Source organism: Thamnophis sirtalis, unplaced genomic scaffold (assembly GCF_051295495.1).
Source record: "Thamnophis sirtalis isolate CommonGarterSnake01/CBP01778 unplaced genomic scaffold, rThaSir2_p1.2 scaffold_1, whole genome shotgun sequence".
NCBI lineage: Eukaryota > Metazoa > Chordata > Lepidosauria > Squamata > Natricidae > Thamnophis > Thamnophis sirtalis.
In genome coordinates this window covers 45,456,762-45,528,850 of record NW_028261381.1, presented here as the reverse complement: position 1 = coordinate 45,528,850, position 72,089 = coordinate 45,456,762, and the positions used below count along the sequence as shown (strand labels likewise).

The 72,089-nt window shown below is 38.7% G+C and overlaps 1 protein-coding gene and 1 pseudogene across 1 annotated transcript; one reads left to right on the top strand and one right to left on the bottom strand.

Annotated features, from left to right (window-relative positions):
- Window positions 1-12,181: 12,181 nt before the first annotated feature.
- Window positions 12,182-56,744, bottom strand: ACTR3 (actin related protein 3). Its single transcript, XM_014075800.2, has 12 exons — window positions 56,562-56,744; window positions 31,654-31,709; window positions 25,826-25,950; window positions 25,331-25,441; window positions 23,146-23,241; window positions 21,505-21,612; window positions 20,559-20,702; window positions 18,762-18,935; window positions 16,994-17,086; window positions 15,960-16,085; window positions 14,100-14,183; window positions 12,182-13,339 (listed from the first exon to the last, which is right to left on the bottom strand). The coding sequence occupies exons 1-12, from the start codon at window positions 56,603-56,605 to the stop codon at window positions 13,244-13,246; spliced, it is 1,257 nt and encodes a 418-aa protein (XP_013931275.1). The 5' UTR covers window positions 56,606-56,744; the 3' UTR covers window positions 12,182-13,243.
- Window positions 56,745-71,621: 14,877 nt separating this feature from the next.
- LOC148049388 (homeobox protein Hox-B5 pseudogene) overlaps window positions 71,622-72,089 on the top strand; it is a 521-nt pseudogene continuing 53 nt past the window's right edge.

Below are 72,089 nucleotides of genomic sequence, written 5' to 3'. Positions count from 1 at the left end.
TCTTTTTCCCCACTACAGTACATAAAGTTTAGAAGTTTGTTTTGAAGATGTTGTCAGATAACACAATTGTTCCCATCTTATGGCTTGAGAGTTTTGCTTCCATTGAGGGAAGCCATTTTTGGGCTGTGCTTAGGTATCAGTTGGTCTTAAGCCAGACCTGACTGGAGGCTACTCAAGTTTAGCTTGGCGAGTTAATAAAAAGCACTATAACTATAAAAACATAGGCACAAGAATTAGATTTTTGTTTACTGACATGGATCAAATTCAAATTCCCTTGATATAGAAATGCAGTTTTTTAAAAAAAAACATGGTTGCAAACTAGTCAACAACTGGCAGTACTTATGACAGACAAAAGGAACTTCTAAAAAAGGAATTGAATATTCATATTTCAACAGATTTGGTACATTTTAAACTTATTATATTACAAGTTTATTGTCTACTTCTGTTCTTAATGTAAAATGATTTTTTTTAAAGGAACATCTATTCTGGTATTTGTTAAATTGTTTCTTCTATGCGTATTGATGTTTTTGAATTTCGTGTTGGCAAAAAATCCTATGGTAGCCAAGGAAACAAAACAAAAGATGATCAAACAAATCAATCCAGAGTTACCACAAGGTACAAAACTGACCAGGCTTCATTCAAAATTATCCTTCTTCAGATGCATTAGGGTTAGGGTTAGGATTTCTGGAGAAGATTCTAATACTGGGAAGTATAGAGAGCAGCAAGGTGAATGAATACAATTACACTCATGATAGGTAAGATTGTTGGAAGATCAGGTTAGGGACAGGTCCTATTTGTTATTGTCTTATTAAAGAGTTGCAATTCAATTGAAGATGTATTTGCTTGTGATTTTGGGCATGATTTTGGGCATCCCAGAGAGAAGAGTTCACCACTGATCATTTTACATCAGACAAATCATCATTACAGTCTGCCATCTTATTTTTCAAAAGCATACAGGGATTTTGAACCATAGTAATTCTATCAATAACTCAAAACCTACATAGAATAGTGGATTACTGTATAACAAGTCTGGACAAGCCGGTAAATTACTCCTATCTTCCTCTCCCCTTTTTAATAGATGTCACAATCATACCTTCACAGAATCATAAGTCTGACATTATTTTACCTCCAATAAGTCCCATTATTTTGCTCATAATTAAAAAGAAATATTAGATTGCCTTAGCTTGTAATAAAAGTTTAATTCCAGGAAGATACCAAACCTCCTGTCATTCAAATTGTTGAATTCTGTAACCTCTGGGGGAGGAAAGGTTTATGAATATCACTTTGAGGGAGGAGTTATGAATATCTGGGAAAAATAGTTGTATACACCACTACTAGCGCAACTGGATGGCAACTGATGACACCATTTTGTGATGACCAGAGATGACTGATGTCACTTCAGGCGGCTGGCAATGACTAATGATGTTAGCTCAGGCACACCTCATGATGATGCTGGCTAAAACCAGATAAGTTTGCATCTTACTACTAAGTTATCTAGGATGGCCACAAAGTATAAAGACCTAGATGTCTATGGAGATTCTTAGTCATTCAGGTCAGTGGTGGGATTCAAATTTTTTAACTACCAGTTCTGTGGATGTGGTTTGGTGGGCATGGCAGGGGAAGGATACTGTAAAATCTCCTTTTTCTCCCTACTCGAGGAAGGTTACTGCAAAATCCTCATTTCCTCCCAATCAGCTGGGACTCAGGAGGCAGAGAATAGATGGGGGCAGGCCAGTCAGAGGTGGCATTTACCGGTTCTCCGAACTACTTAAAATTTCCGTTACCGGTTCTCCAGAACTGGTCAGAACTGCTGGATACCACCTCTGATCCAGATCATGGTTGTCCCAAAGGTGCTTTTTCAAGAGACATCTTGAAATGTTTTCAAAGAAAAACCAAGTCCAATTGCCTCTTGAAAAAGATCTAGTCTATTCCAAAGTATTGTGAGTGCAATTTCAGGACTGTAATAGTTAAGTGTTGTATTAGCTCTTCAAACTAATTATTATTCCAGAACATGCTGCTTTTATAATACTTTCCAGTGCTATATTTAAATAGCTCATGCTAAGTTATTCATTCCTCCTCCTGACATGCTACTTGTGTTCGATTCTGGAGAATTTCTTCAAGATTTTAACATTTATAGAAGTTTAAATATTTAGAAAATGTAATCCTTCTGAAATGACCCCAATTAAAACAGGCAAGGATATAATGTCCAAGGCACAAATTCCCAGCAATTTGCTCAATGTTTAATTACAGAAGGCAGTTTTAAATCAATAGAAAAAAAAGCAGCCTTATAGAATAAATCCCCCTTCTGTTTTATCAGTGCTTCTATATAGCTAATGAACTGATATTAGAGAAAACAAACAAAAATTGTGGTTACATAATGGAACCGTGCTTGTACTGTACAGTATGTGCATAGGTATATGGTGACCTCTTGAACTCCTTCAAGTAGAAATCCTGTTCTGTATGCTGCCAGCTATCCATTCTTTTACTGAGAAAAATATTTTTCTCCATCTTTACTCAGGTAATGCCAACTTTGAAACCAATTTCAAAAACTCCTGATGCAGAATATGGACATACAATCCAGTGGTGGGATTCAAATTTTTTTTACTATCGGTTGTGGGCGTGGCTTGGTGGGCATGGCATGGCAGGGTGGGCGTGATTTGGTGGGCGTGGCAGGGAAGGATACTGCAAAATCCCCATTTCCTCCGGATCAGCTGGGACTCAGGAGACAGAATAGATGGGGGTGGGGCCAGTCAGAGGTGGTATTTACTGGTTCTCTGAACTACTCAAAAAAAAATTTTTTAAAAAAAATAGCAATAGCAGTAGACTTATATACCGCTTCATAGGCCTTTCAGGCCTCTCTAAGCGGTTTACAGAGAGTCAGCATATTGCCCCCAACAATCTGGGTCCTCATTTTACCCACCTCGGAAGGATGGAAGGCTGAGTCAACCCTGAGCCGGTGAGATTTGAACCGCTGACCTGCTGATCTAGCAGTAGCCTGCAGTGCTGCATTTAACCACTGCGCCACCTTGGCTCTCATGGAGAGCTAACCCTAACCCTAAGTGGAATTTTCCCCATTGGCATTCCCCATGTATTTTACTAGGAAATATATATAAGTCTGGTTAAAAAGTCGTGCTCCCTCCTAACCATACTGATGGGCTCCAAATCCAATGGTGATGTCCATTTTGCTCTGCGAATTCATGGAGAGCTAACCCTAACCCTAAGTGGAATTTTCCCCAATGGCATTCCCCATGTATTTTACAAGGAAATATACATAAGTCTGGTTAAAAAGTTGTGCTCCCTCCTAACCATACTGATGGGCTGCAAATCCAATGGCTCTAGTAATTTCCACTACCGGCTCTCCAGAACTGGTCAGAACCTGCTGAATACTACCTCTGATACAATCCCAGAACAACAATGCAGGACCTGTATTATAACAATGGCTCTGATTATCAATGACGTTTTGGGCCTGATTTAAAATGAGATGAGGTTATCAGGAGCACTTTTCCCTTCACCAAACTGCTTGTCTTTGCTAACTATCATAAGACCTACTGGAAAATTGCCCTCCCACCAGGCACTCCTTATCTGAATTTTGTTGCAGATAAAATTTGACATGGGCGACTTAGAACATGTCTTTTAAGCAGATTCTAAAAATGTTGGTCAAACATTGAACTTATCACCATATATATGTTTTCTAGTTTTGCTAATTTTAGACTTTCTGTTTATAGACACTAGAGCAGAGTACCCCAACTTTTCTGGGCTGACAGCCCAAAGGGAGGATGACACAGGTGCCTTTACAACGCACATGTGTGTGCATAAATGGGGGCATAAGTGCATACATGACACAAATGTGCTCTCCACACGTGGCACTCGGTGTAATGCTAAGGCGAATGAGTGGGTGTGCATGCATATGCACAAGGGCACACACTTATGCAGCCCAGTGACCAATCGGCTACGGCCCACTCCAAAGATGAAGACCACTGCACAAGAGCAAACTTAACAGTTATGGCACAATTTAGTTTTATGTTTAATTTATTTATTCAACTTTATGATGATTATTTAAGTTTCTTAGTGTGTTTTATGATAATTCATTGAAAACAGAGATAGTAGCTTAAAAAAAGAACTTACAAGAAATAAAAAGCATTTACAAAGATGAGAGTTGACGTAGAAAAACACCTTAATTCCCACAATGGATGATTGATTGGCTACTAAAGCTGATGGAGTTAGCAGTGATGGCTAAATTGATTGTTTTTATTAGTGAAAAAAATACGACCAACTTCATTTCTACTTGGAAACCGCTTCTGGACTTTATGCTTGAGATGGGAAAAAATGAAACTTTGATTTTGGATTTTATTAAATTAAGACAGGTTTGTTGTTATAGAAATGGCGAGGATGTATTATTGTGCAAAAGAAAGAAGTTGAGACTGTATATCATTACCTTACTCTACTGCTTTAAAAAGTGTTGGGAGTTTGATGCTCCCACCCTCCAACCCTTCTAGTTTTTCCTCTTCCCCCTTTCCTCCCTTATTTTCTCATTATTTTCATTTCATTTTTCTTTGTATTTTATACCTCGATAAACTAATTAAAAATTGTCAAACAAAGACGGATGACAGTGTGAGATCTTTTTGAAATTCACCCTAAGACAGTTTCAACAGGGAATGCACTCCAAAGAACTGAGACAACTATAGAGGATGTTCAGTTCGAAGTATGAAGAATCACAAGAAGAGTCACAGCAAATTTAACTGATTTTCATCCAATGAGAAATTACTCAAGCCACATAGATCCAAACATATATGGTTTTAAATGGAAGAACCAGTATTTTGTATTTTACTCAGAAAAGAAGCTGCCAGTTTTTATCAGTTATTCCTGTTATCTGTCTAGTTCTGTACCAACCAGATTTTCCACTGTAAATACACAAGAGCCCCACAAAGAATTCATTATACTAGAGAAACCTGGAGATAAATGGCCCATGTTCTGTATTAAAGACATTTTCTTCCAGAAAGGATGTGGCTGGTGTATCAAACTAGCACAAAGCAGTCTTGATTGTTGCTTCTGTCAAAGGAACCAGAGAAATTTGGATCTAAAACACCACAAATCATATATAAATATATACTTCTTTGGAACGGTGACTCTCACAAGAAGGGAAGAATCATTCATTCTTTAACTCACAACTAAGAACAAGTGGACATATATGAAAAGTATACCATCAAGTGGAGATTTCAAAAAAATGGTTATAAATATTGAGGTTCCAGCATTTTCATATAGATATTGAAAAGCACTGGAGATACACCAGAGCCCTGAATTTTTTTTTAAAGATTGTTTTCACATAACATAGTCTGAAATCTACCTGAGAAAAGCAGTAGCATCTCTTCCCAGCACTCTCTAAAGATTCAGCAGGACACCACATTTGATGGCATTGAAAAATGCTGAGGTAAAAGCCAACCATCAATCATCTGCCTCCCATCCTGAGCCCCATAGAGCATTTACCCTGAAACCAATTTTAGCAGGATGAAATTATCCAAAATTATTCTAGGTCTATCTGCAGTTCCCTGTCTCTTATGAATCATTCATTGAAGAACAGGTAGAGAAAAATGCACATTAAGTACAGTGGAAAAGAATGTGGACATCAGCATGTTTTTTGTTCATAAACATCTAATTAAGCAGAGTGGCCAACTTTGCTGATGACATCTTATACAGGCTAGTCCAAACAAAAAACTTTAAATGGGTGTTGAGTTTGACACAGGGGTGTCAAACTCAACACCCATGGATTGGATCCGGTCTGTGGGGCGCTTAAATCAGGCCTGCGGGGCTGGCCTGAAAATATCAAAGGACGGGACCATGGTGCCTATGGCGGCTAAAGGGGACTGCGTGCAGCCCCCTCCCCCATGACACTTTTTCACCCTCCATGGCCTCCTATAGAATTCTGCCAGCTGAAGACAGGCTGAAATCAGGCCCAAAAAGGCAGCAGAGTGCTGCAGGCCATAGAGGGTGAAAACAAGGTCCAGGAGGATCGCGCACGGATGCATCGTTTTGGCCAGCAGGGTGCTGGAGGCATCGTCCATGCCCCCTCCCCCAGTCCGCAGAGAACTACAATGCCGATCTGGCCCTCAAAAAAATCCAGTTTGACACCCCTGCTCTGGATTGTGAGATTGGGAATTAACACAACACCTCAAAGTAAAGTAACATTCTGACAATCTACCCTGAAAAAATCCTATCTGCCTTGCAGCAATTGATCGGAAGGAAAACTTAGAAAACATCAGGTGATGAATAAAAATATATATTGTGCATTGCCTATTGCTCCCCATCAAAAAGATTGGCTAGAGTTGGAAATTAGTCATCAATAGGCAACCAAGGTGACCAAAGACTAAAGTAACTTTTTGTGTTGAATGGTTTGAACAGCTGGATTTTGGGAGGAAAAAAGGAAATAAGTATAGAATTAGGTACACTTATATGTGCTATGGAGAAGAGACAAAGGGAAATGTTTACTCATACTAAAGCCAGGATCATCCAATGAAAATGGATGAAAATGGAAAGTTCAGGCCAGATTAAAAATTTAAGTCATCAGGGACCTGGGGAATGAATGATAGCATTTTGAATTGACCCTGCCAATCTGTGGTACAAGACTATTAACAGTCTTGGCTAAATAATATATAACTCTCTTTCCCTCTTCCTTCCTCCTTCCCTCTTTCATTTCTATGGCTTCCAAATTCATATCTGGGTGGCTAATAAAGGTTAAAAACAAACCTTTATTAGTTAGATAACAATTAAAACAGGAACAAAACAGCCATATTGGGGAAAAGAAAACTATCATACTGTTCACAACAATGAGAAGGCATATCATCCTATCGGGTGGCTGAGGAAAGAGCTAACTCTTCAAGGCTCTCTTGAAGTAGGGTAGAATAAGCTTTATGTCCAGAGGTTTAAATAAAGCATAAGATTAAAGTTTTCATTTCTTCTCAATGGGCAATTACAGTATTCTGGAGCACTTTGTGTGCATGCATTTCTTTTCTAAAAAGCATGAATCATGCATAGGTGATTAGCTGGATTATACTTTTGTGTAAAATAATAATTAAAAGAGAAAAAACAGCTATGCACACATTAGATCATATTGTCTTGTATTCCAGAATTATACATTATACTTTTATTGTTAAGATAGGCAATGTAAGTTTGGAACAACAAAAAAGCTTTTTACACAATATCTTAAAAGTTGTACAGAAATGCAAATTAAGACATAAAATGAAATTGAGAGAGGGAGCCAAAGGGTCAGTTCCAAAAGTGAACAAATTATGAACCTAAGTAAATAATAATAAAAAAATGAGTGTCTCACAATTCTGTTTACGCTTATTTAAAAATCCAGATTGTGTAGCTGATCAAATGACAAGGCAAACAGAAACTGTCCTAAGAAATGGAATCTTCTTCTCCATTGTCATGTTAACATGCTTGCTCCCCAATTACAGGTAGTCTTCAACACACGACCACAATTGAGCCCAAAATTTATGTTGCCAAGTGAGAAATTTGTTAAGTGAGTTTTGCCCCATTTTACGACTTTTCTCGCCACATTTGTTAAGTGAATCACTGCAGTTATTAAATTAATAACACATTTGTTAAGTGAATCTGGCTTCCTCATTGGCTTTGTCAGGTTGCAAAAGGGGATCACAGGACACAGCGACCATCATAAATGTGAGTCAGTAGCCAAGCATCTGGATATAAATCACGTGAACATGGGGGATGCTGCCATGGTCATAAGTGTGAAAAATGGTCATAAGTTCCTTTTTTCAGTGCCATTGCAACTTTTTTCAGTGCCATTGCAACTTTTGATAGTCAAAAACTATCTGTAGCTAAAAAGGGGCGCTAACAACATATTTACACTTGATGGTATCTACAGTTATTCTGATTTCTATCAGGATAAAAATTAACATATAAGTGCTGTAGTGCCAAGATGTTTAATAAATGATTCATACTTCCAATTATAGAGCATTGGCTTCTACTTTTTCCGACATATTAAGCTTTTCCAGAGATGGAAGACATATTCAGTTATTTTTTGAGCTGTTAAAATGTCAGCCAACGTTCATCAGATGGTAGGTGCTATTGACATAAGGAATAGCTTTGAAGATATGCAGTCTAAAAATTCAGGACTAATAATCATTTTCTACATCATTTTCTTGGATTGACTGGAGTTCTGCATTCTCTAGCCTTATGTTAGAAGCATGCTTTAAGAGGCTCACTGTGGTTGTCAGTATAATAAGACAGCTGTATTCAGATTCCAGTTTCATTATAAAGTTCAGGGCAGATATTGGAAAATGTACATTGTAGAAGCGCATAATATTCTAAGCATAAGCATAAGGTTGGCTCCAAAGACTGATGGAAATCACTATTTCTGATTTAATAACTACTGATTTTTATCTGCTACTTCAGTCAGAAGTTATTTTAGAATAATGCTGAAATGAAGAATGTTGAATGTAGCTAGTATAAAGAACAGTATTACTAGTTCAAAAGAAGATCAGCATAGATTTAATTTTTTCCCTAATAAAGTGTTTTAAATACTTTAGAATACATTTTTCGTTTAGAAATGCTGCATTTCTTAAAGGTGATTTTGAATATACAACATAAAAACACTTGTGGTTCTATGTCAGGATTCTATGATGTTATTTATTATAATTTAATAATATTATTTCAATGTATAGCTTTGAATTTCATTTTCAACAGCTACCTAAAAGGCAATTAACACATTTCTGCTATTGAATAAATATATAAAGTTTAAGATGTAAGCATAACTGGGTGTGTATATACAATACAGTATTACCATATATTAAATTCCAGTGCAATGTGACTACTTTTAAAAAATAAAGGGGGACATTATTATAGTCAAATAAACAAATTATACTTTTTAATTATTTGTTTTGGACTTAAAACTGAAGGTTAGGTGCTATCAAAAGAGCATTTTAAATAGGAATTTGTTTTCAGTACTAAGGACACCTTCATATTCATGCATCCTTTTGTTTATATATCCAACTGGTAACAGAGGTAGAAAAACAGATAGATGCAGAACAAGGTCTCCCTACATGATATTCAAAAATAAACACTGCACATAATCTGAATCAGAATGGCTTCTTATTTAGTGATTTGGGGGCCAGGTCTGGCCATGCAAGGTCTCTAGATCTCATTCCCTAATTCTCCAAGCTTAAAAACAGATTTCAAAATTAACATAAATGCTTCAGGGTTTCTCTTAAACTTTTTTAAAAACAGATTTTGAAATATGGTATGGCTGTACTGAGGGTAAAATCACAAATTCCTTGCTAAAGTAGCCTGTGTATCACATTAAATAAATAATATAATAGATGTTTATCTAGCTATCAAAATTTTGAGCTGCATTACAAGGTCAGTGATTAATTTTAATAGGACGATCACTAGAGGAATGTAGTCTGTTGCATCATGATGGTTCCTTAGCTATTTTGTAAGGCAGTAAACGTAGAGGACCATAATTTGGAAAACCATTTCCTCCCCCAATAATTTGACTATTTAACAGTCAGTTAGAATGGCAATGAAAAGCACTGCTCAAAAAAAACAGCAATCCTTCCTGACACTTCAAAAGATCTAAATAAGATTTTTTTTTCTTAAAAAAATTCCCTAGGCATATTCATATTGGAAGGCACAATCCTAAGGGTGGGGAATATTTTAATTATATGTGGATTCAAGTTTCCAAGAAAACACCTATCCTAGATTTGAAGGCTCTGCACCCAAGGAGTCTTGGAAGCCCAAAATTACACTAAAATTGATACCAATTTCTTTCATGATCATCACAGACCCAGCCTATTTCAGACAACATATAAATTAGTCCTCTCTATGAAATAAGTGTCATGGGAAAAACATAAATTCTATGTAGGTACACCAAAAGAGAAGTCCTAGTATTACAATTCTGCATAAAATAAAAAATACACTATTTTAAGCTCTCCAGATGCAAACTGACAAAGGTTATATTTTAAATGCTGACGTTTAGGAGATAAGAACCAATATTTTATGCAGAATTTTCTCTGCTGTCAGCTTTCTAAAGACAGCAAAAGCTTTTATTAAAGATTAGAACAGTACACATTATATATGTAATCTAATATTTAGCAGTTACATGCAGTGTGTTATTTTCAAAATTGTCTTTCACAATTTTCTGGTAATGCCATTTCTTTATTATTATTACACAGGATTTTCATATAATTCAACAAATTTCATTTTAAATAGAAAATCCGTACATTTTCCTTACAATGAGTTTATTAAGGTACTGAACAGAGGCTTTCATTTATAAGTAATAGTTCATTAAAGGTTTGATTTTTTAAAAAAAATTAAATTTAATGCATTCCAGTTGGTACAAAAGACAAGTAATTATCCAGTTCCTTTACAAGTTACTTAGAGTAAGTAAATTCTTGCCATTAATTTTTACTTATTAACACACACAGGATGGAATGATAGCAGTTATCAAGATAAAATAACTTATTTGATTCTGTAGTAAGCATTTAAATAATTTTAATTGCTATAAACACAGGTTGCTACCAACTAATTGTATCAGCTGGCAACTAAAAAGAATTGTTTTACAAACCAAGATTATAACACAAGGTTTGAAGAACTGGAGATGAGGAACAGGTTTTAGCATCATCTCTACAATGCAAAAATAAACAAGACTATTTACTTGAAGACCTAGAGTGCAAACTTGACCACAAAGAATTCCACGTGAGTCCTACTAAATTACTGTGTAACATAGAGCACTTCTGTGCAAATCTCTATAGGATTGATGTGTAACACCATTGACTTTTTCAGAATCAAGAGCTAGCAGCTCCTGAAGTAAAAGTATTGTTTCTCCAAATGTTAAGTAAATCATTATTCAGTTGGATGCAAGGTTTTATGAATCCCTGTTCAGCCAACTTCAGATATAAAGTCAAGTCATATCTTAGCCCCCCAATGTCCATTGTAAGCAGTTCAGAAAAGCAACATTATTTATGTCAAGTTCCATAATTATGTAACTGGTGCAATTTACTTCATCTGAATAATTATGCAATTATGTAATTATATCACTTCCATAATCATTCCACTTACACACACACACACACACACGCATACACACATACATTTATGTGTATGTGTAAACATACATTTAATGGACATCCCTTCCCCATAACTGGCCTTAAAATCAAGATTTTATATAAATATCCTTAATTTTTAAACTAAACTCACTGAAAAAAATATATAATTGAATCTTAAATACACAGAAGCAGAACAACTTCTTTCTGGTGAGTTTATTTGATAATCAGAATTAGCTATCAAAAGGTATCTTCCGGCAAAAATCTATGGCAATTTGCTAATCCTAGGTTCCACAAGGAAATCCACAAAATACATCATGGTATCATATATGATTCTTCACTTTAGGCTACGTATAATTCAGTCTGTGATGAAGAAATACCTATTCTTTATGAGACAAATGTTACAGTAAGACATAAGGAATCTTGACTTGGGAATGAAGTAATTTATATGCAGCTTCCAATTTCTGCTTTACTCTTTTTTTTCACATCAGCAGGTAAACCAACCACTATGGGGATAGTTTCATGCGACATCCAAATTTGGATTTTTTTTTTCTTCCTTCCCTCTCCTGCTATTTTTCTCTATGCACTTTTTTTGTACTTTTCTTTCTTTGCATTAGTTTTATTTATCTCTGCATTTTTAAACTTCAATAAAAACTATTTTTAAAAAATTAGATTGAGATGGATTTGTAAGCCCTTAATAAACCCTAGTTCATAGCAAGCTTATTATCCTGCATTGTGTGAGCATATCTAACATAATTCTAGATTCAAGCATCATACTTGATTATAATATTGTTCAGACATTCAACATTTGTAAAGATGGATCACATGCAAGATGCGTTTTAAATGCCAGTCTCCAGTTATGACCACCCCGCACTTTCCCAAAAGTTTAAGATGGAAATTTATAATAATTCTGAATGATCAGAAACTTTCTTTGTTCAAGGCTTTCAGTCAAGGAGAGCTTTGTCGTGACATTCAGTTAAACGCAGCAATTCTTCCATTTTTACATACTCTACATACTTGATACTCAGCCCCACCAAGTCTGCTTCTGATTAAACATACCATCAATAAAGTTCTTATATTTGATTCCCTTGAGTTAGTTATCAAATTTGTGACACAAGACGCCAGGAATGCAACAGCTTTATTTACCAAAATCTCATGGAAAACATATATTTAATTAGAATTACGCTTCTAAAACTGCATTATGCTATTAAATAGATAACACACCACTTGCATACATGTATCCCTCTCATCTTTTCCAAATTAGGGAGTGAGAAACTGTGATTGCAGATTAGAAGGACCTTCACAAATGATTAATCAACGAAATTGAAAGGCCTCACATGAATATTAAAAAAGAATGTTGTGTCTTTATTTGAATGGTGGAATACACCCATTTTCGTAATCGGAATATTTGGTTGCAATTAGAAATGACACTACAGAACTGCAATACTTGTCCAACAGTCTTGTCTTTACTGTCCCACCCCTTCCCCAAGCAAGAAATAGAATGAAAATGCACCAAATAATCAGAAAGCACTAGCAGGCATCACTTAATCCAAGATTCTAGTCCCTCAGGTCCAAAAGCATTTGCCAAGTTGCATTATGTATGGAATGCAAGTGGAAGATTGGTCATATTTTGACATTACTAGAGATTTACATGATGAAACTCCATGTGGGCATTGTTAATTTTCACATTTCCCTCCAATTGGTCACTGGTATTTTTTCTTGTCAAATATTAACATTACTTTCAATCACTGATATTTTTTTCTCAATGTATAAAAAAGTAGGAAATATAAACAGGCTCTTGCATTGTACACAATTAAGAGTACAATAGAAGAATTATAGAGCTGACTATCTACATACCATCAAATCCCATCAAATCTTGGATATTCCATTAATATACAAAATATTAGGGCACAAAAAGAACAAAGACCAACTTCTTTAGTTTTGTTTATGCACAGCTTCAAATATTCAGTCAAAAGGAAAAAAAAACACTTTGAATTGTTTTGGCTTCCCACTATATCAGCATGTTGAGACAGTTATTAAAATATTCCTGTTTAATTGTGTTTGGTCTTTTTTTTCTTATTTTCAAGTCATGTTTCTTATCTTAATACCGACCATCCAGACAAACAAGCACTGAGAAAGACCATTTCCTTGCCTCGCTAAACTCAATTCATTAAATGTCAGATTTAAGACATAACTCCAAAAACTGGGTTGTGACGACAGATGCTAGGACCAATTTCTTCATAATCTTTTTTGGTGTGGCATACTTGGTAGAACTCAGGCTAAAAAAGAAGAGAAAAGAGAAAATTAAATTAATGCACTGAATCATATTGCAATTTTATATTTATTAAAATAAACATTTTGGAAAAAGGACAAAAAAATCCTTAAGAAACATTATTGTATTAATGTTATCATAAATAATGCAGCTATCATATAAAAATAAATGTTTCCAATCTTTGAAATGAAGATATAAGCAGTAAATTGGTGTTCTTGAATATTGTGTTCAGTTTTTATTGTACATTTGAAGGCTAGGTGCATGGCATTGCAGAGTAGATGGGCCTGAAGTTTCAAAGTCTATTCTTGTATTCTCAGAAAGCCATCTCAAATCATTTGAGACACTACTATTAAAAATCATGAACTACTCAAAGAGTTCAGTGTTTTTTCCCATTTGAAAAGGCTTAAAACCAAATAATGTACACTTCTACAAATTCATAAGTCTTATAGCTTATCCTAGATAAATATGCTCTTTAACCCTATTCTAAAATTTCAGAATATCATCTGGACCAGGAAGAGATAAAGATACGTATGCAGTTATGACTGGGCCTTTGATAATTGTATTCTATTTTATTTATTTATTTAAAACATCTATATAGCCATGCGCTTTCAGCCAACTCTAGGCAGCTCCCAATCAAAGAAATATTAAAGAAAGTTCTTTCTGAATATTTTTACATTTATTGTAATACCTATTACCTACTGTAATATTGCAATAATTGTTATAGTGAACCATATCTTCAGATTCCTTTTCCATTTTTGTAAACTTACTGTGGAAGCCAGCATTGATCCTCCAAACCAAACAGCGTATCTTTGCATATGATGAGTAATAACTTGTACATCAATAGGTTTTGGCTATAATGGAAAACAAAATCAGCATAAGATTAATTCCACAACATGTACAAGTTGACTTATACAAAATGTACTATATTGCAATATTACTTTGCATAAAAATAAATGCTTTAACATTATTCCGACGAATAAAGCATACTTACGACTATACCATCAAATCTATTGAGAATTGATTTACACAACTTTAACTCAATTTTTATTCAGTTTTAATTTATTTTTTGTTTAGTTTAACAAGAATCACTTGACTGATTAATATGATTTGCAGAGCCCTAGAGAGGAGGAAGATGGGCTCGGATTTTTTGTAACCCAATTCTCATATAGTCTCATAGCTGAACAACTTCAAGAAATAACACTAAAAATGTAATTTATAGATCAATAATCAATTACCAATTTGAAAATATATACTTTGGAGGTTTAACTTCTACATTTAATTCCTGGCATTTTCATCTAAAAATAATAGGCTAACTTTTTAGCAAAAACCTTACTGGGAAATAGTATGCATAGTATAATATAAATAAGTTTCTAATGTTTTATCTCAAATTAATATTAATACTTGTATTCTATCATTGGAAATATTTGTTTTAATTCCACTGCATTTTCTTGGTAAAAGTAGTACAAATAATTTAGCAGTTAAAGTTTAGCAAAGTGCCAAGCCACCTTTACTAAATTTATTTATAATAACTTATAATAATATAATAGCAATGTGTTTTTAAATTCTAATAAATCTCTTTTAAGCTCATCACATTTTTCATTGTAATCACTATTTATTTAGAAAATACTAAATACTTGTTATTCTTAATATGTTGCTTGAGTCAGAGCAATATCCAGAGTTGAAGCAAAATAACACCTAGTTTGGTACATGTTAGTAAAGATCAAAAGAAATTTTTAAACAAGATAAAGATTCTCAAAATTAGAGATGTGCCAAATATTTCAATTTGAACTATCTGAATCTTGAAAAGGCATTTCAAGCAGGTAAGGGATTCTTCAGTTTGTTTGTAGCTGGTTTTCAAATTTGAAACACTTCCAAATGTATAGAACAGGCCATTACAAATTTGCAAAATTGAGATGCTTCAAATTAACCTTATTAAATCACTTGCTTTGTAGAGGATAGTACTGAAGCTTCTATGGCAACTTCTTTCATAGTAGAGAATGAAAACTTTCTTTGAGGTAGATAAATTAAATGGACTGTTGCCTCACCAAGCCTAGAAGGTCTGTAACTCCATAGCTGGTTATTGCCAATATTACCTAATACTTGCAGGCACAAGCAATATTTAATTGCAATTGCTGAATAATACTAAAATGAATATGCTTTTAGTATCTGCTTTTCATGTTTTAAGATACACATGATCCATCAGAAGTATTGAAGGGACAATGAAAAATACAGTAATTAAATAAAATAATAATGAATAAAATAAAGTAAACCCTATGCAAATAATGAGGTAAATTGAAACTGAGCCAACTGGAAAAGATGCAGAGAAGATGAAGGACCCAAATCACTAGACGACCAATAGATCAACTGCCTATGAATTTCTGGAACACCAAGTACTCAGCTGCCTGCATTAGGTGGTAAAGATCACCACTTACCCAAACTGTTCATTTCAAAAGCATAGATCTGAGTACTTTCTACAGCGATAAAAAAGTTACGAAGATAACAAGGAAAATCAAATTATATGACTACTCAGTACTATAAGGATGTTGTTAAGTTTCCATTCCAAGCAAGCATTTAAATCAGAGCACATGTCATCCACATCAAAGCATTCTATTGTCTAGGAAACAAACCTTCAGTCTGCCACCACTCAGTTCTTCACTGAGTTTCAGTCTAGCATCCACAGTCCTTTTCAAGTCCCTCTGCAAACGCCGTCCAAAATCCCTGAACATTGTTGAGCCTCCAGAAAGGACAATATTCTGAATTAAAATTGCACAAACAAAATCAAATCATTTATGCAGCAGTGAAAATGAGATATTCACTTCTGGAATTAGGAATAATGGTAATAATGACATTTATAACCAGTCATAAAAGATAGAAAGACAGCTGCAATACATGTGACCTGTTCAAAGACTTTATTTCCTATACAGAAGGCAAAGTTATATCTTTTAAGTAATGCATTGAGCAATCTTAAAAAGGGAGAACAGCATTGCTCAAATATGCTTTCATCAATCAAAAAAATTTAATAAATTTTAACCAAACAAATTTACAGAACAAAAGAAAATCTTAAAAGTCAGGCAGCAGCTAAGAGGATTCAGATGAGATAAAATGACCTTCTGTTGACAGAAAGCATATCCAAGCTGGCTAGCACAGTTATCTCCAAGGCCCAGGGGATGGATTCCTGTGCAGAGGTCTACAAGGAGACATTTATTCTGGGAGGGACAGAATCTAGAGATCACAAAAACTCCTTTTCAGTTTCACAAACTAGACTGGCCTGCTAATCACATGACAACTGATTTCAGCAGTGTGTCTATGTTTAACTATGACCAAAATGTTAATTCCTCACATTGATAAGTTGTACTACATCAAATCATGTACAAATTCCATCATATTGGAAGACAGTACAAATAAAGCAATAAGCAGAAACAGCTTATATCAAGCTCAATTGTTATTATCCTGACATTTATATCAAATGATAAATGATAAATGATAAAATAAATGAAAATATTATTTCTAGTTATCTACATTAAGACTTCTTTAAAAAACTCTGCTTTTATCTAAAAGAGAGGGAGGGAGATTCTTAGGAAATAGGAAAAAAGATAGATGCTTTGCATCTAGCAACACCTTTTTACATCCATACTTTCTTACCTTCTCTCATTTAACTAACCTTATACAGTGGACGTCTAACATCAATAGGACAGTTCTGAATAACTTCATCTACTACTTCTGAGATGGGCTGTGTGAAGTCTGGATTAGCAAACTGAAAACAGAATAGGTATTCCTATTATTATTGTTATTGTTGTTGTATTTTTACTTCGCTACATTTCTGTCTCTTTTAGGATGGTGAACATACCTAATACTCCTGCCTCCTGTTTTCCCTTACAATCACCTTGGGAGAGTGGTCTGACAGAAAATGACTAGCCCAAAGTCACCCAGACAATTTTCATTCCTAGAGCAGGCCTAGAACTCACAGTGGTTTGTAGCCTTGTGCCTTAACCATTATCCCACATATTTTTTTAAAAAAAATAGAATGTAATGATTAGTATAGATTGTTCTAGCATCCTCAAGAAAATAAACTAGAAGAAAGATGGAATAAATTTAACAACTAGAGATAATTAGCCTACAAATTAAATGGGAAGCAATGTATGAAAAGAAAGATTTGGCTGGGAGTTTTATATTAAAAAGGCATAATTTAGGGAAGAATTATTTCTAATTAAAAGGAAAGTTAGAAAAATGAAGGAAAACAAACATCCACAACTTCTGCCTTGCTTTCTGTTATAATAGGCTTGAACAAGCCTATTAGACATCTACATGTCTGTAGATGTCTAAGACCATTGTGGTGAGGTAGTGATATAAAATAGATAGGACCAAATTTTCCGCAGGAATAGCTTTAGATTATGAGGGAAAATACCCTGAGCTGTGCTGGCGCAGTGGTTAGAATGCAGTATTGCAGGCAAACTTTGCCCACAGCCTGGAGTTTTATCCTGACCAGCTCAAGGTTCACTCAGCCTTCCATCCTTCTGAGATCAATAAAATGAGGACCCAGATTGTTGGGGAAAATAGGCTGACTCTCTAAACCGCTTACAGTGCTATAAAGCATTATGAAGCAGTATATAAGTAAGGGCTATTGCTATTGCTAAAATTTGAGCATTTCCCTCAGTTTTTTAAAAGGCTCTGTTAAGGTATTTTAGAGCTTATACTATACTTATTGTTTTCTTAACTCTAAATAATGGAATCCATGCCACCAATTTTCAGTAATTGTGGAAGTTTTAGGGCAATATATCTCTAAGGTATCCAGTTACCCATCTCTTAAGATAAATATAAATGTAGAGGTAGGGTTTTTCTTTCAAACATGCAACATTTCAGATAAACTTATCTTGACCTAGGAGGATGCAATTCAGCCCTTCAATCATACCACATCAAGTGACTAGCAATATCATTATGATTTAAAGCAAAATATTCCAGCTTCATAATACAGATAAAGGAATGCAATGTGCTTAATCATGCACACAAAGGTGGATCACAGAGCCACACAGAATTGCAGAGGGAAAACAGAATAGAAACATTTGTTCTGAGAGAAAAAGGGCACTTGTAAAGGCCAGATTCAGTTCACTGAAAGCCAATATGTGTCCTCTGATCACTTTCCTCTTTCTATTTTGCCTGCTGTTATCTTATGCTGAACAATTCAGAGTCCACCTACACATCTCAAAATGCTAAGCAATGAATCAAGCAGTTCAATATAAAAAATAGCATCAGCTGGGAGAAATATTTAACCTTACAGCTCAACATAAAAACTACACTGGTGGTATAATTAAACCAATTCACAATGGGAAGAGAGATACACCATTGGTGTAGGTTTAAAATGTAACAACCATCCCCTCTTTTACTTCAAATATTATTTAGGAAGAATTCACATATAATATGCTTCAATTTACCTCGGGATGAAAGAAGATTTCTGGCCCTAAGAATCTTTCATAGCCAACATCAATGGTAAATTCTTTCTTTGAGATAGCATTGATTCCAGTATATTGCTTAATCCACTTGGTACCATCTACATCATATTTATTAAATTCTTTCACTAAGTCTGGACAGACATAACTAAAACGTTCCTGGAAAAACAAAAACACATATTTGTTAAAATGACTAAATATCCAAGCTTTCTATCTGATCTTTGTTAGATATAACAGGACTAAAAGTTTCTCTGAAAACTAAGATACAGACTGGTATTAATTTATCAAATTTCTACGTTGCCCATTTCAGCTAAGTGACTGTAGGGAGTTTACAAATGGCATAAATGTAAGGATATCAAACATGAATATTAGTCACCTATGTTTAGATAATTAGTACTTGGTACTACAGGAGTGGGTTGCTGCCAGGATTACTGCTGGTTCGGTGCACACACAATATTGCGCATGCACATTCCACGCATGTGCGCAGTTGCCCATAAATAGGCCTATGCATGTGCAGAAAATTAAAAAATGGGGAAAAAATGCCACGTCGACAGGGGAACCAATTTGGATGCATGGCAGGCCTGGGTAGTTGCCAGTTCCGGCGATTCAGGCCAGCAAACCACTACTGGTTTGGCTGAACCAGTAGGAACCCACCTCTGGGTACTTAGTATAGATACATTTTATGCATCCCTAAAAAAATTACAGAATCCAGAGTGAACAATTTTAATTCTTTCAGCAGCAAGACAATAATAGAAAAATGCAATCATACATATTATTGCTATGGTAACATATTGTACAATCATATAATCAAAAAACTATCAATAATAATAGATGTATTTGTGGAAAAATATAGACAAAGAACTTCCAGGAAAGAAATTATAGGTTTTCTCAATGTAAAACCAGATATCTATTTAGAATTATAACATACAGAAGAAAAAATAAGTTGTTGGCTAGTTAGCCTCTCAGTTCCTAATATTAACTGTTTTCATTTATTCATGGATTAGCCATAGAATCTATCAGAGTTAACAAGTAATTAAAATTAACTTAATGATGTAAAGCAATACAGGGTTAAACTCAAATTCTTCTAACCTAGAATTGTACAAAGAGTGAGTATCATTTTGGATGAAGATACTGGATCTATTAAAATTTCCACTCTTCAAAGGTAGCTCTAGTTAGAAAGTTGTTGTATACCCAAGTATGAAGAGAATCTTGCTATGGGGAATGCAAATGCCTTGAAAATATTAATCAATCCAAATAAATAATACAGGACTGTAAAGAACCTGGTAGACAAAAAACTATTTGTTTCCAGATTATTGTTCCTGACCTTTCTAATAGCTCCCTCTCTGCTGCCATTGGCTTTATTGGAAGGAGGAGAAACTCTTTCCAATTATTGATTCTCTCTGCCATTTTCCTTCCATTTTATTACTCTCTGCTCACACTAGAAATAGCTAAACTTCAGCAAAAGCTAGACAGAAAAGATTGGGTGTCCATTTTGAGGTTCTGGATTATAGAAGCAGAAATAAAAGCCACCTAAAGAGCTCCAGAAAAAGAGCAGCCATTTCTGGTGCATCACAACATCTTGATGCAAGGGCATAATTGTAGAGTTGGTTGTCATTTTTGGGCTTCATTCCAATTTGCTGTGAAGGCTGCTGGATAGCACAGAATATACATATGCAAAGCCAGGATTTGAATTTTAATATATCAATTTGCACTTGGATCAATAAATAAACATTCATTAAAAGTATTGCTGATATATCAATTTATGTTAAGCAAATATATTACCTTGACTGCTTTAGCAGTTTCCAATGATTGCTCTGGAGGGATTCCTACTTCTCGTTCTCTTAGCAGCTGCTGAATAAAGTAAGTTATATCTCGTCCGGCTATTGGAATATGTTTGATACAGCTACCAATTACATAACCTTCAGCCTGGAAATAAAAAAAATGTCCTCGGTGACAATCATAAATCATATTTGATCTTCTTCCCACGTGCATTCCTGGGCAGAAATGTACTTGACCACTGTACTCATCAGAACCAATTCTGATGATGTCACATTAAGGAGATGAAAAGATAAAATTCTGTTAATCTAATAATCCTCTCCTCTTTCCCCCATTAATTCCTCCTAATTTATTGTCAGAGTTAATAAAAGTTGCAAGACTTGCATTTCATAGGGCTATAGATCACCTGTAGGGCATTTCAGTAATGCATTTATACCCTGCCTTTCTATTTATATAACTTTCAAGGCAGCCTATAGCACGATCTAATAATAATATCTAATATCACTTTCTCAGGAGAACACCAAAACAAGTATTTCAGCATTAGCATTTTCTATGTCATGAAATCTTTGAAGAGCATAACTTTTCAGCAGATATACCAAATGATGTCTTTCTGATGTTTTAGACTTAATTTCTACCAGCCACAAAGTATGGAATTTTAAGAATTTCTAATGAAATATCTTGAAGACACCAGGTTAACTATCACTGAAATATTTTTAAATAAAATAAACAGACTGTTTAAGTGCCTTATAGTTTGTAAACTAAGAAAATATATTTCTTAACATTAGTTAAAAATAATAAGTGTTAACATTTTGCATACTTTGTAATTTGTGGAGGATAGTTACATAGCTCTGAACTCATGAGGAAAAGGCTGAAAACAAGATTGTGCTTTCCATAATAATTACACTATTAGGAACTGTACTTTAATAAATGAAACTGTGTAATTAAATCTTACCACAGGAATGACATGAGTGACACCATCCCCGCTATCTATAACCGTTCCAGTCAGTGTCCGTTCTCCTACTTGTCTTGATGTCCAAGATGCAGCTAAAGCAAGGACAGCCTACCAAGGAAATAGTTTGAGTATAAATGTTTCATAATCTCAAAAAAAAAATGAATACTACATGAATACAATATATTTATACTGCATTACATAGCCTAAGAAAATTATACACATTACAAGAAAAAAGTGAAAAAGAAAATGAAGAACATATAAGAACAGATAATTTGTTAAATTTTAAATATTTGCAGCAGCACTATAAAAAACTAGAACTCTTCTGAAATTTGCACTCAAGCTTTGAGATAATCTCAGTAGGTAAAGTATTGATGGAAAGCAGCACTATCCCACTGAAGCTACATTAATTTCAGACTGGCTGAAAATACAATATTCTTTTTCATATTATCTTTCTGGCATAAAGTGATTGCAAATATGATGAGTTCAGGTATAAGAACTCAATACAATATTGTGTTAAGATTATCCTTTCCTACTTGTACTGTTCACTGTATTACAATATTTCTTACTATGTAATCTTTCCAATATAGTAATCAGATATATTATCAATCCTTTATTAAGAAGTGTAATATACATAATCAATAAATATTGATGAGAAATGTTAGTGTCAGAATTATGACTTAAAATAAAGATTATCTTAAACTGCAAAGTTACGCCAAATGTCTTGTAAATGTTAAACAAACAAAAAAAATCCTATCAAAAGAAATACTGTGGTAGCAAACCATGGAAACACTATAGAAGAGTTAAGTATAGAAATAATAAAACTATAGGCGTCATGGTGCTCTTTCATCCAATAAACACTTATTATAAGGTGCTCTATATCCTGAGAGTAGGAAGAAGTGAAATTCTGATTGAGAACTTACATAGTAATTGTCGTGCTAATAATTCTTTTCTCCAAGAAGCAGAATTCACAGACAATTATAGATCACATAAAACAAAGACAAACTATACTTTACAAGATGATTTTGATCTTACCTCAATTGATAGAAAGTTAATTTGTATTACTTTATGAAATTCTACATTAGTGTTATTTGCACATTGGTAGTATTTCCACATCACACCTAATCATAAGAAGCAGTTAGTGCATTTTGTAAAGAAACTATTAGCCACCCCTCCCAAGCAGTATCACTAGTGCTCATTGTTTAGTTAAGCATGCTATCCAACAAAAGGTAAAAGACAGGACTAGATGTCCAATACTAGGAACAGTGATTTATATATCCCAAATTAACAGTCAGAAAAAACAAAGAAGATAAAGGAGTGCATTTTAGTCGTTTACAAACATAGAGCTTACAAAGCTTTCTATTATACTTCAGAACATATTTGGAACATTTCCAAATGTATGAGTTTCATGCAAAAGGCCTCTTACCTCAAACTGGGGTGAGCTCATTGTCGGTCCAGCGGGCCAGTTGGACATAGCAGGAAAGAAGTTCTCATAAAATTACCATTATTATTTTGGTCAGATGCCAGAAAAAAAAGTTCTAAGTGCAGTTGATACAGAACAGGCTAATTCTGGGGCAACTGACGCAGAATCCACATAGTTTCTTAAGGAGTATTATTTAATACATTCAGAATTCTACATCTCACCTGAACAGCAATGTAAAGCCCAGGAACATTGAAGGATTCAAACATGATTTCAGCAGTATATTCCCTGTTTTCTGGAGTATTTAGAGGAGGTTCAGTCTGTGAAGAAAAAAACAACTATTCAGCTAAATTTAACCTACTTTCTGTAGCCATGTAATATTTTAGCTGAATAATTATACTTCATTTTACTTGTTTTGATAGCTTTACAGGATCTAATATATCCAACACCATAGATGAACTGATTTCTTACTGAAAGAAGTATAAGTTCTCTCTCTACTATATTGTGCTTGAATTGAGACCTTTTTTTAACTTCCTAAGTATGCTTATTTTTCCCCACAAAAAGCAAGTAGGGCCTGCAAATATAGAACAATGTTGTCCCATTATTCCTAGACATTACCTTCTCAAGGAACAGAATAACTCTGATAACTCTCTTAACTCTGTTAAGGAACTCTGCATACAAACTGGAAACCTTGTTAATGTCAGTGAGTGAGGAAAAGATTTAATAGCAATACAATACGTCTTACATAATTTCATGAACATTTTGTTTTAAAAATAAAGACTGCTCCTGAAGAGTTCTTTAGTGAGCTAAATGAGGTCAGCAATTTTACTTATTCTTTCATATATTGCAACTATGTATTTTATTATAATAGCCTTACAGCCATTAAATACTAGGTAAGCTCTGACTTTCTTCTCCCATCTGGCTTCAGAGACTACAAATATTATTTCAAGATTTTAAAGCTATAAAATGCAGAAGCATTTTAGAGGAGTACTTTAGGTTGGTTATTGTCCCAATAATTGCTTAATTGCTATAATTATAGATATGGAAGGGAACAATTGGGCTATGGAGTCCAACTCCCCCCTAAATGGAAAGAATCCAAATTCTCTGATTAAAGAAGGAATCCATCCTTGACAAATTACCTACCAAACTTCTGCTTCAATAGCTCCATCAAAGGTAAGCTCTTTGAACTGGCTTTGTTTGTTAAAATTTATTATTGTAAATATCTTAATAATAGATACCTTTAGAAACAGTTTCCCCAGATAATTATTTTCTCCAAAAAAATATTAACTTGGTATCTGTTTTATGAGCTTGCTTTTTATGTGTTCTCAGTGTTATAGCAATAAGACATACTGTGTTTCCCTGAAAATAAGACCATGTCTTCTTTTTTTGACCCCTGAAAAACCGGCTGGGGCTTCTTTTCTGGTGGGTCTAATTATTGACTCACTTCACCGCGGCGGCACTAACAGCCCTGCCCAGCAGGATCCAGCTGCCGCCCCACTTCTTTTGCAGCTGCTTCCCTTTGATTGATCCGGAGATATGTTATTAGCTGCAGAAGCTTTCCGGAAGGCATCTGAAGGGGAAACGGAAGCCATGGGGTGACACACACATCAATCCAAAGCTTGTTTCTCAGCTGCAGAGGGCTTTCTGGAATGCTCCATGGTGAAACGGAAGCCAGGGGCGCATGTGAGCAATAGCAAGTGGCCACAGAAGCGGGACACAGAATAAGTGGCCGCAGAAGACGAGGCAGGTATTGGGGTATGCAAGGCCTACTAGGTAGGGCAGGTCCATCCCCCCAATCTCCACCCTAGCTTAATTTTTACCTCACCCCACCCTCAGCACCCCAGGGTGGGCAGGGTCTTAATTAGGGCTAATTTTGAGGGTAGGGCTTAAGGGCTAATTTTGAGGGTAGGGCTTAATTTGAGCTCAAGTGTTCAAAAACATGATAGGGTTTCTTTTTCGGGTAGGTCTTATTTTAGGAGAAACACACTTTTCAGCACTCTCTGGGCAGTTTATAATGTCAGCATATTGCCCCCAATAATATAGGTCCTCGCTTTACTGACCTCAGAAGGATAAAAGGCTGAGGAAACTTTGAGCCCCATTAGGATCAAACTCTAGGCTGTGCAGAGTTTGCCTGCAATACTGCATTCTAGCCATTGCACCACCAGGGCTTATTCTGTGAACCAGACAACTACCTTATTTTATTTTGCTGTACCGCATTTTAAATTTTTATTACAATGTAATTTTGTATTATATATCATATTGTTGTCCTGTACTATATATCAGATTTAATTCTTTTCAGCTTTTGCTCAATTATCTATTACACTTGTTTTTACAAATTGAAGGATTTGTTCTACTTTGAATAATGAGTATCCTGAGTCACCAATACTTCAAATCGGATTTTATACTCACCAAAAGAAAATAATGGTCTTCAGGTTCTGCCCTTAAATATTTAAAGATAACTTGTTCCATAAATCTCTCCATCAAGTCCCAATCTTCAACTATGCCATGGCGAATGGGCCACTGTTTAAAATGTGAATGTTGTTAAAATAATACTAAATTTAAACTTATGGTAGAATCACATAAATATGAATAAATATAACTTTGCTCTGGCTTATTTGTACATAGTTTAGTATACAGTTTACATTTTTACATGATACTGCTCTTTTTTAAATCAAATCAATTATCATAACTTGTTTTAAAATATACCGGTAAGCATCTTAAAACTTTATCTTAACCTGAAATATTAACATACTGCTGTTTATAATAAATTATATGATACAGTAAATAAAACATTAGTTTGTATGAAGAAAATGAAGTTCAAATTACTATTCATCCCTGAAAGTTAGACAATCTTTCTTTCTTTGCTTAAAAAAGAAAAAAAATGCCACTTTTAATTTTAAATACCTTTGTTGCATATGTAGGCTTTTCTATTGCTTCATCCCCGATAAAGAAGTCTAAGTCATCCACACCTTTCATAACCCTTCTTTGTGCCTGATCGACAACTTTGGCCGATTCCTTAATGGCAATACCTTTATTACAGAAAACAAGAGAATTTATACCCTTAATTTTTAATAAAACATTTATTCTTCTACAAAGACTTATTACTCTGAAGGATATTACTGTTGATAAGTTTATCCGGTCTTCTAGAAAAAATAAATTTCAAATACAATATAATCCTCTACTTAAAGCATTACTAGAATGGGGGGGGGGGGGTGTTTAATACAAATGTCCGTTAAATCTGAGTGTCATTTTTTTAGTCTACAAAAGAAGTGTACAGAGCTCATTGATATGGATAGTGTTAAATGTTTGCATGAATCAAGCAGAACTGAGAGATAATAGAATTCTGCACAGAAGTACTAGAACCAACAACATAGACAAGCCTTAGTTTGGACTTTAAGAGATAAAGTCGATGTACAAATCTGGTTTTCTATATTAAACATTCAAATTGTAATTTCACTATTTCTATTCACTAAAAAGAGCTTAAACATGTGCTTCAGATATATGAATGAAATAGGAATTATCATTTTTAATGCCAAGCACAAGGCATTATACCAGAAATACAGCCTCATTACATTTATATACCGTATTTTCCCGAAAATAAGACAGGGTCGTATTTTCTTTTGCCCCACAAAATATGGCCTTGGGCTTATTATAGGGGGAGGGCTTATTGTTTTGGGGTTGCCAGGTGGCTGCTCCCTTGCGAACTGGCTCCCAAAGAGCCGGGCACAGTCTCAGGGGTAAAGCAGTCATGAGGTGACCGCGCTCACGAGAACCGCCCGGCAACCCCCTCTCCAACCGGGCAGAGCACCATTAGTTGACCTAGGGGGTATCCCTAAGAAGCCAAGGCACATGGCGCTCTGCCCGCTCCCCAGCTTCTGCAGCTTGGCACATTAGGGATACTTTCTAGGTCAGTGCATGGAGCTCTCCCTGAAGGGCCAGGGCGGCGCCTCCGCCGTGCTCCGAGCATAACTTCTTCTCTGGCTTCCAAACTCCAAAACTCGGCTGTCAAGTCTTCCAGCAGCAGCTGCTCTAGGAGTTCACTCTAAGGTTGTGGGCCAGCGGCCGGACAGAGAGTCTTCCGGACAGAGAGTCTTCCAGCAGCCAGCCCACAACCATAGAGCGCACTCCCAAAGCGGCCGTTGCTGGAAGACTCGGCAGCCGAGTTTTGGAGTTTGGAAGCCAGAGAATAAGTTATGCTTATAACGCGCGGCGGTGGCGGCACCCTGGCCCTGCAGGGAGAGCTCCATGCACTGACCTAGGGGGTATCCCTAATGTGCCAAGCCGTGGGGAGCGGGCAGAGCGCCACGTGCCTTGGCACCTTAGGGATACCCCCTAGGTCAATGAATGGCGCTCTGCCTGGCTGGAGAGGGGGTTTGCCAGGTGGCTGCTCATGAGCATGGTCACCTCATGGCTGCTTCGCCTCTGAGGCTGTGCCCGGCTCTTCTGGAGCCCGTTCACAAGGGAGCAGCTGCCCAGCAACTCCCCCTCCGGCCAGGCAGAATGCCACTCCCCAACCTAGCGGTATCACGAAGGCAGGAAAACACGGTATAAAACTTTCTTTTATACAGCAAATATTGATTATCTGTACTCTGTTTATCAAAATGTTCACTTTACATTCTAAATGTGCATAAAATGCATAGTTGTAAATCAAAAAGTATTGAAACTGTTTTTAGAAAAGAGATCACTGAAAATTGACAACCTGATGTTATATAATCAATTGATCACTATAACCAGACAAAACTTTCATCTTTAACCCAGAGCATTAACACTCTTCATTAAAAGATGTAAATAATAAATAATATTCTGAATGGACAGAGAATAGAAATAATAATAATAATAATAATAATAATAATAATAATAATAATAATAATAATACAGAAACAATCAAGTTATCACAACACTTGATAAGTGATAAATCTATGGGAGGACAGACTGCCTGAATAGATTATAAAGTCTGTGGTTTTTCCTCCCCCTCCTTTCCTGGCCCTTCACCAATGCTGAAATACATTATCAGATTTTATTTCTCAAGTGCACTAAAATAACAGTTGTCTATTCGTCTGATTCTAGATTACAGAAATAACAAACTATCATATATAAAATATAAAGCCTGGCTGTTAAATCATGCAAGTTCTTTGGCTAGTTAAAATATTAAAAAAGAAAAATAGCACTGAAAAAAGCAACGTATCTGAAACTATGAACTGAAAATTATATCTGGATAATTTAAAAAAAATGTTACCATGGTGTTTAAAGACAGGAGGTATTCCTGCAATATAAAATGATCGTCTTGGATTTATGGTGTATGAGAATTTTAAAAAGCCTTTGAACAAATATGATACTTTAAGTACTTTTAATGATTAAATCATTACTCCAACCTCTTAAAGATAATTATTAAAAATGTAAAGGAAGCTTATTAAAATAAGTAAAATATACCAAGGATTACATATATTTTTGATGATTTTACAATCTATAAATGCTCGGTGTGGTGAATAAAAATAATTTAGCATTTTCAGTCACACTGAAATGCCATATATTAAGGAAAAATTATTGAAAATGTGACAATAGCAAAGAAAACAGGCCATAACATAGATTAGGGAGGGAAGAAGGAAGGAAAAGGAGTGGAAGGTGGAATGGAGAGAAAGAGAAGGAGAGATAGTAGGAAAGGAAGAGGAAGAGTGGAAGAGAGGTAAGGGAAGAAGAAAGAGGTAAGGAGAGGTGGGCGGAAGGGAGAGAAAGAGAAGGAGAGGAGGGAGGGAGAGAGAGAAAGAGAAGGAGAGGGTAGGAAGGAGAAGAAAGAGGGTAGGACTAGGGGAGAGGTAAGGGAAGAAAGAAGGGGAAGTAGAGGAGGAAGGAAGGAAGTAGAGAAGGAAGGGAGAAAAGAAAAGAAAGAGAAAATAAGGTGGTGTTACAGCAGGTGCTAGGGATGGCAAACAAAGCAATCCAAACTATACCTTATAACTTTTTAAATGGAATAACAATAGTATAAGAATGGCAAAGAAAAAGAATAACTACGTGAATGTATACCTATAATTGTATGTAAGAGAATAAATGACAGTAATAATATAAAGCACAATATAGGTAAATAATATTTGGTTATAAATTGCTAAGTATAAATAAATATAGAATTGTACATAAAAATGGATAACAAATAAGGAGATTATGAATGCAAGATAGAAATGTATAGAAGGGAAAACACTAACTGCAAAGAAACCGATACGGAACTGCTGTATGATATATGATGGCACTTATTGTTCCTATGTTGTTTTAAGTTATGCGTCTGTTTCTGTTGATGTGTTTATGTATATAAAATAAAAATTTATATGATGAAAAAAAAAAGTAAAATCTGTCCCAAATGCAGCTTTACCTGATGATTGCACAAAGATATTTACACTGATTCACAGGCAATACGGAAGTGATTTGTTACTGCCTTTTTCCAGTATTTTTTTCCAACATTCCAGTTATTGGAAAGGGAAAGACCCTTGAAATCCCATATCAAATTAGTTCAAACATGTTTAGATTTAATAAAATGAGTAAAAGTGGATTTGAGCTTGCCACTTGCTGTGCTATGTATGCAAGACATTATTTAAGACACTTTTGATAAATGATATGGTTAGTAAATTGTTACGATGAGTCATGGAGACAGAAGGGCCATGGAACAAAACCCTCTGCCCACTTCAATAATCCAAATTAAAACATCACAATAAATGGCTCTCTAGACACTATAGGATCTGCAACAAAATATTGCAAGAATCCTTATCCCATAATGACATTTTTAGGCCAAATATACATCATTTCAGAGTTTGATGTAAGACGGGTGGCTATATAAATGTTTAAAATCAAATAATAAAATCCTCAAAATCTAGGACACTATAAAAACTTGTTAAGGGGGTCAACCAGGCAAAGCCATTACCCATAATCACTCCAGTTCTCATTTTCAACATCCTGCAATTTGTAGTAAATTGATCCTGTTCAATTCTCACTTTGTTTTTCTTTTACTTTTGTTTTCTGATTTATTTTGGGATGGTCTATGTTCAACTTAACCTTTTGAATCCCTATATTTTTTTATTTCAGCAAACTGTTTCTTCTCTCTTATTCACCAGTGGCCTCATTCTTTCAGCATTTAACTAGATCAACTCACCATCAAGGAGAATATTATTTATCTTTCTAACAATGGTATGACATAGCTCCATGATGTCAAACCGATGGCATGCAGCCGGAAGTGGCACATAGACTCATATCTCCGGGCACACCAGCCGTTGTCTGTTGCTCTTCCGGGTTCCGACGTGCACCAGCCAGCTGGTTTTCATGCGCACATGTGCACCAAAAACCGGAAGATCAGGTGACCAGAGTGCATGGGCACATCAGAAACCAGAAGCTCATCTTCCTATCAGACACATGGGAGCGTGCGTGCCAGGGAGCTGCTCTCCTCCCCATCCCACAAGCTCCATTTCAATACTCGGTGCGATGCCAAAAAGGTTTGCCAACCTTAGACACTACTCTTGTTTCTCATATATATGTTCCTCCCTTTATTTTTGGAATTTATTTAGTCATGTTTAATAACCAGGGGTAGGTTAAATTAAACTGTTATGAAACACTACATAGAATGGTATCTCTTTAAGCTCATAGTAATATATTAGTAGTTTATTTATAGGGAAAATTAAGGAAATATTGAATAAGGAATGCCATGTGAGCACGGAAAGAAGTTATCATTTCCTTGACAATCTGAAAATGCTGAAGGAGCAAATGTTGATTAGTTGTATTCTGAATGAGAGAATGAAATAAGCAATGGAAATCAGCATAATTATTCTTGAATTTGTCTTCAAGGACCAAAACACCTGCCACACACACACACACACACACAAATTTCATCAACTGATATCACACTTCTTTAGAACAGTAGTGTAACATGTGGATATAATCTGTTCTTCCCTGCAGAGAAAGAAAAGAGAGTACCTCCAAAATATTTATTGTTAATGTTTCTTAGCAGTTCTCCCCAGAATACATCCAAATTTCACATGGCATTTAGAAAGGAAAAACCAGGAAAGGCTTCCCAAGATAAACTATTATGCAAACAAGGCAAACCAAACCAGCAATTTAATACCAACTGGTTCCACAGTAGAATAATGCTGTTACTAATACAGAATAGCCAAGCACCAAAAAAAAGAAAGGGGGAATGATAAAATCCTGGATCAGTAAAAGAGCCAAGATTGCAATTCTCCTGAAAATTGATAAAACTTTCTCATTTAATCATCTTTTGGTCTAATTGCACCTGCTTCTATTTATTAGTCAGTGAAATGAATTGTCCTGCTCCAGCAAGACTCAACTAATCATTCAGCCAGTGCCAAACTACCAGAAAGGATACAAATTTCCAACAGATAGTTAATTTTACTCTATATCCTAATTAGAATAACTTTAGATAAAAGACATAGTTTGATAAAATACCAAAAGAGGGCCTAAATGAACTCAATACTAATTACATTTTTTCAGGTTTTTCCATTAGCCCAATAATACAATGATCAAAAAGTTCAATGATGAACTTTGCCTCTTTATAAATTCATAAATTCTAAGTGTATCTTGTAATCTGAAAACACATTTAAAGTGATTTCAAAATAAAAGTATAAACCTCATTTAAATGGAATTTCAAAAGTATGAATATTCTTAAAACTGTGAGCTAAATTAAATGACAATGCGGTTACATCTTTTAAAACCACAACAATGTATCCCAAAACACTTACATGAAGGAATGATGAACTGTGGCTCTGTATTACCAGCATATCCCAGTTTGGTATACCTGTAAGACAAAACAACATAAACAATCTACTTTAAAAATGATCAGCAAAACTGCAGTATTTACAAATCAAAGTCACATGATCAAATATTGATATACAAAATTATTAATCAGAGGCACAGTCTCCTCACCGAGTGTCATTAGCCTAAATCTTTCAGGACAGTACTGAAAAGATAGTGCTGATGCCAACTATACATCTGTCAAAACAAGGCCCATTAAGAAATGTGAAGTTAGGCAGCACAAGGTAATATTTTTGTTCCAAGTGACAATGCTAAGATATACTGAACAGATGCATAAACAATATAATACAATATCTTGTACCGATTATCTGACCATAACAAAAAACCAACAAAAACAATAGCGAAAATAGTAGGGCATATTCATAATAAACTGTCACCCTTCCAGTTGATCCCAATCTCTTTAAAATAGTCTATTTTCTTCAAAATAGTCTTTGATACAAAAATGCTATCTTGCTAGAGATATGCAGGTTTATTTCCTGCAAGACATTTTCAGTTTTGTTGAGTGAATACAGTTTGCATCCAAGCAAGTTAGTGCACATTTATAGTCTTTCTTTAAACAAAACTCAATGGAATCTTCCATACCTTATCGTAGAATCTACCGTATTTTTCAGAGTATAAGACACACCGGAGTATAAGACACACCACGATTTTGAAGAGGCAAATTTTAAAAAATGTTTTTGCACTCTGAAGACCTCCCCCTAATGGACCGTTTTTCACAAAAACAGGCCCGTTTTTCTTTTTTTCAAAAAAAAAAGGGCATGCATAGCCTTTAGGAGTCTTGTAGAGTTCTCGGGGGGGGGGGCAAAATTGAGCAAAAAACGGCCTGTTTTTCACTCATTTCTGCCCTCACCAGCTCCCAGGAGCATTCTATAAGCCTCCTAAAGGCTCTGCACAGCCATTTTGGTGAAGGGGGCAGGGTTTCGGGAGGCAAAAAATGCTGTATTCAGTGTATAAGACAGGGCGTTGGTACTTACCTGATATGCCTCTTCTCATAGTGAGGGAGGAGTATCAGGATGGGCTGACCTTGTCCTCTAATTGATTGGGCTGAGTCAGATAAGCTCTTTGGGCCACGCCCCTGGCCATCAGGTACCACCCAGTTATCGGCGAAGAACCTTATCCGACTCCCTGTGTCATCCATTCCAGACTTTATCTTAGATTCAACCTTTATTTATTCCTTCAACGTAACAGTTTAACAACCAAACATAATGCTTTTGCTACATAACCATATCAGGGCGGGGCTGGATACTTCTCCCCTACTATGAGAAGAGGCATATCAGGTAAGTACCAACGCCCTTTCTCCACAGTGAGGGGAGGAGTGTCCAGGATGGGACGTACCAAAGCTTACACGTCCCTAGGGAGGGTTACAAGCTCACACAACCTTATGCCTGGTGAGGTGTCATCTCGGCTCTGTACACAGCCTGTAACACCCTACACCCAAATGAAGCCTCTGCCGAGGCAAAGGAGTTCAGTTTGTAGTTCCTCATGAATGATGAGGGGGAAGACCACGTAGCTGCCCTACAGATCTCAGTCAATGAAGCCTGGGTGGCCCAGGCTGTTGAGGTGGCCGCGCTTCGTGTGGAATGCGCTGTAATAGAGCTCGGTGTTTGCAGACTTTGTGCTTGGTAGGCGGTAACAATACAGGTTCATAACCACCTGCCTATGGTGGTGGATGTCACCTTGTTCCCCAGGGATCCCGGCTGGAAAGAGACAAACTTCCTGTTTGGCCGGGTTCTTCTGAGGTAAATCCTCAGAGCCCTCCTTATGTCTAGGGTGTGCCACTTCCTCTCTAACGGGTGAGAAGGGTCCGGGCAGAAATTGGGCAATATCAATTCCTGCGAGTGATGGAAGCAGGAGCACACCTTAGGGATGAAGGAGGAGTCCAAACTTAGTATCACCCTGTCCTGGTGGAACACAGAGATCCTCCCTGGCTGATAGAGCCTGTAGTTCGGATATCCGCCTGGCTGAGGTGATGGCCACCAGAAGGCAACTTTAAGAGTCAAAACCGTAAGAGACACAGTTCGCAAGGGTTAGAAAGGAGGGCCTGCCAGAGCGCCCAACACCTTATGCAAGTCCTAGGAGGGGTACCTGTGTAACGTAGGTGGCTTAAGACAGGATGCCCCCTTGAGGAATCGCCTGACTATAAGGTGGTGAGTCAAGGTCTGTGACCTACCGCACAGAAGTACCGATGAAATGGCCGAGATCTGTCTCCTAATCGTGTTGGGAGCTAACCCTCTGTCCAGGCCTGCCTGAAGGAACTCCAAAACCTGCAGGATCGTGGCTCAAACTGGATTGTGGCCCCTGGAACTGCACCATGTTGAAAAGGAATGCCATGTAGTGCCCTAAATGTGCTCCATGGAAGGTCTGTGAGCCACCTGAATAGTCTGTATCACCTTGGGAGAAAAGTGGCCTTCCCTCAGGATGCTCCACTCAAGCGTCAAGCGGTCAACTGAAGCCACTGAGGGTCCAGGTGCTCCAGCGATCCCTGGTTGAAAGAGATCCTCTCTTGGGGAATCTTCCAGGGCCTGTCCACTGAGATTGGAGATCGGCAAACCAAGGCCAGTGTGGGGCACCACCTCTGCCCACTCCCGCAGGATTTTCTGTATGACCTTGGGAATCAGGGATAATGGTGGATATGCATAGAGGAGCCCCTGGGGCCATGGGCATCAGAGAGCATCCACTCCCTCCATCCATGTCTGATACCTGGAATAAAACCTCGGGAGCTGGGCATTAAAAGGGGTGGTGAATAGGTCGACCTCCGGGCATCTGAAGTGCCTTGCCACTTCCTCGAATATTGCCAGCTGCAGCCTCCACTCTGAATTGTCCACCTCAGTCCGGCTGAGCCAGTAGGCTCTGATGTTGTCCACCCCTGCTATATGTTCCGCAATCAATGACAGAAGGTTCCTTTTGGCCCACTGCCCTAGTCGTTTGGTCTCCTTCATGAGGGCCTTAGATCTGGCCCCACTCTCTGTTTATGTGAGCCTTGGTGGTGATGTTGTCTGTGAGGACTAAGATGTGGCTGCCCCTGACAAGGTGGCGAAATTGCAGGAGGGCCCAATGGACCGTCCTGAGCTCCAACCAGTTTATGTTGAGTCAGTTCTGCCTGGCTCCATTGTCCTTGCGCCATCTGAGCCTGCAGATGGGCGCCACGTCCGAACAGGCTTGCATCCATTGTTACCGTCACCTTGTCTGGCTTTCTGAAGATCCTGCCCTTGGAGATTGCCGGGGAGGACTTCCTGTGGGCGTGGCCTGTTGCCGAGGAGGGCTCCACCGAGCTCCTCAGAGATCTGGTCTGTATATCTAAATAAGATCATAGATAGCACCCCTTTTTGGCTAAGAAAGGGGCAGGGAGGATAGCTCCGTAGGTTAGGGTCTATTCGTAAGCCACAGCCTTTTTCTTTTTTTGGCTGTGGAAGAGATTAGATCCAGCCGAAGCGGAGCCTTTATCTCCGGCCAGTTCTTCTCAGCTGCCTTTTTTTTTTTGGCAGCCCCAGACAGGCTAGCCCCCCCCAGGACAAAACAAAGTTTTTTTCAAGCTAGAGTTGATACGGGAGGGTACCACCCCTGTGAGATTTATGCTTTTATTACTATCTTAAATACCAGCACCATTTGTCTTAAAGACTTCTTTGTTTAAATAGACTTTAAAATGGCGATTTCTCTCCGTGGATGATTACTGGATGTACTTAGCCGGGCTTATCTTCCTGCAGACCGCTCCTTAACAAAATAAACTCTTTTTCTTTGGAAATAGAGGGGAGCGAAGCACTGCTTACTTGTTTATCTATTATGGCACCCAGATCAAAGAAACGTCTTGCTACAAATGTGTCTAAAGAATTTAAACAATCTTTTTTGGAAACACAGCCTTTGTCTCCTACGCCCTCTACTGGAGAAGTTTTAACACAGGAATATCTCTTTAAAATATTTAATGCCCTTAAGCAAGAACTTAAGGAATTTGTATTGCAACTTTATGAGGATCTAAAATCTAAAGTTAATCAAATGAAGGCGAATACGTTTGCAGCCGTGTCTGCCCTGTCAGATTACTCTGCTGAAATAGAGAACAAATTGGAAAGTCTGGAGAAGGCTAATTTTGATTTGACTACCAATATTCAAATTTTACAAGAAAAAATTAGAAATAACGAAGAACAGCTTATGACGCTAAATTTTGATAGGAAGGCATTTTCAATAAGAGTCAGAGGATTCCGTGAAAAGGAGCAGGAGAATTTGAAACAGACATTTGCTGAAGCCTTCAGCCATGCGCTGGGAGGCCCGGGACTTAACTTTGATTGGCAGATTCGGAAAATCTATCGCCAGAACTCATTGATAGCGGAACAGCGACAGCTCCCGAGGGACATAATTATACATTTCTCTACAAAAGAATCTAGAAACGCGATTGTGCAAAAGTTTCATAATAACAGTCTCCGAGTTGATGACCAGGACGTGATTGTCTTCAAAGATATACCTTTCCAAATGTTGAGAGCAAGAAGGGACTACGCCTTTTTAACTAAAGAGCTTAGGAGTCAACAGATTCGATACAGATGGGAGGCCCCTGCCGGTATTACAGTTACATTTGAGAATCAAAGATTTCGTCTTAACTCTGTTTCGGAGGCTCAAGATTTCTATTGTAGGATTCTGAAGGCGGGACTTCCTGACGCGCTTGGAAGAGAGGAGAGACAAGCGGAAGGAGAAAGCAAACGGCTGGCCATGCGGCTGCAAGATGGAGGGGGTAGCCCCTCCTCCCTCGGAGAAGCAGAAGAACGCAGATCGAGAATTTAGATACTTCAAAAGACTTCCTAAAGTTGAGGACTGAATGGGGGTTTGAGACCTCTCTCCGGTAGAAAAAGTGGACTAATTTTTATCAGAAGGGAAAGCTGGGTGAAACTACTTTGAGCTAGATTCTAAAGTAACGTTAGCATAAATCTGATAGTGGTTAAAAGAATGCGGAATGATTTATGTTGTTTAAACTTTGTTAGATGGGGCTATTTTAAAATAGAAGGTTAACTGACTCTTGCTGAAAGCATTATTTGAATATGATCCATGCTACTTAACTTTTATTTGAAGGGAAAGTTGGTTGTAATAGTTCTGAGTTATTTTTCAAATAAACGCTAGTATAAATTTGATAGTGGTAAATATTAGACAAGCAAGAGATGAGGGTAAAATGCATGTGGAATGAACTACGTTATTTGTGGTAAATATCAGACAAGCAAGGGATGAGGGCAAAATTTACGTTGTTTAAAGCTTATTAGAACAGGAAGCCGCTTGGGATTATCTTAAGATAACTGTAAAAAGAATGTGGAATGATTTATGTTGTTTAAACTTTGTTAGAAGCGACTACCTTAAAATAGAAGGTTAACTGAATCTTGCTGAAAGTATTATTGGAATATGTGGAATGATTCATGCTACAAATCGCTCTGAGTTATATTTTAAACAAATGGTAGTACTACGTTATTTGTGATAAATATTAGACAAGCAAGGGATGAGGGCAAAATTTACGTTGTTTAAAGCTTATTAGAACAGGAAGCCGCTTGGGATTATCTTAAGATAACTGTAAAAAGAATGTGGAATGATTTATGTTGTTTAAACTTTGTTAGAAGCGACTACCTTAAAATAGAAGGTTAACTGAATTTTGCTGAAAGTATTATTGGAATATGTGGAAGGATTCATGCTACAAATCGCTCTGAGTTATATTTTAAACAAATGGTAGTATAAATTTGATAGTGGTAAATATCAGACAAGTGGGGGATGAGAGTAAAATACATGTGGAATGAACTAAGTTATTTAAATTCTATTAGAAGGGGAAGTCGGTTGGAATTACAGAAATTGATTCCTGTGTAAAGTAATATCTGATCTACGCTGCTTAACTTTACTAAGAAGGGGAAATCGGGTTAGATTATTTTGAATTACTGTTTGAAAAAGGGGTAAAGAAAGATCATTTACGTTGTTTAAATTTTACTAGATGGGAAAGTTTGATTACTTGTCTGTAAAGTTATATTTGAATATATGGCATAAACTACGCTGCTTAAATCTTACTGGAAGGGATCATGAGGTTTAGGAAGGGAACGGGAGAGTCTACAGAAGGTCGGGGTAAATAGCAAAGAAGTAAGAGATGAGAATAAAATATAGATAGAATGATTTATACTATTTAAGCATAGATAAAGATGGGGGGCTGAGATCAACACAAAGAGTGGTTTCTTTTTTTCTTTTTTCTCTTTTCTCTTTTCTTTTTTTCCTTTTTTTTTTCTTTCTCTGCTTTTCTTTTTTTTTTATTTTTATTTTTTTTGATATATTACTTTTATTTTTTAATCCATATGTATACAAGATATCTTAGACAGAAGGTAGTGCCAGGTGTGGACCCTGGGAAGTCGGGAGGATTAGGGATGGGGATTGTGGGGGGTGGGGTGGGGGGGTGTTAATATAGTTTTAATAAGAACAAGAATGTATTTATATACGGTGGTTCCTTTTTTTATTATTATTATTATTATTATTATTATTTTCCTTGGTTTACTTTACTTTTATCAGATCAAACAACACTCGAATAAAGGCATACACCAAGGAGGGAGGTAGAGGGAAGGAAGAGGGAGGAGTAAGGAAGGAGTAAGGGGAATGTAAGGAGTAAGGGGAATGTAAGGAGGGTGTCTGGGGAGTAAGGGGAGAAGGAAGGTTTGAGGGGAAAGGGAAGTAGGAGGGGAGTGTTAGAGGGAGAAAGGAAAGTTGGAGGGGGTAGATGGGGTGTATGGAGGACGCAAGGGTTAGGTGGGGTTGTGAATGATGAGTTGTGTTTCCTTTTTACTTGTTCGTTTTATTCCCTTTTTCTTTTTTTTTCTTTTCTTATAGTAAATACCCTGTATATAAATGATTGCAAATGGAATGTGAAAATTGAATAAAATATATTTCCTAAAAAAAAAAAAAAAAAAGAGATTGCCGGGGACATCCACCAAGTCAGTGAGCAGGATACTTCTGTGGGCAGAAGAACCTTTGTCTGGGAGCAGCTCATGCGCCTTCGCTGGAAAGGCAAAAGGAACCATTGGAAGTCTCTGGTGTGGAACCGACGGACTATGCCAATGACAGACACCACGGTGCCAAGCAGTTTGGACAGTGTGGCTAAGGACACCCTATGCCCCCTGGCTACCTGAGTAGCTAGCTGTCTGAGAGAGAGCTGTCTTTCTGATGATTTAGATTTAGATTTAGGTTTAGATTTTACTTTATTTGTATGCCGCCCTTTTCCCTGGGGGGACTCAGGGCGGCTCACAATTCAAGGGAAGGGAGGAATAGACAAGTTACAAACATGAAGACAATACACCGTTAAAAAGCACAACAGTCATACCATTCGAGTGGGGTTGAAGTCTTTAGCCCCAGGCCTGTCGGAACAGCCAGATTTTAAGGGCTATGCGGAAGGTCTGGAGGGTGGTGAGGGTACGAATCTCCACGGGGAGTTCGTTCCAGAGGGTCGGAGCAGCCACCGAGAAGCTCTCCTCCGGGTAGTTGCCAGTCGACATTGGCCAGCCGATGGAATTCGGAGGAGGCCTAATCTATGGGATCTTATTGGTCTAGTGGAGGTAATTGGCAGTAGGCGGTCTCTCAAGTACCCAGATCCAATACCACGAAGGGCTTTGTAGGTGACAACTAGCACCTTGAAGCGCACCCGGAGATCAACAGGCAGCTAGTGCAGCTCACGGAGGATAGGTGTTACGTGGGTGAAACGAGGTGCACCCACAATCGCTCGCGCGGCTGCATTCTGGACAAGCTGAAGTCTCCGAATGCTCTTCAAGGGCAGCCCCATGTAGAGCACGATGCAGTACTCCAGCCTAGAGGTCACAAGGGCACGAGTGACTGTTGTGAGAGCCTCCCGGTTCAGGTAGGGATGCAACTGGTGCACCAGGCGATCCTGGTCAAATGCCCCCCTGGTCACAGCTGACAAATGATGTTCAAAAGTCAGCTGTGGGTCCAGGAGGACTCCCAAGTTGCGGACCCTATCTAAGGGGCGTACTATTTTACCCCCCAGCCTGAGAGATGGAACACTTGGCCAATTAGTGGGAAAGTACAGCAGCCACTCGGTCTTATCTGGATTGAGTACAAGCTTGTTAACCCCCATCCAGTCTCTAACCGCCTCAAGGCCCTGGCTCATCACGTCCATCGCTTCATTGAGTTGGCACGGGGCGGACAGATACAGCTGTGTATCGTCCGCATACTGGTGGTATTTTATCCCGTGCCGTCGAATGATCTCGCCCAGCGGTTTCATGTAGATATTAAAGAGAAGGGGGGACAGGACCGAACCCTGCGGCACCCCATATGTTAGGGGCCTAGGGGTCGATCTCTGCCCTCCGACTAACACCGACTGCGACCTGTCCGAGAGGTAAGAGGAGAACCAGCGTAAGACAGTGCCTCCCACCCCCACCTCCCGCAGTCGTCGCAGAAGGATACCATGGTCGATGGTATCGAAAGCCGCAGAGAGGTCAAGGAGTACCAGGATGGAGGCATGACCTCCATCCCTGGCTCTCCAGAGATCATCGGTCAATGCATCGGCAGAGGAACCCTGCCTGTCTCTATATCTATCAGGGCTCCTAGGTGGATCAGACTAGTGGACAGGTGAAGGTGGCTTTTGGCCAGATTTACTGAGAACCCATGGTCTCTCAGGACTGTCATTGTGGTGTCTAGATCCTTAAAGGAGGATCACTGTAACAACAGGTCATCTAAATAACATTGAATTCGAAAAGGAACCTGCCTCAGGTGAGCTGCCAATGCCGCCATTACCTTCCTGAAAGGGATCAGACGACAACCCGAAAGGCAGGGCTCGATACTGGAAATGGTGCCCTAGGTAGCAGAACCTGAGATGTTTACAGTGTTCCGGAGCTATGGATATATGCAGGTAGGCCTCTGTGAGGTCTATGGAGGTGAGAAAATCTCCCTGACTAATCCCTTCCAAGATGGAATGCAGTGAATGCATCTTAAACCTCCAATAGTGGATGAAACAGTTCAGGCATTTCAAGTCAAGAATCACTCTCCAGATGCCCGAGGCTTTAGGAATTACAAAGAGAATAGAGTAATACCCCTAGCCTTGCTGCTCTAGAGGCACTAGCTGGATGGCCCTGATGTCCAACAGGTGTTGGATGGCCTCCTGCATCAGCAACCTCCGGGTTGGGTTGTTTGAGACCGGGCAGCTCCGAAAGGAACTCGGGAGGTTGGTGAGGAAGTGGAGTGAGAGACCATACCAAATGGTGTTCTGGACCCATTTGTTGGAGGAGGTTAAGTCCCAGCGAATGCAATCCAGTTAACAATGAGTTCAGTCCTTTCTTTAAAATTTTCCAGGAGTTTGGGATGATCACAACCGCCCATTTAAAAAGTTATTAAATATATAGAAAAGTTATTTTCTATCTGGGAGGCTAATTTGTGACAGATGTGATATCATCTTTGGCAGCAACATCAGAGACCCTTTCTTTGAAACTTTTCTTGGACTTGAGCTATTCCAATAAGGTTCCCATTTCTGACTTTGGGACTATTTTGTTGTTGTATACCTTATTGATTAGAATTAGAGAAGCAGGATAGTTATGGTTGCTAAGCTGCCTTACAGAATTGACACTGGCTGCAGCTGTTAAAGAACTCCTTGTAAAATGTGGCAGCCAGATACAGAATAAGGCACACCCACTCAGCCATGTTTTAAGTTTCACTGCAACTGAACAACTATGTTTTTAAAAACTTTTCCATTTAGAATAGACTAGTCTGATAGGCCATATACAGGTAGTCCGCGATTGAACCCAAAAACTGTGTTGCTAATTGAAACATTTGTCAAGTGAGTTTGCCTCATTTTACATCTTTTCTTGTCACAGATGTTAAGTGAATCATTGCATTTGTTTGTAACAGGGTTGTTAAATGAATCTGTCTTCCATATTGACTTTGCTTATCAGGTTGCAAAAGTGGATCACATGACCTGCAGCCATCATGAATATGAACCAGTTGCCAAATATCTGAATTTTGTTTGTGCGACCATTGGGATACTGTAGCAGTTGTAAGTGTGAAAAATGGTCACAAGTCATTTTTTTCAGTGCTGTTGTAACTTTGAACGGTCACTAAATGAACTGTTTCAAGTTGAAGACTCTCTGTAATTAAAACCACTTCCTTATGAATTATTATGAGTCATCCTATGAAATAGGCAACCACACACAGGGACTTTTTAAAGTGATCATTTGAAATTACAAGTGCTAAAAAAATTGACTTACAAATGGTTCTTGCATTTATGACTGTGGAGTGTCCTCACGGTCACATGAGCACCATTTTTGGTTGCAGCACACTTATCGCTATTTCTGACCTTTCCAGAGGCTTCCAACTAATGAAGTTAATGGGGGAAGCCAAATACACTTAAAAACCATATAATTCACTTAATTGCAGCAAAAAAAGTCATAAAATTATGTGTGACTCACTTAACATCTCAGAGTGATAGAATTTGTGGTCCAGTGGTGGGTTGAAGGCGGTACGCCTCAGTACAGGCGTACCAGTGCCTGCTGAGAGCACCAGGTACCGCTCCGGTATGGTGCTCCAGAGGGCTCATCCGCCTGCGCTCCTTACCAGTATTTGAGCTTTTCGAGGCTTCCGCACATGCACACAGAGTGTACGGCGCCTGCGTGATGCTCTGCCGAGCAGCTGAAGCGTCAAGGACGCTGGAGGGCTAGTAACTCTGAATCTGATCGAACACTATTAAAAGCCTTTATGAGGACTTACCTAGTGGCGATACTGGCAGCAAAATGTACACATTTTCCCGCTCTTATTGATCCGCAGAATCTTGCCCAGCTGCCCTGTTTAGGGTGACCCGCTCCCTCCTGAAAGGTGAGGAGGCGGGGGAACCCCTGCAGGGAAGAGCTGAGGAGTTTGTTCAGTTTCTGTCGGATAAAATCACTCAAGTTTCGGACAGACCTTGACTCCGTTTGGGCAATACCAGCTGAGATGCCGAGGGTGAATCTTAAATCGGATTTCCTGGGATGAGTTTGAATTTGTCACCCCTGAGGAAGTGGACAAGGCCATGGGAGTGATGAGTGCCTCCACCTGTTTACTGGACCCGTGCCGCTCCTGGCTAGTTTCGACCAGCAGAGAGGTGACACGAGGCTGGCTCCAGGCGATTACTAACGCATCTTTGCAGGAGGGGTCTTTCCTGCAACCATTGAAGGAAGCAGTGATAAGACCCCTCCTCAAGAAGCCTTCCCTGGACCCAGCTATCTTAAAAAACTATCATTCTGTCTCCAACCTTCCTTTTCTGGGGAAGGTTGTTGAGAAGGTGGTGGCGCTTCAACTCCGACAGACCTTGAATGAAGCGGATTATCTAGACTCCTTTCAGTCTGGTTTCAGGCCTGGGTACAGCACGGAAACCGCTTTGGTCGCAATGATCGATGATCTCTGGGGGGGGGGGTTAGGGATAGAGGACATTCCTCTCTCCTGGTGCTTCTTGACCTCTCAGCGGCCTTTGATACCATTGACCATGGTATCCTTCTGCGACGCCTGGAGGAGGTGGGAGAGGCACCGTTTTACGGTGGTTCTCCTCTTACCTCTCTGACAGGTCGCAGTCGGTGTTGGTCGGGAGGCAAAGGTCGACCCCTAGGCCCCTCAAATGTGGTGTGCCCCAGGGCTCGGTCTTGTCCCCCCTCTTATTTAACATCTACATGAAGCCACTGGGTGAGATCATACGACAGCACGGGATAAAGTACCATCAGTATGCAGATGATACACAACTGTATCATCTGCCCCATGCCAGCTCAGTGTAGCGGCGGACGTGATGTGCCGATGCCTGGAAGCTGCCAGGATCTGGACGGGGATGAACAAACTTGTGCTCAATCCCGATAAGACTGAGTGGCTTTGGATGCTGCCCCCGAAGGACAGCCTAGAAAGTCCATCCTTAATCCTGGGGGCGAAAATTTACACCCCTAGGAGAACGCCCGCAATTTGGGGGTCCTCCTGGATTCGCAGCTGACACTGGAACACCATCTGTCGGCTGTGACCAGGGGGGGGGGGGCTTTGCCCAGGTTCGCCTGGTGCACCTATTTGGAGCAGGAGGCACTTCAAACCGTCACTCACACCCTTGTCACCTCAAGGCTGGATTATTGCAATGCGCTCTACATGGGGCTACCCTTGAAAAACGTTCAGAGACTATAGCTAATCCAGAATGCAGCCGCGTGAGCGATATTGGGTGTATCTCGGTACGTTACACCTGTCCTCCGCGAGCTGCACTGGCTACCAATTGGTCTCCGTACGCAATTCAAGGTGTTGGTTATTACCTTTAAAGACCTACATGGCTTAGGGCCAGCGTACCTGCGAGACCGCCTACTGCCACATACCTCCCAACGGCCAGTAAGATCCCACTGATTGGGCCTCCTTCAGATGCCGTCAGCCAGACAGTGTCGGCTGGCGGGCCCCCGGAGGAGAGCCTTCTCTGTGGCTGCTCCGACCCTTTGGAATCAGCTACCCCCAGAGATCCGGACCTTACCCATTCTCATGACCTTCAGGAAAGCTGTTAAAACCTGGCTGTTCCGGCAGGCCTGGGGCTGTTGACCTCATTGTTAAGGTCCAGCCACGATTAGAACGAATGTGTGTCCTGTGAATTTTAAACTCTCCTTTTCTTATTTCTTTTTCTTTTTCTTCTTTTTTCTTTTGTAAGCCGCCCGGAGTCCTTCGGGATTGGGCGGCATATACATTTTAATTTTTTTTTAAAAAAAAAGTATGCATGTGCGTGTTCATGTGGTGGATACCCGGCCCCATTGCACTGTACCAGTTGCAACAGGATCTGGAACACACCACTTTTGTGGTCCCAATTGTGTTCATAAGTTGAGGATTACCTGAAAGTCCTGCAAATAATGTGTCTCGAGACCTGGCTGGTCTTATATTTCTAGCCCCACATTAATAGTCTGTTAAGGGGGTGGGGGTGGGGAGAGAAATATCTTAACCCCTAAGAAATAAAGGAATCATTATTCCACTACTGAAAGTATTTCAGTTATAGCCTCATTGTCTTATTTGCCATTATTAAATGCCATTCAAGTGAAACTTCCCACTTAACTATGGAGTTTGTGAAATAAATATGGATCAATTGCTTAACTCAATTTTCCTCACTGGGTTCTTGATGTAGTGATAAAATGAGAGAAGCTCCCTATCTTTGTGTCTTGAATTCCAAAGAAAAGGTAGGATATAAATATTTTGCTGAGAGAGGCAGAAAATTTAAGTAACTGTTTCCAGGATTGTTTGATATTTAACAGTGTTAGTTATAAAGCCAAAAATTCTCAACATGTGTCCATAAGCAATGTACCTTACTATAATAGCCACTACATGGATTCAGTCACATTTAGTATTTCACAACATAACAAATCTACACCTCGCTTCAGCTTTGTTGCCCATCCATATGTGTTCAACAGTTGCTCTCTCCTCTGTCTTTGTTCTCTGCATCAACTTTCACCTTTCTCTGTAAATATCACATCTTTTCCCTTTGCAATAGCTGCACCACTGAATGCTCTTTGTTCTCATATGGGCCATATTCCATAATTAAAAGCAGGAGATTTTCATAGAGATTTCTGAAATGCCTTTCTACTTGTTATTTTACAGAATCCAATTTGCTCTCACCATCTGGCATTCAATGAAGTGTATGCATGTTGGATCTGAATTAATTTGCCACCTCCTCCTTTTCCTGTAACTGACATTTTTAAAGATCAGTCATAAAAGAGGGTTACGGTTATTATTTGTATGTCATGTAGTCTTTAGTCATTCATATAATGATGCCATGCAAGTACAATACTATTATATCCCTACCTAAAAAACTAATTTGTGAACTATATATAAGAGAAGCAGGCAATAATGTTTCCATGGTAACTATGGGCACTCTTAGTGCTTGTCAGGATCCCTGCTCATTTTTTTTTATTTCAAAGCTTATTTTAAAATACTGATTGAGAAGCTGGCATCTCAGAAACCAAATAACCAGGTTTTGCTATCATCTCTATTTAAGAGAATGTCTTTGAATTCCCCAAAGATGTTAGAAAATAAAACTGGTAAATAAACATAGTCCCAATACTTATTTGTACAACTCTTGAAGTTTGGCAGGGTTCTACGCTCCTAGACTTCTGAAAAGACCTGGCTTCCTCCCCCAGGTATGGGATATGGTGAGGTGCATATGAAATCTTCACTTTGATGCCAGGTTTTTATTGTGTGTGCATTCCTACACACACATGGATATGTGTGTGTGTAACTATCTATATACCTACCTACCTATCAATCATCTATTTTATTATTGATATACTGCTAATTGGAAGGGAGGGAGGGAGAGAGGGAGGGAAAGAGGACCCTCCCAATTCTTCTCCTGCTACTGATGAAGTATGCCTGGTATAGAGATCAGGTGTACCTCATCAGCAGTGGAAGGAAAAAGACAGCACGGGTAGGCAAAAGTGGTGAAAATTAGGGTTGCCAAAAGGGTCAAGATGAGGGAGAGGCAGTTGAACTGCACAGAGATCATAAATGTGGAAAACCTGCCAAGCACCCAAATTTTGATCACAAGGAGGTTATCTGTAAAGATGAAGATGAGAAATCTTATACTGGAAAGTAACAGCCACAAGTGGGCATAGCAATTCCATTACTAAGTGTCACAGTCATTAAATGAAACATCACTTGATCATGCCGGACCTAACATCTGTCCCATTATGGCTATTAAACAAATCACACACAGTTTAGGGAGATATCCCATGACTGCGACTTGCCAGGTTCTCTATTGACTTGGCTTGTCAGAAGCCAGCTGTGAAGCTTTCAAATTGCAATCATGACTTCGAGAGGCTTCAACAGTCATAAACACACTTTGCTTGAAAAGCCTCCAAATTGCAATCACATGATTACAGGGATGCTGCAAATGTCATAAGTTTGAGGACTGGTCATAAAATTATTCTTTCAGCGTCATCTTAAATTTTGACCGGTTGCTAAATAGAACAATTGTTAACCAAGTATTACATGTGCTAGTAAACTGACATTTTAGTATTTAGTTCTACACTTGCTCATCTATACATACCATACTACTACTAAACTAATCAGGAGTTACTTTAAAGAAAGACTCTCAAGTTTAGACTGTTAGTGTGAAAGAAGTTCCAATAAAAAACGTAAGTCAAGCAATACTCCAACACCCAGAAATGATAAGTTTTTAAAAATAAAACAGAATACTATTCACTATATAAAGTTTAGTATCTTGTGAAGTAAATTATCCTCTGCAAAGTATTTTAAGGATTAGAAAAAATGTTATATGTATTTCCAGTAAAGCCTATACTGCATAGTTCAGCATATCTAAAAATATTCATAGCTACTCTAGCAAAAATGTAGAAGAATGAATCATGAAAATAAACATGCTTATTGGCAGACACTGAGGACACCTAATACCAAGCCTGTTTGCTCTTTTACTACTTTATTGTTCAAATATTTAAAGTTCATTTTAAACAGTAATTTCTCATTCAGAATAAGATGTGGATATCAAGTTATATTGTGCAAGAAAATAATGGACAAGTAGAACAGAAGAAATGATACTCAGCAATACATAGATCTAGATTTTTTTTCAAAGAAAAAAATGCATTGAATCAAATATATTTAAGGATATTTTTTAACTCAACACATTATTTTAAATGAAAAAGATATACAATTCTTTGAAGAATCATCATGGGACATCTTTAATTTCCAATTTAATAACAAACACTAGTTTTCATTATCTGACAGGACTGCAATATATTGTAATCTCATATTTTCTGAGTAAGTAATATACAACTTGGCTTACACAGAGTAAATTGTTATATCTGATTCAATATTTGAAACTAGAGTATTCCAAAGCCATTTTGCAGGATCAGATAAATAGTTCCTTTTACTTTCCTAGATTTTTAAGTTAAAGAACTGAATCAGGCTACACTGGAAGGAAAGGATAAGCTTTAAAACATTTCAATTGTTTCCAATTCAATACAGAGGAAACACACCAAACAAATAATTAAATAGCCACTATGGTACTAGGAACCACTCTTTTCTTTCCCAGTTTTTCACAAACACGAGACTATAGGGATAGATTAACATTTCAGTCCATGGTAAGGGGTCATCTGTTATGCATTCCAAGTCGGGCCAGAGGTGCTGTGAAACTCCTGACTCAAAGCTTAAAGGCAGTGAAAGTCTGGATGGGACAAATTGGAGATGAGTTTCAACACTAAGAAGCAGTGTTACTATTTCTCCAGGATACACTCCCTTCTCAGTAGAAGTACCATTTTTGGAATAGTCTCGCTGTAGCATCAAGCTGGCCCTCCCTGATCACATTTAGAAAGATGCTGAAAACAGAACAATTCTATTCTTTCTACTCAGTCCATGTTTGTTTTGAACTGTTATTTTTATCATATTTATATGCCACCAATCTCACAAACTGTGATTCTGGGCCAGGTACAATAAAGACCATAAAACATTTTTTTAAATCTACAATTAAAAACATTATGTCAGCATCACTCCATTAAATAATTAGGAAAGAAAGACTAAGAGATTCCATGTGTTGGAAATCAAAAGTACTTTTACTAATTACAAATGGTAAGCAAGCAGTTGCGAAGCAAACTCTACTTAATTAGGCGCGAAAGCGACTGATATATAGAATAGTCCATTCCCCACCCCTTGGGATCATAGCCTCAGGCCAATCATAAGTCCTTCAAATGTCAGGTGTGAGATAACTTCAAAAAGACATCACGAAGATGGAATGTCGAGGCTGTTGGTCCAGGCGGGAAGCACTCACACATGCGCAATCCAACCATCTGGTACATCCTAGAACATTCCTCCAGCACATCGAATAACCCCTCCCAAATACCAGCCCTCCCTCCCCGTTTCATGACAGCTGAAGCAACAGCAAGGCAGAAGCTGACACATTATTATGGTTTGTCAAGCAGTCAGGCAAATGTTTAAACCGGATTTGATATTTTTATCCATCTATTGAATCCTTGCTAAGGATCTGGAATAAGCACATACTGTTGCTTGATAGTATTAAAGGGATAAGCTTTGCTTGTAACACCTTGTAAAAGCTGCCTTTTGCAATTGATTGATTGGTCAATGCTGATGGTGTTCAAGTGATGCTAGAGTTTTTGAGGAACTTCCAAAAACTGCAGCCAATTTCCCCCTAGTGGAGATGATGTTCCATTGGGCAGAGGCCTTGGCAGAAAAACCTTGCATCCTGGGTCCCACCAAGTGTAGCTCCTTAGCAGATGGGCTCCAACTCATGGAATGGGCAGAAGTAACTGGGAAATGACAGTACCTCAAATAATCCAACCCCAATGATACAGGACATTAAGGGTCAAAACAGCATCTTTAATTGAACCTGGAAGCAAACTAGCAACTAATTAAAGCAACTCAGCAGTGTAATATGTGTCATTCTAGCTGTAAACATAACTGCCCATGCCACTGTATTTTGCACCAGAGAGCAAAAAACCTGCAGCACTCCACATACTAGGGGCCAAGGGTGAGACATCTCCCTAATTAACAACAACTGGAATTGAGGAAGGTAAACCAGTAGCACCCTGTGCCACCTACCTCCAACCCTCTGAGCCAATCTAGAGGGATATAATGCCCAATGGAACCTAAGGCCATCAAAAGATCAAGCATGGATACAGATCACCAATCCTGTCCCCGCAAGAGGTCACTGAAAATGAAACAAAGTCATTTCTGGCCTATACTCAGACCCGAATCCTGACTGAAGGGAGTCCAATTAATCCACCTTATCCTGGGTCCCAAGCAGTGGTGGGTTCCAGTACGGTTGGAACGGGCCCGGCGGCATCCACATGGATGTGTACAGCATGCATGTGTCTTAGCGCCTGTGCAAGCCTCTGCGACGCTCCAGCTGTTCAGTGGAGCGGAGTGCAGGCACTGTATGCGTCATGCACATTCACGGAAGCGCCGAAGATTTTAAAAACTGGTAAGGAGCTCGGGCGGGTGGGTGGGCCCTCCAGAGCACCGGACCAGAACGGTACTCAGAGCTTTGGGCAGGCTCCGGTACGCCCATACAGAGGTGTACCGCCTGCAACCCACCACTGGTCCCAAGTCTATTCTGTAACTACTTTCTCAATTACCTTTACCAGAAGGAAGAGGTTGCATAGCACTAAAAATTGCCTAGTATGGTAAAGTCCAATGATTTCTTGAGGAGAGGATGAATCAGTACTTCCTCAAGAGATAGAAGAACAACTTCCTCAACCAAGGAGGGATTCCACTGTTAGAACCCTGACCTCCCATCACGACCAGGCAGTTTTAGTTAGCCAGCAGAGGAATGGATCTAGAATGCTGGTGTCTGAATTCACCATCACTTTTTTAATGCTGATTTTATTCTTATTGTGATGTTTTAAACTTGTTTTCCTAGCCACTAAGTCATTTGATTTCAAAGATCAATAATATATGATTGTTAATCAACAAACTAACAGTGTCTGATTTACTAGCTTTAAATCTACATAGCTGCAAGAGGATCTAGTAATGCTTATTCACACTCCTAGCATCACAACAGACTACTACAACTATTTGGAAAATGCAATTGATGCAGATGAAGCTAACGGTAGCAGATGAGAACAACTGTAAGCACCTAACACTGATACTGCAGAATAGCACTAGCTTCAGCTGTAATTCAAAGTATGGTTATTAACTTTAAAAGCCCTACATCTGCAGGAACATGTCCTCCAAATAGAACCAACCTGTCCAGTGTGCTCATCCCAACAAGGAATATTGGGTGTGTCCCAGATTCAAGAGGTGCTTATGACAGAATCCTGGGAAAAGTTCTTCTCTGTGATGGACTGCACCTCAGGAAATTGGCTCACTTCCACAGAGGTCCAGTTAGTTCTCATCCTTTTTAAAAAGTTTTAAAGACAAAGAATTCCACTGGGTTCTCAAAAGTTAAGTGTTATTAGATTCTTGGGTTGGCACCAGTGATAATACATAGCTATTCACTTTTACTTTTTGTTATTTTAGTTTTTAATCACACTATTAATGTTTAATATTATGGACTGAAATTTTCCAATATAGCTAGTTAATAAAATTTAATACATGTTTAGAATTCAAATATTATTCAAGTCTTGCTAAATAGTAACAAATACCTGCTCTGAAGTTATTCATATATAGGACAAGGTGATATAACTCAAATCAGTTAAAATTAATTTAGGTAAATGTGAGATTCATACAAACAATACAAGTAATATCTACTTCATTTATTAAAAAGTAGGTTTTGCTTTAGAACATTCACCAAAATACCTTTTCAAGAAATTGTTGGCTGTGATAGTGCATATTTGTCTGCATTTTTCTTCTTAGTTAATTACTTAAACTAATGTGGATTTAAAGTAAGGAACTACAACTCTTTAACTTCCATTTGTAAAGTCTGTGAAGTTGGAGAAAGAAACTGATACTTCAAGGTTGCAGACAAATAACCCTCTGTTAATTTACAAAGAGGAAGAGGGAATAGTTCCAATATCAAGGATATGTGCAGGGGTAACAATCTTGAGTTTTTTGAACTTCCAGCAAGAATATATTTTTTCAATATATCTGGAGATACCGGATTATAGTCAATTGTGCGTTGTAACACTATCTGATAAAAATGATGAAAATAACAAATCTTAGAAAAGCAGGATATATGTGAAAATTGTACTATTATGTATTTACAGCACATAATTGCTATCATTATAATACTACAAATACTACACCACCATTAATTGGCTATGTTTTTCTTTTATAATATTAAGCATATTTATTCAGTTTACAAATTCTTAAAACATATCAACTTGAAGGAATTAGGGTACACACGTACACACACACGCAAACAAATTAACCACAAATTATGTAACATTCTATTCTATTAGTATGTAAAATTAATATATGTTTAGCTTCTTCAAATCAGACCCTGAAGCAATAAATTTGGCTGATATGGGAGGGGGGGAGGATCCCTATACATAAATATAATCTTTTACATCCACTAAAAGGGAGGGAGGCTGCTAAACAAAGAATTTATTGTACTGCGCAAAAGAGAGGATATAAGTGTGACAGTTTTATACCCCAACTTCCTTCACACACTCAATGTAACATAGAAGCACATGCTCTTCCATTTTTCCCTATAACCATACCTTGAGGTAGGCTGGGTGAGTGACTCACAGTCACTCAGTGAAGTACATTTCCTATTTTCAACATGAGATTATTTATTCTGTGATGTTCAGAAAAAGCAATTTAGGCATTTTAGACCTACGTAGTTTATGCTATCAAGTATCTTCCTAAAATAAAGCATATTTTTTGCAGTAATTGTTAGTTATAACTGTTCAGGCATAACAACTCATACTATCCTGTTTTCTCGAAAATAAGACCTCCATGGATAATAAGCCCAATCGGGCTTTTGAGCGCATGCACATGCACTAAAATAAGCCCTCCCCGAAAATAAGCCCTCTCCGAAAATTTTGTAACACAGCAGCAGCCATGAGATGACCATGCTCGCTGCTTCCTGAACCTCAAAAATAAGAGTTCCCCAAAAATAAGGCCAAGCGCTTATTTCAGGGGTCAAAAGAAAATAAGAACCTGTCTTACTTTCATGGAAACACGGTAGTTCTTAGTAAGCAATGCTGGAAAACCTATTTCTGACTAGCTATCGGCACACTGGTCTACGTAAAATAATATATGTTTTTTCAGACACACAATGAACTTTCATGTCTTCTGTCCTCCTTGCTTTTCTGTGTACAATATTCCTAAAATCACCCAAAGTCCAGATTCCTAAACCAAAGCAGATTTTGATAACGTATAGAGATTTGGGGAAAAAAATAGTTTTATTAGCAAGCCCAAATAATAATCAACTTTTCTTTCAATCTTATTTTAAACATACACGTGAATACACATGTAGCTTTATGAGTGGAATATATGGCCTCTCGAAAAAATTCTAAGACCTAAAGCGGGAGTGCAAAAAGTGAGCCCTTAATGATGAATTTACAAAGAAGCTTTATGCACTATTTAATTCCTGAAAACCATTTACCACATTGGGGGTCCTCCTGCCCTTTCTACTTCTGGAGTGTGATCCTTAGTATAACAACGCAACATCATTTGTGCAGCTTGGCCTAAAGATACAAACTTATAAGACTTTTGATTCATATTTTTACTAATTCCATTTTTTCTGCAGCTATTATTATTTTTATCATGTATAACAATTCTGAACTTGCTCACGCATATTTAAAAGCACTAAAATTAGTGGAAATTATGCATAAGCACCCAAGTGCACAATTTTTATATGCAACATGTTTTCTCCTTTAATGCAACTACAATCTGAACCACATTTAATAATATATCACATAGGATGTTTCATCTCAAAAGTAATTCAAAATATTAAACAACCTATAAAAACCCACTTAAACATCCTGATATCCAGATGAAAAAGGTTACATAATAAATTTATAAAATATAGTAAATTTAGATATATTACTTTTCTCTAAATGTAATTCAATAAGCACATTTTAGGTACATATTCAAATCATTCACAAATATTCACTGAAATATTTCAGTGAATATGAAATATCCCAGAATCCTGGAAGTTGAAGCAGACTTTTATGTCATCAATCCCAGAATTGGAGGCAGATTATTATGTCACTGATCTCCTGTTCAATGCTGGATTCCAAATTAAAGCAGATCAGAGTAATATCATCTAGTCTATACTTTAACTAATATAGTAAACCTGATTTAATATAATGTCTGAATTAAGATGTACTTCAACATTTCAAACCAATCATATTCTAACTTTTTACTTCAAGAGACAGTGTCATATCATATTTTAAGACTTCTAATGCACTTAATTCAGGAACCTTAATGTATTCCTGAGGAAGTATTTTAGTTTTGCTGTTCTCCAATACATCTCTTGGATATAAAGTGAATGCTGCAAAATATAAGTGCCTTGGAAGCCACTACAGGTAGTCCTCAACTTACAACAGTTCATTTAATGACAATTCAAAGTTGCAACGGTACTGAAAAAAGTGGTTTATAACCATTTTTCACACTTATGATCATTGTAGCATCCCCAGGGTCACATGATTTACATTCAGATGCTTGACAACTGGTTCATATTGATTATGGTTGCAGTGTCCCGGAGTCCTGTAATACTCTTTTGCAACCTTCTGACAAGCAAAGTCAATGAAGAAACCAGAATTACTTAACAACCATATTACTAATGTAAGAACTGCAGTGATTCACAAAACAAATATAGTGAGAAAAGTTGTAAAATGAGGCAAAACTCATTTAACAAATTTCTCACTTAGCAACATAAATTTTGGGCTCAATTGTTGTATGTTGAGGAATACCTGTAATTCTTTGCATTTTTAACTTGAACTAAAGCAATCATAAATGTGATAACACATTTGCAAAAAGTGTACAATATTATAATGAAACATTTTAACCAACAGTGTAAACTAGTAATTATTCAAATATTTATAGCTGTATCCAGTTACTAAGGCATAAATATATGTGGCAAATTTTCTAAAGCAATTCTAAAACATTTTCATAATGTACACTATATTAACATAAAAGGCTATCCAGCCTTTTCCCTTTAATATTCCTATCTGTTCCACTCATATTTTGAGACCAATATGTAAGACTAGCAGAATACAGTGGAAACTTGCACAAATTTACATGTGCACATATAGAATTGGGGTATATAGTCACCACCTCAAGAAATAGATAGGGTGTCTCTATACAGTGATACTAAAAGAGATTATTAAAAAGATGCAACCTTAAAATATATTGGAATTCTAATTCCCTAATGTTCAGTTCTAATGTTTTAAAGCTTGTGATCTCAGAGTCCAGATTTTTTAGGGCCACTGACACATTTCAATTTTGGCAATTGTGTAATCATAGTTACTAATTAAAAGATGCTGCGCTTTGCACACCAATGACTGCATTCATTGATAGCCCCCTTTGCAGAATCTAAAATTAAATCCCTTTCTCTCTTTTGATTATTTCCCATCATTTTCATTTATGCACAAATTTACAAATGAAACATATCACCAGAGTTCCCTATTGGTATAGTTAGCTTCTCAATATGCAAAAACAGCTTTGTATGAAAAAAAGGACATGTTCTTTAATTAGTGTATTACAATAAACACTGTACTGTAATTTCAATGTACCCACACATATCTTGTAAGTTACTACAGGCAGCAGAACAGCAACCAGTACAAGTTGTAATTTACTGCAATTTTACATCCAACTATATATTCTGTGCTCTTTTTAAGTGAACTATCACAATCATATTCCTTATGAAGATACGTTTAGGTTTTGGTTTGTTTTTCAAATGGAAAGGGAAAATCACAATTTCCAAAGAATGTTGTTTGATGACACATTTCTCAAAAAAAATAATTAAATGTAATTAACCATTTTTAAACAGAAAACTGTGGCTGATGGATAAATGATTAGTTAGAAGCATTTTACTTGCAATTATATTGAGCTACTGCTGCATGCAGAATTTTCTATGAAACCCATCTTTATTAGCATGAAACAATGTGAAAGCACAAAATGAAGTCGCCTCAACTCAGTTCCTTAAGAAACTGTAATGAAGGACATAAATTACCTATGTACTAGGAAGTCTTTGCTTCCTAGATAAACTGCTAATGCTATCTTCCATGCCTGCTCTTCCTTGAAAGAAATGTCATTGAAGGTCTTTTCTATGTTAGAAAATAGCAACGTTGGGCGCCTTTTCTCCACATTAATTAGTAATTACAAAATAAGAAAAGTGGTTTCTCAAAAGGATTTGGTTCAGGTTTGTCACTGAAAACTGCCTTATAAGGTATAAAAGCCTGAAAGGAGGAAGCGCCTTTGACAAAACTAAGGAAGTTCCTCTGCGCTTGCTCATTAGAGAGGGCAGACTTCTTTTTTTCCACCCACACAGAGAGAAGTAATGCTGAATAAATGGCACATATGGACAAATCATGGCACTGCAAAAGGAAGCCACCAATCTGAAGGCTCCACTCATCCCCGTATATTGAACTTAGTTGAAAATTATATACAGGCCAGTTTGACCCGAGAAAGGCTGGCGCTGGTTCCCCCCCCCCACACACACACAACACAACCCCCCTCCACCCCCCTCAGATGGCTATTTCCTAAACGAAATTAAGGCTGTCGACGTTCTTCTCCAAAATTGCATCCTAACAGCATTACCGGAAAAACGGCTGGACCGATGCAACAGCAAAAAAATCCACATCCAATCTCTTGCAACCTCCTCACTCCAAAGGGGGGGGGGAGACTCAGCGGGCCAAAAGGGTCTCCTTCCCAGCCGCGGAAGGTGCTCTGTCATCCCCCGCAAAGCATACAATGAATTAAGACCGCTGGCTACCTCGGTTAACTTTTTATCAGGAGGAGACAATGCAGCCTTCCCTTCTGGCAAAGGCCGAAGCCTCCCGCAGGATTGGAAAACGGGGGGACGGTTTGAACCCGGCCAGTTTAGGGCGTGACTCGCCCCCTTCTGCCTATAAAAACCTCGTCTTTTGACGGCCGACCGCCGAAAGGCAGAAAAACGAGCTGCCGGGAAGAAGCCAGTCGGCCCGGCAGTCAGAAATACCCTTCTTCCTCTCCCTCCTCCTCCCCACCTGCCACCCCCAAATGGCATCGATAAAGGGGGCTGGGTGGGTGGCTGAGGGGCAGGAAGCCCTGCCATGCCCGGTGGGGGGTGAGAAGAGAGGGGAAAAGGAGCTCCGTCTCGCTCCACGCGCCCCAATGAAAGGCAGCGGCAGCCCGGCCGCTTCCCTTCCCCGCCCTCTCCGGCGCTGGAAGCCAACTGTCAGCCTCCGCCGCTGCCGCGCGCCCAGTCGCCCATTCATCTCCCTCTCTTTCTCTCTCTCTCTCTCTCAGGGCTCACCCGGTGCCACAGTCCACCACGCAGGCCGGGAGCCGCCCTGCCATCCTCCACGGGTTTGAGACGCCGCTGAGGAAAGGTGCCGACGACCCCGCGGGCCTCTCTCTCTCCTCCTTCCACTCTGGGGGAGTGAAGGCACCACTTCCGCAAAGGAGCGAGTCACTCCCTTACCCCAGCCTTGGCTTGCCTCCCTCCCTCCCCCCCCCGCTCGCACACGCACAGCCCCGGCAAGAGAGCCCAAGATGGCCGCCTCTTCCGTCGCTCCCTCCCTCCCTGAACGCGGCCATGGGAGGGGCGCCGCGGAAAGAGGCAAGAGCGAACGGGCGGGCGCGTCAAACAAAAGAGGCCTTTAGGAGAAGCGCGCACTGTTCGGCGGGCGGAAAAGAGAGGCGGGCGGGCGCTTGCTCGCGTTCCTTCTTTCACTTTGTTGAAGCTGGAGGATCAGGGTTGCTCGCTGCCTTGAGTCGCCCTCCTCATTTTATCCAGTGACAGAAATGGTATCTTAGGAAGCCGTGGTTTAATTTTTACGGCATTTTTAAAGCACGTGATGAACTCTTTCTTTGACCATCTTCCTAACTGGCTGCCTTCAGAATCCCGGCTTTTAAAAGGCAGTCGTTTTGCAGGGCTGCAGTAGCCTTAATGCTTGCATACTAGGCAGAATTTGCACGCCTCTTTTCAGAGCGAAAGGAAGTCCTTTGTCGGATGCCTTTTCGACTTGGCCTGGCATTTCTATCCGTATCTCTAAAACCATCTCACCCTAAAGGCCCAGGATACAAGTGAAAGGATGGGGAAGGTGGAGGTGTTGTTCAACTAAATATATATAAAATTAATGGGGTGTCTCATCAAGTTTCTTAGAAAATTTTTAAACCTTGTGGGATTTTCCCCCCTTACATTCCAAGTTAAACATATTTCCTTGTGGTCTTCCATCCAAGGATTAACTAGGTCTGACTCTTGAGTGTTTTTTTGAGTACATACTAAGCTATTTAGCTATAGTCATATAATTTAACATACAAAAACATAGATACATTTTTATATTACTGATCAGTTGCATTTGGTTTAACACGTTGAACAATTCTTGAAGCCTTGACTCTTTCCTAAACAAGCTATTTATCTACTTGATTTATACTCCATCTTTCTACTAGCCAGAATCCTGTACTGAAGCTTGCCAACTGTAAAGAAGATGAAATAAATGGAAATATAAAAAATAATAAATATAAAAAATAAAATATCAGAATAGTTGATTCAGTATTAAAAGCATGACAAAAGAAATGTGTCTTGACTGCTCTTCTAAAAGCAGAGAAAATAGATACTAAATGCAATTCCTCTTAAGATGTATTTCAAAACCAAGGAGCATTTATTTTATAAACTTATTTATAACTGAATCTTGAGTATGTATTTGAGATTAAAAGGATCATCCAAGACAAGTGACAAGGGCCACAAAACCAACTTGTGCTTCCATAAATGTATGTCTAAGGTTCACTGACCAATAATTTACTCAATACCTCAATTTTCTTGGTCCAGATTCCATCAGAACTACAAACTAACCACCCTAGTTAGTTGCTCACAACACATTAGGTCAAAATGTGGTTGTCTAGTTTGTGATTCAGCATATGATATTAACATCACCTTTATGGCACAGACGCCTTCTTGCTTGCTTGAGCACAATGATGTTCTCCATTCAGTTGTTTCCAACTCTTGGAGATTATATGGACTAGGTCTCTCCACATCTTACACTCCTTCTTTTGAGTTTTTTTGTGCTCTGGTAGTGTCAGCTTTTTATTTATTTATTTATTTATTTGCATATTAAGTTGCTGGGATGGCAGCGACAGCGGAGGTGCCCTGGCTCTGTAGGGGGGGCTGGACCAGGGCATCATGAGGCTGGGTGGCGTGTGAGCGAGAGTGGAATAGCCGCTCGTGCAACCCCTCTCTCCAGCTGTGCAAAAAGCTATTCACTGGCATTTTGAAGGCGCCAATCCGCGGGAGCCGGGCATCAGCGAACAGGCACTCACACGGCTTGGCAATATCCCTAGGTCAGTGAATGGCACTGTGCCTGGCTGGAAAGGGGGTTTGCCAGGTGGCTGCTCGTGACCGTGGTCGCTTCATGGCTGTTGTGTTGCACTGCTGCGACAGCGCAACACAGCCATTCACCTATGAGGCTGTGCCCAGCTCTTTGGGAGCCCACTCATAAGAGAGCAGCCACCCAGCAACCCCTCATAATAAGGCCCAAGGCATATTTTGTATGTAAAAAGAAAATAAGACCCTGTCTTATTTTCGGGAAAACATGATATACTGTTACATAGCCAACATCATATTGTATTTTTAAATGTTTACATTAATTCACCTAACCATCAACTCCCCAAAACAATTATTGGCTCTTCTGCTCTCCATACACCATATTTGTACCTTATCCATCACTTTCTTCTCCCTGTCTCCTCCCCCTCCCTACCTCCTTTCTTCCCTCTGTCATCCTTCTCTTCTCTACTTCCCCTTCTCCTCTCTTCCCTTTCCACTCCTCCTTTCTCTCCTCTTCCCCCCCTGCCCTCTCTCCTATCACTCTCTTCTTCCCTTACCTCTCTCTTCTACTTCACACTCTTCATCTCATTTACTTGGTGTATTTCAGCTTCTGAGCGAGCTCCATTTTATATTGATGGTATTTATAATTCCTTTTCAGTACACATATTTGACATATATCTTCCTCCTTTTTTTAAAAAAAAAGAGAAAATAAAAAGTATACATATATAGTCACTGTGCTTTTAACACACACACCCCAACCCCAGCTATTTTTGGCCAAGATATAGACCTGGTTACAATTCCAAGCTATTCTCATCATTATATTTATATAATTATACATCCTTACACGTCCCAATTTGTGATTCTGTCTTTAAATCTCAATAGTTTCCCATTGTAAATATATTTCATGTTCCCTCTCCTTTTTTCCATATCTTGAATTAAATTACCCTTAATTATCTATAAATAGCAAGCCTTGCTGTTCAAGTTCATTACAATTCGCTTAGTCTATCATATAGAGTAACAAATGGTACACATCTCACTTTATTCATTATCTTAAAGGTTCTATATATATATATATCCATGTTTCATATATTTTAACCCATGCTTAATTGTCCTTCTATTGTCATATTCAATTAGCAACTCAGTTTAATTATCATGTAAAAAAGTGAATCACAAACCTCTGCTTTACAATCTTCCCATATCAGTTTCATATTTATCCATATTCCATGTCTTTTGACCTTTATTTAATTATCTTTCCATTATCATATTCAATCCCTTAGTAATTCCATTTTATTGTCATATTTAGGAATAAACCCCTTATCTTAACTTTATATTTTCCCATGTAACAATTTCTAGTTGTCTGGTTTTTTCCTAGTAAGTCTTTTGTCCCACTTCTCTGTTCCTGCCTTCTCCCTTTTCTTTGTTTTGACACATCCACCCACTTCAATTTTCTCCACTCCACCATCTTTTATATTTGTTGGGGCATAATCTCCTATTTCAATTGACCTTATGCCAGTCCAAGCCCAATGGAGTTTTTTGTCTGCTTTCTGTTTCCCACCGTTTCTACCCCTTCATTACCTTTCCCCCATTCTTCTTTCTCCTCTTCTTTAAATCCCTGCTTCTCTGGGTTCAGAATTCTATTTAGGCTTAATTTTAATGGTTTATGCATATTTTTATGATTTCACGTTCTTCAAATTCCCAGCTTTCCATGATGACAGTTCCAAAGTTACAGTTAGTTATAAAGTTCTTCTTTCAGAGTTCTGGTCTACCTTAAATTGATCTACTTCAGCTGCTATGGGGAAGAGCGACGGGAGCCATCTTGGTCTTTTGTTCTTCCTTAAATGTCCAATTCCGAAATTGCAGTTAGTTATATAGATCTTATTTTGAGGTTCTGGTCCACTTTAAATTTAGCTAATTTAAAAATGAAAGAGAAGCTGAAGCTATCTTGATCTCTTTGCCTCTGCTTTTCCAAATTCTGATGTATGGCTGTTGGTTAATTAAAACTTCCTGCACAGTCAAGATTAGGTTATCAGTTACCAGTGAGAAGGTAGTGCTTTTTTTCTTGATTTTTCTCCCTAATTGGAATTGCTTAAGATATATTAGTTGGAAGAAATTCAGACGTAATCCTTCAGAATGCATCGGAATGTTTGGTTTCTATTTCAAATCCAAAACCAAATATAGGGTTTATATTTGAGTGGATTTGTCACTTCTCTGCTTTCTCCCTTTCTGTCCAAATTTATTTCAAACAAATAGCTTTTTTGTGGGGGGGGGCTGGTGTTTCAACCCTCCATTTTCCCTTTCTTTCTTTCCTTTTGTCAAAATCCAGATCTGCCTATTAATATTATTTGTACTCTCAAGATTCTTTGCCTTTTCCAAGTTTTGATTTATGACGGTGGGTTAAATGAATCTTCTTACTGGTCTTTCATCTCATCTCCTGTATGCTCCTGTTCAGTGCTTTGGCTGGGAGCCAGCTTCTGTGCAGCCAGGCTGCTGCCCCTACTCCAATTCAGAGGGCAAATCTCCAACCTGCGAGGGACCTGTTACCTCCCTCTGGGTCTGATGAGATGCTGCCCCTTCTTCACCCGCCCATCCAGGGGGGTTCTGATCCAAAAAGGATCTTGGAACAGATTTGTCAGGCAGGGTTCATGTGAAGCTCTTGAGAGCTCACACCCCCAATGTCTGTCCAGCTGGAGAGCTTCCGGTCGAATCTCTGGTACTGTCAGCTTTGATGGTGTCCAGCCACCATATTCTTTGGTTTCCTTTTACTGCCAATTCTTCCCCCACACGCCATGGCCACAGTAAGTCAGATACAGTTTCATGATATTTCCTTCTAGTGACATATCTGGTGTTATGCGCTACGGTATTTGCTTTTTGGTCACCTTTGGTATCCAAGGAATATGCAGAAGCTTTCTCCAGCACCACAGCTCAAACAAGTCGATTTTCTTCCTTTTCTTCTTTGTTTTTTTAAGGTCCGATTTTCGCAACCATAGGTACCTTCGGGCAACACCATAGACCAGACTAACCTACATTTAGTTGCCAGTCTGATGGCCTTCCTTTTCATATTCCTCATATTCATCATTGCTGCGTGTGCTAGTGCTATCTAACGTGAACACTTCCTCACAATTGCCTCCTCACAATTCACTTTTAGTTTAATTGAGCAGTTACGACCACTCTCACACTTGGTAACATGTTTTTGCATCTTCTTTTGGTGCTTGAGTCATTCCACTATGGGATTTAGGCCTGTTTCTAAGGAGGAGAAATTTGTGAATTAAATGGCATAGTATTTTTTTAAAATCTTGTACTGCAAACAGAAGTGCTGGCCTTTACAAATGATAATGTGGGTAAACATGGGCTAGGCCTAAAGTCAGTCTTTAGATGTACATAGATTAATATGCATGCTTCCTAGTAAAGTATATGTAGGATTTTTTTCATTTGAGAAAACGTTTTGATACGTCTAATATATTGCAAATAAAAACAACCAATGAACGGTTGAAATTGCTTTTTTATGTGCTTGCATACCTCTTCACAAGCCACAAGATATATTTTTTCATCACCTTTGACCTCTAAATGTTTAAAAACTGTGTGCCAACAAAGCATATCTATTGGACACTTTCCATAAACTGCATTAGTGTAAGTGCTGTTGAGGTCAGTGATGGGAAGCAATGTTCTTCCAATATTGAAAGTCAGTCGTTTCAACGGACAGCAAATAATCTATTTAAAATTATAGTTCTTCCTCCATCTCAAGTCATAGGCCTTTGATGGGTAATTATGTGGTTTTTAATATAAATATTAATTCAGTGTGTGTGTGTACTGCTAGAACCAAACCAAACGGAGTGGCACCTCCACTTATGCAAGAAAATCCCTGAATGTAATTCTTTCCATCAATGATTATGTAATTTTGCAATTTTAAAAAAAAATCTATAACATCTTCCAAATTTTTCTTCCCCAGCAGTGCCATGCATTAATCATTAGATTCCCAAAGCAATTATACCATTCTTCCATTCAATTATTTCCTCATGATGCTATCTGGTACCTTTTGCTTCGTATAAGATTTTTATTTTGCTTGTTGGTGCCTTAGAATGAATTTTGACTCCTAGCAATTGCCTAAACAAGTCTCTGCAATTTTGTTGGCAAAGTTTTTCAGAAGGGTTTTTCCATGGCCTCCTACCTAGAACTGAAAGAAAGTGACTGGCCCTAAAACATCTAGAGTTGTGCCTGAAATGGGACTAGAACTCACAGTCTCCCAGTTTCTAGCCCATAGTCCCCAACCTTTATGGCTTAGTGGCCCATCTGTTGGGGGAGAGGGGGAAACTGGGCACAAGTACCTGCCAAACCACTGCTTATGCAAGTTGAACTGCATGCACACGTTCAGCCCAGTCAATTGCAGTGCCCAATTCCAAGTAGGCCATGGCCTGGTAGTGGGCTGCAGCCTGGGAGTTCTAGCCTGTTGCCTCAATCACTACACAAAACTGGTTCTCACATCAATTATACCAAAGAAGAATATAATATTCTATAAATGTCTATGTTTTGTTTAAAAGGTGCTGGTTTTCAAAACCAATTTAAATATATTCACATGACTCTCTTATCTACTGCTTCTACATTTATCTTTAAACAACTACTGTATTGAATACAGTACAAATATATTGTAGGTAGTGAGGTAGATATTATGGCCCTGCCCTCAATCACACAGTTCTCTAGTTTTCTATGATAATTGCATTCTGAATATGACTGCCAGCAAAGGGGAAATGGCACATATATATGAGATTATGCTGCTCTTTAGCAGACTCCAAAGCGGAACCAGGCCAGGTCAGGAAGACCTTTATTGTATAATCAAAGTGTAAGCTAATAGCATTTTTCTTTCCAGGTATTAAATGAGGATATATCCTTCCCCCCCCCCCCACCAACAAAAACAAAATAATTCTCTATCTCTCCTCCCTTTAAATAATTCTGAATACTACCTCTTGACAGTGCCAAGGCCTGTAGAAGAGGCCCTAATGCCATCATTGCCACTGAAACAGGCCACCTCATGCCATGACCCAAGACAGCGAACTTTGAAATCAATGTGATTTTGCCATAGTCTGGCACTCCCCAGGATCTGCTACACGCCATTTATTTTCAGATGGTGTTCTCTATCTGTTATGGCTTATCTAAGGCTGCTCTGGGTTGCACAAAGTCTTGGTTCTTGAAGCAGCTTTAGAGAATGCTCTTCCATGGCCTCTGCAGCCTCCAAAAACGACACAAAAATATGCCCCACCTTTCTGTAATTTTTGGAGGCTCCAGAGGCCAGCGAGAACATGGCCCTCTCATGCAACTTCCAGAGAGCCCAGAGGTAAGATGACCAGATTTTCAGATTGGTAAAGAGGGACACCTTTGACCGGGGGGAGGGGGGGGAGGCCTTGATTAAAAATTTTATATGGAGCAACAAAAATTTTCATACAATGCAAAAATAGTATTGTAATATTTTTTTTATTTCAACATAACTACAATTTACAAATATAAATTGTAACTGTTGCCAAACATCAAAATTTTGATCGTGTGACCATGAGGATGCTGCAATGGTCGCTAAGTGTGAAAATGGTCACTAAGTGTGAAAATGGTCATCAGTAACTTTTTTCAATGCCATTGTAACTTTGGTCACTATACCACCTGTTTTGCCACAGTTCTTAAGTGAATAACTGCAGCTGATAAGTTAGTAACATAAGTGAATCTGGTTTCCCCATTTGACTTTGTCAAAAGGTCACAAAAAGTGATTACATGACCCCAGGACACTGAAACCATCATAAATACGAATCTGTTGCCAAACATCAAAATTTTGATCGCGTGACCATGAGGATGCTGCAACGGTCGCTAAGTGTGAAAATGGTCGCTAAGTGTGAAAAATGGTCATCAGTAACTTTTTTCAATGCCATTGTAACTTTGGTCACTAAATGAACTGTTTGAAAGCTAAGGCTAGCTTGCATTATAATGCCTTATGCTAGCTTATATTTTCAAGAGAGAGAAGCTAAACTCCTTATTAGAATTGAAATAGAAATGAATAGAGTAGAGTAGAGTGGAATAGAATAGTTTATTAGCCAAGTGTGATTGCATACACAAGGAACTTGTCTTTGGTGCATAGGCTCTCAGTGTACATAAAAGAAAAAAATACATTCATCAAGAATCATAAGCTACAACACTTAGTGATAGTCATAGGTTACTAATAAGCAATCAAATTATACTAGGAAACAAATTATTTGATTTTTAAATTATTGAATTTTTTTCCAAAGAAACTCAGTATGTGCTTCCTGATTATTAAAAGTGCAAATTCAGTGTCAATGACTCCTGACTATTTAAAATATAGTCTAAGACAATTTAAAAAAAGAATCCACACAGAATAAAACTATTTTTAAAAATCCTATGCACAATAAATAAAATATTATTTTAAAATACATTAAAAAATAAAGAAAAACCCCGGCTCAGTTACCAGCCGACAGATCACAAGGCAGGAAAGGGATAGATTAAAAAAATAAGAGGGGATCGTACGCCCCCACCCACTCACTCCCAACCCCATCCAACAGAAGGAGATGAGAGAAGAGCAATGGAGAGAAGGAAATCTCCTCCATCCCCCCCGCGTCTTCCAAATTATACACACAGACACTGCCCTCCCCATCCCGCAGCCCCAATTCCAGCCACACCAATTCAAGCTCCCAGATCTCTTTTTTTTCTCCACTCAGCCCCCCCCCTCAACCAAACAAACGAGCAAAGGAAATACAAGAAAAGCAACTTTTAAAATAAATAAATAAATGAAATCCAAGGCACGGGAGGAAAATCCCCCTTTCCCCTAATTCCCACTCCCCCCCATCCCGCCTCCCGATCCATTTGGGGTGGATTTCTTTATTTGCAATAAATCCTGGGTTCCCTCCCTTTTTTTTTAAAGGAAGGAAAATGACAGATCTTCCTCCCCCCTCCCCAAAAGGAGACCAGGGAAAAGCAACCAGATCGAAAGGAAGGGAGATATGATCATGTTTGGAAGAGCAGGAGGGGAGGGAGGAGCCTCGCCCCTCGTCGGGCGCTGCGAGCAAGCCGAGCGGAGGGAGGGAAACCACTGCCCTTTAAAGGCCACATCGGGAACGACACTTCAGAGAAATAAAAACATTTTTTTTTAACGGCGTCCTTTTCAAATTGGGACTTTTTGAACACGCAGCGGGACACGGGACAAATTTTGAAAAAGCGGGACGTCTGGTCACCTTATCCAGAGGCCATGTGAGAGCACACCCCATTTTTCTCTCAATGTCTGCAAATTGAGCAAGATCAGGATAGGCTTTCAAGAATAGTTGTTGAGTGTTGGTGAATACTAGCATGTCACCCAAAATGTCTTGACACATTACCTTTGACATGTGTGTCATAGATTTGCCACCATCAGCTTAGAATTTGGCAGTCCTCCTCGACTCTGTATATTCTGCTACTGATTAACTGAATAACAATCTGACACAGATGCTGCAATTTTGGCAATTTTCCGCTGATCCATTTTGGCTATTCCCCAGCCTTGTAAACTTGTCTATCACTTGAAAACCTATTTATTCTCTTGAGCATTTAATCCTGCTAATCTTGTATTGCCCTCATTGTAATTTCTCATCTATCTATCTAACTATCCACTTGTCTTCTGCATGGAAGCTTTGTCAGTTGATCGAAGCAGCAGCCTTGCCTTTCTTTTCCTTCCCTTCCTTTCCCTCTGGATTTTGCCTGACTAGATTTTGTTATCAGAAATCTACCACTCTTCCTGTTTTGCTACTGTTGGCTCTGCTTCAGCAGAAGGGGATCCAGCTCCCTGAGAAGGTTGGAAAACTTGGCTGCAGGTATCAACAATTTTTTTTCTCCCATCCACTAACAGAATTTTCCCAAATCTAATAGCTGCAACAAGGTTAAGACTACAATTCCCACCCAGCAAGAGCCCTTGCTTTAAGACTTTGCCAAGGGGTTTAGGAATTCTGAAGACTGTGATCTTAGCAAGCTGAAAGTACTCAATTAGGAAACAAATTAGGTGGAGAAGGATTCTCAGGAGCAGAAGTCTTTTCTAGTGTCTTCTAGAATCAAGATCATGTGAAGTGTTAGTATCACTTTATAATGCCTTGGTAAGATCACATTTGGAATACTGCATTTCAGCTTTGGTCGCCACAGTGTAAAAAAGATGTCGAAACTCAGAGTGCAGAGAAGAACAACAAATATGATTAGGGTAGGGGTCCCCAACCTGTGGGCTGAGAGTGGTTTGCAACTGGGCCATGGAAATGACTGTCCTTGCAGACAGCTAGTCATTTGTTTTCTTTTAGCAAGTTGTTAAGGCCACTTGGAGATTTATCTATGTCATCAGGATCACCTGAGTGGTGCAAATGGGTGTGGAGCCTACTTGGAACTGTTGAAAGGACTGTGTTGTAGACTGGAGATAAATGATGTTGTATCCCTCCCCGTCTGTTGAGAGAGGACTATTCAATTTTGACATAGATGACCTCTTTGAGTGTAGGTTAGTGTAGGTAAGAAAGTATATGCACTGGATGGACTGACATCATTGCAGAATTTATACCTTCAATAGAGAGCCAAAGTTATGCAGAGGTTAAAATGTTGAATGAAAATAAAAACCCATCGGCAACCATGAGAGCTCCTTTGATAAGGTGGGGCCAGTCGTTGCAATGAAATGTGTGTATGACTTTAGCAGACAGGAGGAAGAGCCTTGGGCTAGGCAATGTCAGATAAGAAGCATCTGAGCCCACAAAAGGAATGAGGCAGTGGCAAACATCTCATAAATATTTTTCTATAATTGTTTGTACTGTAAAGGTAATGGGAGCAATGCAATTTCAAACTGTAAGATTCTGTTAGTACAACCTTACAATAAAGTACCTTGGGTGTGCTTCTTGTCTGGATTACCTCACAAGGCTGATAGGTGTGTTTTTTTTCTAAACCAACCTATCTCAGGGTATTGTTATAGGAATGGGTGGGACAGCTCAATCTTAGCACATATTAAAAAATATATACTGTACTAAAGTATATTTGTCTGTTTATTCTCTGCTGTTCACCTTAATATGTTGTGCTTTTCCTTTGCAGGTTAAAAGCATGAAAATAGCAGAAATTTTTAGGCTAATTTCTACCTTTCCTCCTCATGTGTCTTTCAGCCACCCATTTGGGAATTGAGGATCAATACCTTCCCGGTATTGATATCCTCTTGTGCATATACATTTGCACCAACCACAGCTACCAGAATGGCTTATTAGTAAATGCGTCATGAGGTAACTTAGCTCATGTATTTCTTTCTTCGGATTTTTGGATGTATTGTTGAACATCATTTGAGCAGCAATGCCAGTAGGTGCTGGTTTTCTGCTTCTGCTTATTTTCTTCTATTACTGCGCTTTTCTAAACAGAAGCATTGCTGCTCAACCTTCTGTTTAACCCACAACCTTCAAACCTTCCCCCAGCCCAAAACCATAATGTAAACAGTGTAGCTTAAGCTATTGTCTTAAAATAAATAATCAAATGTCTTTGTAAATTTCCAAATGGCTGTTAAACACTCGGATTCTAAAGGAAGTTGATATTGACAATTTCACTTTCATTTCCATAACAGAATTGTCAGCAACAATCTTCATAATCTCTTCATTCAAGGAGTTCTGAGGAAAAAAGTGCAGATATTGTAATAACTAGAGAATTTAAACCCCCAGTGCAGCCTATCTATGAGCTTGAACTTTTTCATCAAGGATTTGGCAGCTGAAGGTGGAGTGGAAGGAGGTTAAATCTAAATCCTTTTTTTTTCAATTCAAAAGACAGCTAATATTTGGCAATTTGGATTCTCTGTCCTAAAACAGGAAGTCCAAAGTGTGCAAGGCCTTTGGTGAATCAGTTTTTTGTATCCTGACTAGTTCTTGTATCCTACTCAACAATTTACACAAATGTGTGCTGTGTGTTTACCTAACATTTGTGAGCTTCTAATGATCAACAAAGCACAATCACACCAAGCCAGAAGAAAAGTAAAATGAGTCAAATGTTTCAAAGGAAGCAGACTATGAAGTAACTGCAACTTTTGAGCCATGTCTGTATGCAGTATGACTGAGCAACTTTTATAAATGTCCTCAAAACTGATTACAGAGTTACATTACATGCTGTGCCACTCAGCCTTGTACTCAACCCACTATTTTCCTATAGCTAGCTCACATTTTTGGTGCATGGCTTATTTGCTCAGAAAGCCACAGCAAATATTCTGTACAAAAGGAGAGCATAGCAAACACTTTCATAAGGGAATAAACCAGACTAAACCCCAAAGGTATCTCCAAGTAAATGCACAAAGAATTTTGCTTGTTGATAATTAAACAAATCATTTGTCTCAATGATGGAATCTTTTACACAGGAAAAACAAAAAAAGCACATACAAAAAATCTCAGCCATGGTGGCGCAGTGGGTACAATGCAGTATTGCAGGCTAATTCTGCCGACTGCTAGTAGTTTGATCCTGACTGGCTCAAGGTTGACCTCTGAAGGTCCATCCTTCAGAGGTCGGTAAAATGAGACCCAGATTGTTAGGGTCAATATGCTGATTCTGTAAATTGCTTAGAGAGGGCTAAAAAGCACTGTGAAATGATATATGAGTCTGTGCTATTGCTATGCAAAAGTCTTCTTTCCATAATGGAATATGAGGTTTGGATACATTTTTAGAGAAGAAAAAAAAAGCATTTTCTGGTGTTACTTTACACCAGTTTAGGCCAATTTCAGACTTCCACAATATATTTTGTTTTTACTAGCATCCCAAGGTCCATCAACCAGAGCCAGAAGGAAATCATCCAGAAGCCAGGAATTTACTGAGTACCAAAGTAAGTAGAGCTCACAGAGATGAAAATAATCCTGTTACCCCACACATTCAACATTCCAGCTGTATAATTTAGAACAGGATTTCCTTGAGTTATACTATATTGCTCTTGCTTAACAACTGGAAGCTGGAGATTCTTGAATACTTTACTCCAAATCTGCAAGAGTTTATTAGCATATCATAATATATCCATTTCTCCTTTAAAGTAGTGGCATAGAAATTTGATTGTTGCATGACAGATATAGATAGCTCTCAACCTACAACCTTTCTTTTAATGAGTTTGTAGTTATAACAGAAGGGGAAAAAGTAATTTATGACCATTTTTCACACTTACAATTGTTGCAACATCCCTGTGATCACGTGATCAAAATTTGGATATTTGGCAACTAACTCATATTAATGGCATTGCAGTGTCCTGGAGTCATGTGATTATCTTTTGCGACCTTCTGACAAGTGAAGTCAATGGAGAAGCCATATTCACTTAACAACCCTGTTACTAATTTAATGACTGCAGCAATTCACTTAAAAACTGTGGCAAGAAATATAAAATGGGACAAAACGTATTAGCAACTATATTGCTTAGCAACAGAAATGTTGGGGTCAATAATTATGCTTGTAAGTCGAGGATTACCTGTAGTTAGTAAACCAGATCTTGCAATGTAATGTATTTTGGAAGATTCAATGGAGGTTATAGATTCTGAGTGACCACCTGAAAGCAAAGTCTCTTGTATCAATGCAATTTGGGAGCTACAAATAAGCAAAAACTTAGAAAAATAATTAATTTTCATTACAAAATTCTGGTCATGTGCATAGCATTATGGGTGTGGCCACGCCCACGCACAACCCCCCACGCTCCCCCTGCTTTTAGCACGCAATCCAAAGAAGGTTAGCCATCAGTGGGATAGAGCATATACTTAAGGTGACCAGATTTTCAGATTGGTAAAGAGGGACACCTTTGACCGGGGGGGGGGGGGGGACTTGATTAAAAATTTTATATGGAGCAACAAAAATTTTCTTATAACGCAAAAATAGTATTGTAATTTTTTTTTATTTCAACATAACTACAATTTACAAATATAAATTGTAACTGTTGCCAAACATCAAAATTTTGATCATGTGACCATGAGGATGCTGCAACGGTCGCTAAGTGTGAAAATGGTCACTAAGTGTGAAAATTGTCATCAGTCACTTTTTACAATGCCATTGTAACTTTGGTCACTAAGCCCATTATACCACCTTTCTTGCCACAGTTCTTAAGTGAATAACTGCAGCTGATAAGTTAGTAACATAAGTGATCTGTGATAAGAGCCTGGAGGAAACACTTTGTGGCTTTGAGGTGAATAGAAGCTACTTGAGATAGACCAATCAATCAGTCTCAAGACGTGGAGACTCTGGAAAGAGTGCAGAGAAAAGCAAGAAAGAAGATTAGGGGACCAGAGGATAAAATATATGAACAGTTGCAGGAATTGTGGATTTCTAGTCTATAGAAAAGAAGATCTAGGAGTGACATGATGGCAGTCTTCCAATATTTGAGGGGCTGCCCCAAAGAAGAAGGGGTCAACCTATTCTCCAAAGCCCCTGAAGGACAAGAAGCAATTGATGGAAACTAACCAGGGAGAGAAGCAACCTAGAACTACGGAGAAATTTCCTGACAGTGAGGACAATTAACCAGTGGAACGGCTTCCCTCCAGAAGTTGTGGGTGATCCATCACAGGAGGTTTTGAAAAAGATAATGTACAACAGTTTGCCTGAAATGGTATCAGGTCTCCTGCTTGAGCAGGGGGTTGGACTAGATGACCTCCAGCTCCGGTATTCTGCATTCTTCTCTAAGAAAGACAACAGGGGCTGGAAAGTCCATTTAGTGGCTTGCAATGGCCATTGCAACCCTCATTCCACAATGTCGGTGTTGCAACTGTTGACCAGGGCTCTGGTCAAATCAGAATTAGCTGGAGGGGACCTTGGAGGTCTTCTAGTCCTTCCCCCACTCAAGCAGGAGATCCTATCCATTTTAGACAAGCAGCTGTCCAGTGCCTCTTCTTAAAATCTGCTGACTGACGCTGCGGCTGAGCTGAAGCCGGCAAAGCCCAGCACCCCTGCCTGCCCAGCTGAGGTGTTCCTAGCGGAAGAGGGGGAGGCACCGCCGCTATAACTCATTAATACATCATAAATTCTCAAGCATGGGGGCTATAACCACCACAAACCCCACAAATCAAGCCCTCCAAGATACAAACCCACATGAGTTATTACTTTGTACATTCGTTCTCAGGACGCTACCCTAATGCCCCAAACTATCAGCTGTTAAATTATGGGGCCGGCAGATCCATGGATGGATCCTATAGAGATCCAGGCAACATGCATGCCAGCTCTTACGGGGGATACAAATATAATGGAATGGATCTGAGCATCAGCGGATCAGCCACCACCACCTCCTCCTCCTCCTCCAGCCAATTTGGAGCGGTTGGGGAGAGCTCTCACGTCTTTTCTGCCCAGGCAGCACTCGAAAGCAGGTTAAGAGAGGCGTTCAGCTGCTCCTTGTCCTGTCCCGAATCCCTCCCTTGCACAAGCAGCACCAGTAGTGGCAGCGTCAACGAAAGCCATGGAGGCAAGACAGCCGGGTCCTCCCACACCAACCAATAGCTTCTGTCGGCGCAGTTAGCGTCACCGCGTTTGCCAAAATAGACGAAACCAGCGCGTCCAAGCCAA

Coding starts and splice junctions, on each gene's coding strand:
- ACTR3 (XM_014075800.2), bottom strand. CDS start 56,605: ATGGCAGGGCGGCTCCCGGCCTGCGTGGTGGACTGTGGCACCGG. Junction 25,951..31,653: donor ACAGTTCATCATTCCTTCAT/GTAAGTGTTTTG, acceptor TCTGTAATAAAG/GTATTGCCATTAAGGAATCG. Junction 21,613..23,145: donor GGCTTTACATTGCTGTTCAG/GTGAGATGTAGA, acceptor TTTCCTTGGTAG/GCTGTCCTTGCTTTAGCTGC.